Here is a 64,696-nt window from a genome sequence, read left to right on the forward strand (position 1 = left end):
GCATTTTGGATGCAATGCCTCCGCAGGTCAAGTCTAAATTGGAGGAGGTGGTTGGGCTGTCATCACTGACCCCACAAGCATTCAGTGATCACGTAGTCCATGCAGTGGAGAAATATCGGAAAGACAAACGAAAGCTGGCTGAGCAGCAAGAAGAGGTGCAGCGAAAGCTATTGCAAATGCAGCTCGAAGAACTGAAAAAGAAGGACAAAGACAAAAGCAAAAAGATGCTGCCAGCCATCACTAGTGTGAGTACAGCCATTACACCATTAGATGGGGGAACCGGTCATTCTGTCAGTCAAGGGCCAGAAAACCCCATGCCAATAATGAATGTCTCCAGCGGAACATTTCCACAGATGCCCTATTGGGGACAGAGTAGAGTTAAGCAACAGCCCAGACAGGACTGGAACTCCCAAGGAGGGGGGCAGAGGAGTTATGGGCAAAGAGGATTAGAGAGGAGACAGGGGGAAAAGAGAGGCAGAAAGATTGTGCTGGGGATGCAGCCAGCCTGGACACATGAAGAGAGACTGCCCATTTAAACCATGGCCCGTCTCGTATCAGCAGGAGCCGATGGCAAGGGAGCCACAGTTTGGCCACATACCGGCTCCTGGGGGTCCGAGTGGACCTGTAAACCCCTATGCAAGGTATTAGGGGTGCCCCGAGAACTCGAGTGGGAAGGAACATTACCCAATGATAACGAGGGAGGCAGAGGAGGAACCTATGGTCCAGGTTATGTTAGGAGGGCAACTGACACCAATGATGATAGATACTGGAGCCACGTACACCTGCGTACAGCCACAGTATGCCCTTCACCTTCCCATGTCAGGAAAGTTTATTAAGACGGTAGGGTTCTCGGGGAAAACACAGTTGACACAGTGCACGGCTCCAGTGCATTTGAAAATGGGAAATAAAGGAATTGTTTTGCCAGTACTACTATCTAAAGGAACTCCGATTAATTTGTTAGGCAGAGATGCCTTATTGAAACTGGAATTAAAATTAGAATGCACCAGAAATGGACTGAGTGTGGAAAGAGCAGGGGCTCAATTGATAGTGCGAGAAGATAAGAGAGCCAATGTTTCTTGGATAGGGGACATAGAAGACCAGATCTGGGATACCTGGGAAAAGTGGAAACAGGGCGTGCAGGCCATATTACCTGAGGCTGTAGCGCCCAAATCTGAGTTACATTGTACTGTAATTTTCAATGAGACTCAGAATAAGGAGGTAGAGAGGAGATGGAACATGAGGACAGATATTCGACAACACCTAAAAGGGGAAGCCATTGTAATTGGGAAGCAGGGGGCAGCCCTGCAAGTCAGGTGGAATACCTTCTTGAAAGAATGGTACAGGATACCGGAAGCTGTACCCCACATAACCTTGCTGGTAAATGAGGGATACCAGTCTAAAGACTTAGGACCCATGGTAAAGCAGGAATTGCAGTCAGCACCAGCTTTGCCTGACTACGAGAAGGTTTTTCATTTGTATGTATCCAACCGACAGGAGAATACGGTTCTAACACAAGAGACAGGCACAGGAAAAGCAAAGCAGCCAGGAAAGCGTCTGGGTGTACATCAGTTATTATTGCACCCCAGGTAAGCCTAGAGCCGGAACCTGGTTGAGGATAGAGGACCTGGTTGAAATGCCAGGTAGGGCAACGTTGGCAGAACAGACAATGTGGAGGCAACGGGGGGGCAAGCAGAACTTAGAAGGCCTGTAGAGCACAGAGGATGGTTTGTGGGTAGCTCCTACTCCTTTGTTGACTATCCTAATTTCAGAAGCACATGGAGTGGACCATTGTGCAAGGGGGGAAGTAATAAGGAAAATAAAAAAGGATGGTTTCTGGTCGCCTTATTTACAGGCTTCGGTAGACTATATTTTAGCACAGTGTGAGGTTTGTGCACAGAATAATGTTCAAAGGGGGATTGCAACCCCAATAGGTCACATACCCGTGCCTGAAGGACCATTTCGACATCTGGTGATCGACTACGTAGATATGATAAAGACGGTAAGAGGGAAAAGATACATTCTGGTGGTAATTGACAGGTTCAGCAGGTGGGTAGAGGCAATACCCTCGAAGGATCAAGGGGCAGGAACAGTGGTAAAGTTCCTGACAAATGAAGTGATCCCAAGGTTTGGAATACCTTCGGAGATTAGCTCGGACAACGGTTTGGCCTTCATCCAAAAGGTGGTCAAATTGGTATTACAAGTACTGAGAATAAAACAAAGGTTTGGATGTGTGTACCACCCACAGTCACAGGGCATGGTGGAAAGAATCAATGGCACTCTGAAGGCCAAACTAAACAAAATTTGTGCAGACACTAAACTTAATTGGGTCGATGTTTTACCGTTAGCATTGATGAGTTACCGCATGCAAACTAATCGAGTGACATGCCTGACACCGCATGAGATGCTCACTGGGAAGCTATCATACCTGTGATAGGGGTAAGCAAAAATGTTGAATGGATAAATTATATATACTACAATCAACAGAGGTTCATCAACTACACCGATGATGCACTGGAGGCCTTAGGGCAACAGCTGGATGCAACTAGCAGGATGGCGTGGCAAAACAGACAGGTACTGGATTGGCTTTTGGCAGAAAAAGGGGGTGTGTGTGTGTGCGATGTTTGGAGATCAATGCTGCACTTTCATACCGAACAATACTAGCCCAGAAGGGTCTTTCACCAGAGCAATGGATAAATTAAAGGATCTGCGGAAGGAGTTAAACAGAATGCAGGATTTGGGCATCGGTGGTTTGACTGGTTAGAAAGCAAACTAGGGGGATGGGGTGTGTGGCTGATTAAATTGGCAATGACTGCAGGCATTGTGCTGATAAGTTGTGCATTTATTCTGTGCTGTTTTCTTCCATGTCTCAAGACTTTGATAATGCGTGCGACAGCAAAACAATTCCCGATGCTCCTGGAAATTGTTGAATCTGACCCTAGACAAGGAGAAAAGCCGATGATGTACTGTTACAGTCTGCACGATGCAGCAAGCGGACTGGAAGGTGTTAATAATGTGGACACTAGTCTGTAAGGGTGTCTGAGTCTTTTTTCCTGTCTCAGCTACGGAGGGACAGGTTTTTGGCTCAACAGCCTAGGATAACAGAGAGAGATCATTTTGAGCTCCGAGTATGGAAATTGTAGTTGACCCAAATTTGGGATTAAAATGCTGGACTTTATTTTGGCTTTGGTGCACGGCCTCTGAGTGTTCTCTTTCTGTGTGAGACCCTGTGGGTCTCAAAGGGGGGATTATATTGAGAAATATACCTGATATAATCATTATATATACCTGAACTATAATCACTATGTATTAGCTATTTACTATACTATGTAATCACTTCTAGGTACCGAATATTAATATGTATTATTTTACTAGGCACATTTTGTTATGTGTTGTTTTCACTAGATACTTTGTACTCTCTTAGCTGCATATTATGGCACTTACAGAACACCTGCTTGTTTGGCAACACTATTAACTGTGATGTATCCCATCTATTACACTCAGCCTTTGTTTAGTACGAGATAACGGTGGTGGACAGGATGCTGCGAGCAGGAATGTACTGTGAGGGAGGTTGTCTGAAAAACATAATCTTGGCCATGAATAAGGCCCCAATGCGAACGGGTGAAAAACAATGGTGACGTACCGCGGGCTAGGCAAGAGCGATTAATTAATTCATATATAGATGATATGCAACTAAAAATTGATTGGGTATGCTAATAAAACCGAAATGTAACTGAGATAAGAAATTACTATAAAGAATGCTGTACACCGGAGCTGGGTGGGCTTTCGGTGACAAGTTCATTGATTGCCTCAGCCTTTGTTTGCAAATAAAGGTTTACTTTTCTTGAAGAATTGTCTGTGCCTCCAAGTCATTTCAAGTAACCACGACACAGACTCAAATAAATGTTCGCAGAACACTCTATAACATAATGTAGTGAGAACTAAAATGTTTTAAACAAGTTAGCACTTAGTATTTGAGCAAATTAGAAATGTGTAATTTTTACTCTGCAAGCATTACATTCTGTGCAAATAGTGTTAAAAATCTGCCAGTAACTATTCAGACTTTAGGTCCAACCCGCACAAAATTCTGAAGGAAATCAGCAAACCAGGCAGCGTCCAGGAAAAGAATACGGTCCTCTTTTCCTATTTGCTGCCTGACCTGCTGAGTTCCTCCAGCATTTTGTGTGGGTTGCTTGGATTTCCAGCAGATTTTCTTTTGTTTGTGACATACTTTAGGGCCACTGTCTTCCATACTGTATGTATACATTATGATCAGAACCATAGAATACACGAAAAGGCTGTATGCTTTTTACTCTTGTAACGCTAGTATAGCCTATGTGTAACTTGTTATAAAACTGATCGAAACTTTTTTGCCTTGGTCTGAACGTTGATAAAAACATTTCCAAAACACTCTGCAGCTGAATATAGTGAAAATACGTTTTAAACAAGTTAACACTTGGTATTTTTGAGCAAAATAGAAATGTATATTTTTTTAATCTGGAAGGATTACTTTACATTCTGTGAAAATTGTGTTAAGCGCCTGCATTTCCTTTTTTTTTTGACTGAAGTGCCACTGTCATAGAAATGTATCGTATAGTGATTATGAACGGAGAATACCTAAGAGAAATTTATTTACATCAAGTGATTCTGTAAAGCTCGAGTCTGGACTCTGGACCAAAAGTTCGAAGACCGAAGTTGGCAAGTCCAGATATAGAGGGCGAGACTGGGCCTAAGACTGAAGGCTGGAGGCCTGGTGATTGCAAGTCTGGAAGCCTAGGCCAGTCGTTAGAGGTTGGAGGTCCAACGTGTGCAAGACTGAGAGCCTAGGGCCAAGGACTGGAGACCCAGAGGAGGCCTGTCTTGCAGCTAGAAGTTTCTGTGAGTGAGGTCTGGGAGGGAGGAAAGGGGCTTGTTCTGCTGTTGCTGTCTGTGTTGTGTTACTAAATTCAACACTGTGGGCATGTAATGTTACCAGAAAATGTGACGACACCAGCACATCCATGAGTGTGTTTGTTAACGCCAACAACACATTTTACTGTATGTGTCTTACTGGATTTTGTAAAGTGTTACGTACCCCGTAACTGGGTCACTTATCAGCAAAGATAGAGAGGTCCATTGAAGTCTGATGGTACTATTTTTAAAAGTCTTTATTTATAAGGGAGCACAAAAATAAGGTTAATACAAACATTCAGATAATATACGTCATCAATACTCAATCTAAAGCGCGGGTATAGTAATAATCATCAATAAGAAAGAGCTCTATCGTTTGTCTAGGGGGTAATATAGTGTCCGTTGGAAATATAAGAGTCACTCAGTTCCTGCAGGCTTCAGGTTTTTGGGGACTGCTGGGTTTTCACTTGTTGGAGAGAGAGAGAGATTTGTGAGAAAAGAAACTTGCCCGGGTCTTTTGATGAGGCCAATCCATTGAGTCGGGGGAGTTGGTTCCCCATTGTTAGTTCAAGAAAATCGTTTCTGTGGTACCCGCCACCGGCTCCCAGGCAACGGGAACCGAACACACGTGGCTTCCTTCAAATGGCTGCCCGCTATTACGGGATCGCTAGCATCTCTTCTGGTGCGTCTGAGGGGGCTGTTCCTACAGCCCCTCTTTTATCCTGACTGGCAGGGTTGAAGATGTCAATCAGGTTGGTGGATGATACAATCTCTCTCTCACCCCGCCCACGTTGCCCGAGGGCTTGCACGTATACTAGTTTCCAATCCACAAATGTGTCTCCAAGGAATGAGGCATCCAGCACGTCTCTCTCCCATTTCCCGGGTCCACTGACTCACCCTCCCTTTGGTGCTCTTGTGATTCTCACAAAGGAGGGGGCTGCGCACATCACAAAAGAAAGAGCGGATGGCTGCTAGGTCAATGACCACTGAATTAAACTCTTTCTGATCTTGTGGGATGTGAGGTCTAACCGTCTGCTGATGGCTGGATTCTTTCTTCAGGCATGTAAACATTAATGTGCTTTGTAAGCCCAACATATGTTGAGCACCACAAGATACCAAAGAGTGACCATTAAAATGTCTAATTGATTTATGACACTGTTCACTGATCACTGATCACTGTTAATAGACACTTGTGTTGGTTGAATGAAAGAAATTAGACTGTGTTAATTGGCAAGAACAAAGAGTTGCCTGTCTCTGTGAGGCATGTGGACATATTGGACTACTTTTTGAACTTTCTTTGGACTTTGCCCAAGCCGTGACTGGCAACATAATCTGCCATTTGTAATTGATTAAGGGGTGGCACGATAGCGTAGTGGTTAGCACAAAGCTTAACAGTACCAGAGACTGGGTTAAATTCCTGCCTCTGCTGGTAAGGAGTTTAAATGCTCTCCCTGTGACCATGTGGACTTCCCTCAGATGCTCTGGTTTCCTCCCACATTCCAAAGTCGTACTGGTTGGTGGGTTAATTGGTGATTGAAAAATGTCCCATGACTAGGCTAGGATTGAACCAGAGGATTGCTGAGTGGCACAGCTCGAAGGGCTGGAAGGCCTACCCTGTGTTGTATGTCAATCCAAAAATAAACGCGTATGGACTGAGGCCGTCCTCTTTTCCCTTGGTACGTGCACCTGACTGGTGGAATGGGGACCCTCATGGTGGAGAGGTGTCTTGTTGGCTCTATTAGGGCCAGCTGAGAGTCAGACTGTTGCAGAGAATAGTAGTCTATTAGCCCAACTTGAAGGGCCAGATGTTGATGGGGAATGGGCGCAGGTTAAGGCTATTTCTAAATCCTGGCAGCAGCAGGGACAATCCAGGCGCATGATGAACGGAAGTGGGAATGCTCCGAAGCAGCCGACAACTGTGCCCTAGCAGTCGGTAGCAAAGAACTCCTCTTCTCATCCTAGTAGAAAGGAAATGCTTCTGTCCCAGCTTAAGGCAGTGTTGGATAAGGAAGGAATTGACAGAGTACTGACTGGTGTTCTTTATGTGCTACATTGTGAGCCAGGTGAGCTGCGTTCTATAGCCCAGACAGACCAGTGGCCAGTGTGTCCCTACATGGAATGTAATGTTATTCCTAAAAAGGACGTTCCCTGGACGGGTGAATTAGACTCAGGATGGCAGGTTATTCAACCAGTCACCTAGGGGTATGGCCAGGGCTGGAGGACTGTCACTGTTGCTGTATTTGTTAAATTTATTTTTTATTTAGACATACGTAATAGGCCTTTTGAGCCCCATCACCCAGCAACCCCCGACAAGTCCAATCTAACTCTAACCTAACCACAGGGCAATTTACAGTGACCAATTTACCTACCGGGTACGTCTTTGGGGGACCCAGGCATTCCACGGGAGGACATACGGCGACTCCGTATGGAGATTGCCGGGACTGAACTCTGAACTGTAACAGTGCTGCGCTAACCAGTCAGTGACCATGTCACTCATATTCCCGGTGCCCCAGAGGGAGACCCGAGACCATTGTGGTCATACAAGCAGCGGTGAATTGCCCTGTGGACACTGGGGTTGGGGTTACCTCATTACATGGAAATCCAGGGCAGCAAGGGGGTATTCAGGGATATGGGGGATTGGTTACGAATGTCGTACGAAGGAAGGACCATCTCGCTATTGGCGAGGAGCCACCTAGGTCTGCCCACGTGTTCATCCCCCAGGTACCTGAATATATTTTGGGAATTGATTTGTTAATGTGAATCTCAGGACAAACCTTTGGCCGATTTGCTTTTGGTACTAGGAAGGCGTCCGTCCTGGTGGTAACTGGCAAAATGGGAACCTGTCTTTATATCCTTGCCATTACAAGTAGTAGTTATCGAGCAATATTGTATCAGGAGGGCATAAGGACATCAATGGGACAGTCAAGTCCCTCCTAAACCTGGGAGTACTTTGTCCTGCCTCATCACCTTACGGTAGTCCTGTTTGGTCAGTTCAGAAACCTGATGGTTCATGGTGCATGACTACTGATTATCATTAGCTAAATCGGTTTGCCCCTCTGTTGGCCACATCTGTTGTGACCCTGAGTGAGGACCCTTCTAGTGAGACTGACAATTATTATGCTTGTTATTTTTTCTCCATCCCTAATGCTGAGCAGTCACAAGATCGGTTTGCTTTCACACGGAACAGCTTTCAGTACTCTTTTACATGACTTCCACATGGAGGTGTCCATTGTCCTACTATTTGCCAGTGTGGTGGCACAGGATTTGCGTAAATGTGTCCTATCCCTGAGCATTAAATTACCCCACATGTAGATGAAGGGGTTGCAGGGGTCCTCTGGAGAGGACTTTCCAATGTTTTTCATACTTTGATTGATCACATGCGATCCAGGAAATGGGAAGTCAACCCCAAAATCGAGCAGGACGCAGCTGTTCATTTTCTGGGAATACAGTAGATGAATGTCATAGGATAATTCTGGGTAAAGTCAGAAATAAGAATCTAGAAATAGCAGCACCTGCAACAAAGCAAGAAACCCACCGCTTTGTTGGCCTTCTGGATACTGGCAGCGCCACACACCCCAATTGACTGCTCCTCTGACATCTTTTTACAAAATTATAAAAGTTTATTTACAACACATATACACAAGGTATAGACATTCAATATTTACAAGACAGGAAGTATAGTCAGATTAAAATATGGTTACTACCGTCTATAAAAGTCAATAGACTGGGGGGGGCACTGCTCCCAGAAATCCCCCACTGCACCCATTGTGACCGCATGCCCCCTCTCCAAGGGCAGCTGGGTATGAACGTATCTTTGGAAAAGGGGTGGGCATTCAGCCCGGGCAGCACCCTCCACTGAGACCAGTGAATGGCCATCTGGGCCAGGCCCAGGACCAAGCGCACCACGATATCCTCCTCTCACCCCGCCCCCTTCCGCACTGGGTGCCTGTAGATGAGGGGCACAGGGCTGAAGGGCAGCCAGAACCTCAGCAGCAGCTCCATGAGAAACTCAATGTCTCACACTCCATATAAGTGTGGTACACTGACCCCTCCCGCCCACAGAATGGACAGGTGGATGGGGTATCAGTGAACCTGCTCAAAAATCTGTTGTATGGTACTGCCCGATTCAACACCTTCCACCCCAGGTCCCCAATGTACAGGGGAAGGACCCCTGCAAAAAGAGACTTCCATTGAGGACCTCCCCTGCTGTTAGATGGTAACACGGACCGCCAAGGTGTGTCCAGTCGACAGACGAAGGCAAGGAAGTGAAAGATGTGCAGGAGCAGCTCGTACAAGAAATGCTTCAGAGCGTGGGCGTTCCCACGAGATGGCTCACGTTAGGCGGGACCCTCTCCCGAGGGCTGGGTCTGACGATCACATCGGGTGGCGGTGCAGCTGGAAGCCCTACACTTCCCTGGGCTCCTCTGACCTTTCTACACTATGACCAGAAAGAGACTTATTTTTGTATGGGGCCCTGAGCAACAATCAGCTTCTTGAGTCTGCAAAGGAGGCCATCGCCATGATCTTACCCCTCTCCTCATTCAGAAAGCCTCCCCTTTGAACTGCAAGTTTCTGTGAGAGATGATGTGGCTGTCTGGAACCTGTGGAGAAGTATGGAAGAATGAATATGCCTCTGGGTTTCTCGTCCCAAAAAGCTTCGTGATGCTGCCACCAGATGCACTGCTTTTGGGAAACAGCTGTTTGCCTGCTTTAGCAGAGACTGAAACACAGATGGGGGAATTCCCTTTTATCTCTCTGCCCTGATCTTCACATTATGGGATGGGTGCTCTCTGATACACTCTCCCGTAAGTTAGGGCATGCACAACAGAGTTCAATTGGAGAGTGGAAATGGTGTATTTCTGAACGAGTATCAAACCGACCGGATGGATTTATGAACTGGTTGCTGCGTCTGCTGCAGCCCCTCTGGCCCATTGTGTGGGGAGTTCGTTTTCATCTTGTGAGGACGTCTGGTTTACCGATGGTTCCGCAAAATGGAAGAATGGTCATCATCGTTGGAAAGTTGCTGCCTTTCACCACCCAGGTTTTGAAGAAGGAGGGCACTGATGGGTTGAGTCAATATACAGAACTTGTAGCAGTGCATACTGTCGTTATGCACGAAACCGAAGAAGCCCATATTTATACCATTGTTGCTAATGGACTTGCTGTCTGGTTGCCCTAGTGGAACCGGCAGTCTTGTACCATTCTTATGGGAGTGGAGTTATGGAACCAATCAACACATCTTACTATTACAGTTTACCATGCTCACACCCACTTGAAAGATGACTCACCGATGACAAGATTTAACAACATTGCTAACAAACTCACTTACACTGAAAGGTGACATCTAGCTCTCAGTCTCGAATACCATTATTGCTTGGTGGGCCTTTGAGTCTTCTAGTCACTTGGGGATACAGGTACTGTGACGTGGTCTAGGCAGCGGGGATTAGCCCTTCCCACTGATATAGCTCATACAGCGGTAGGGAATTATGGGCTATGTTTAGAAATTAAGAACCTACAACTTCCAAAGCAACCCTCGGCTGCCATTCGCCATGGGTGTGCTCCAGCTCAGATTTGACAAATGGATCATATTGTTCCCCTTCCTTTACAGAAGCAATTCCAGCACCTCCCTCACTATGGCCTTTCGGTGGCAATCCCGACTGTTAAAGCAAGATATAGAACATCTTGTTTCTGTATATGGCAATCCCCTTGAAATTCAATTCGATAGTGATTTGCACCGTTCAGGTTCCAGGACTGTTTCTAATGGTGTATAGTGGGTTTTCTATGTTCCCTATTAATCCTGGGCCAGTGATCTGATTGAACAAATAAATGGCCTATTTTATTTCTGCCCAAACCTTACCTGTCTTTCCCCGTGGTTTGTATAATTTGAACAAATGCCCCTTGAAAGCACGTATTCCCGTTTCTGTTAATGACAGAACACTTTTGTTCCTGACAGCACAACTGAACGTGCAGATGAAGAACCAATTCAGTTCTGCAAGGGCGTAAGGTGTGGGCGACGTAGCTGGTGTCTCTCCCGCCAGTGGAGGGTGAGATTATTGCTGACAGACAAGGAAATACAAACTGGTTGATGGCACAAGGACATCCTGTGTTTGTGGGCAAGGGTAAACTGACTAAGAAAGAATGAAATCATTTCTATCTCTCCCCTTTTGTTGTTAAAGGTTCCTGTCCGAATGTTGCTTTGTTCCGTTTTAATGCTTGTCTTGTGTTTTGTTGGATGTTGGATTTCTGTTGAGACCCAACGATCCATTGATAACCTTGTGATTTGTGAAAATCATATAATTGTTCTGGGAAAAGACGTACATTATACGACATGTGCTAATTGGAGGTATGGTGGGCCTGTAAGTCTGAAGGAATATTGTACACCTAGAGTGTGTGTTTCAATTATATCTGATAAATAAATCTGAACCTGAATTTAAACAGACCGAGCCTGCAGCACGGGCATCCATCAGAACATAATAGTTTGCAAAGTCTATAAGGGGACCAAAAGGAGATGCAGAATTAATGTTTCCTCTGCTGCGTGTTTGCAACCAGGGATCCCGCAACATGCCATATAATATTTCAAACAAATTTTATTTGATTTTAGTACTGTGTTGTATTTTATCATTAATTTTCATTTTGTTTTCCTGAGGCTCAAAACAAATACAAGGCGATGACCATTCGGGGCAGAAATGAGAAGAAATTTTTACACGGTGAATCTCGGGAATTGTTGACACATGGGAGCCGTGTGGGCTCAATCACTAAATTTGTTCAAGACAGATCAAAAGATATTTCGACATCAACAAGATCAAAGGAAATGGTATTGGTGCAGGATACTAGAAGTGAAATTTGCAGTGACCAGATTAAATGATGGAGCGGTGCCAGAGTCAAACAACTTGATTCTTCCAATTCTCATGTCCTTTTGTACACTATATACATTCCTAAAGATGATGTCAATCTATTAAAGGCTTTAATGATTTTGAAGAAAACTTCTGTGGTTTTCATAGAAAAACAAATAAAATCTCACTGTGGGATTGCCCAACACTGAACGTCTGGACTACAAGCAGAATCTATCCGTGAATAATCAGCATTTCCAGCTTTCAATCACCATTTCTCAGTCACAGAGCTTCTTGCTTAATACCTTAAAACACAGTTCATTAACATTTTCCAATACTGTTACAAAGAAATAATGAACTACTTTTTTAGATTTCTTTCAGTAAAGTTTATAAAACATTGCTTTGTAAAATCATTCAACTGGAAATGATTGAACAAAATGTTGAAATGCCGATCGTGCAAGATCTGCACTCAAGAACGACAGAATTGCACAGGTGCCAGCTCATCATTACTGATGGATTCCAAGATGACCCCCTAGTCACGGCTAACAACAAAACCTATTTTTTAAAAAATAAATCCAATTTCAACTCCTTAGCTTGAGTTATAATATCATTTATGATGCAGTGGAGGGAGAAGAGACATATCCCCAATCAGAGTGGCAAGCTTACTAGTCAATGAGGGTCCTCAGCACGGGAATGCCCTGTCCTCCAGCCCCAAATGCTGCTCATTCTTGAAAACTGGCTCTTTCAGCATTTACGTCATCTGCTAGTATTGGGCCACTAGCGGCAGGGGTTGGAATGGAGGGTTCAGCATTCCTGACCTTGTCAAATTCTAATGCAATTTTCAGAGCGGTGGTGTTAAGGTTAACAGACTGCAAGTTGCAGAGGATGGCCACCACTACCCCTTGTGGGGGAGTTTCTGTCTCTGCTTGGCCAGATACCTTGGGGAGGATCAGCAGGACACTGCTGGCACCCACTGACCCACCAGTGTGTGTGAGGTAGTGCCTTCGTTTCCGGCACTGCCCCCACTCTTGCCCTTGCTCCACAATGCCCCAGCCCATGGCGTAGCCACCATCTCTGTCCCAGTTCAGTTCGGTTTTCCCCACTGGTCTCCAGATCATCCTCATGGTGGCCGGCCTAAGGTAGCCCGGGAGCAATGCCTGGTGCCCGTCCTGCAGCTGCCCAGCCTGGTAGCTGTAGAGCATCACGTTACCAAACTTCAGCAAGTCTTGCACAGTGGAGACGAAACCACCTCCAGCCCATTTGTATGAGCAATCCACATATGGAGAGTTAACCAGTCGCCCCTTCTCATTGTAAGTGTAGTACCTGGTGCAGAATGAAAACGGAAAAGATTTAATCATTTACGACGACACAGCTGCAATGATCGTACATCCCAGAAAAACCCTTTCGTTATCACAGTTTTCACCTTCTGTCTGCAGTACAGAGAAAGATTTCAGTTTCATACTGAAGTTCCCAAATCAACAACATAATCAGTTTTTTACTGACATTCATTGTAAGGTAAGTATTAGCCAGAAAAACTCAGGGATAATTCTGCAATAATTCCTTGTTTCCTCAGGTAGTGCTGTGATACCAATGCAATCTGATTGTCACAGTGGATGGTGGATCCCAAAGCTCAGGTTGTAGCAACTGAGGTTGTGTAGGATTCTCTCAATACCAGATAGTACTAATTGGACAGTATGCCATCGTTCGGCTTTCCTTTTCACTCCCTTGATGTACTCATGTACGGAATGAGTATGTCTGGATGGGACGCAAACAAAATCTTTTCACAGTATCTCACTCATGTCACAGTCAAAGTTGCACAGGTACATGCATGCATAAATGTAATGCAGGCAGCATCACAGACATATAGCATTATGTAGGCAACATTCACAAGAAAAACAAATTATGCATAGTTTTTGTAAGAAAGAAAGAACAGAAAACAGCCCATTTTAGTGCAAAATATTCAAGTGGTCATAGTGTTGCTGAACTGTAGAGATTAGGGTTCTACCAAAGTGAGGTTTATTGTCATCTGACTGTACATACAGCCAAACGAGACAGTATTTCTTCTGGACCATGGTGCACCCCCAAAACATATAATACACACAGTACATAAACCAAAATATTACCATAAGAAAGTAATAAAATATAATTCAAAATGTACACAGCCCAGGTAAACAGTACAGCATACAGTAAGCAGCACACTGACCTAGTGACAAGACTTTGGTGGTGGTAGGGTATTCATTAGTCCTGAGGAAGAAGCTGTTACACAGTCTGGCAGTCCGGGTCCTGATGCTCCTGTACCTCCTTCCTGATGGTAGTGGGTCAAAGAGATTGTGGGATGGATGGTGGGGATCCTCAATAATGCTTTCGGCTCTCCGTCTGCCACACTCCTGGTAAATAGGGAGTAGGGCGACCCCGGTGATCCTCTCGGCGGTTTTTACTATCCTCGGTAGGGTCTTGTGGTCCAATGCCTTCCAGCCTCCACACTGCATAATTGTGCAGCCAGACAGGACACTCTCACCGGCACGTGAGATATGGCTGCCATCTGGGACGGACTGGGATCGTTTGGTTAAGAAGTCCAAGATTCCGTTACTGAGAGAGATGCTGAGTCCTAACAAGGACAGCTTACCCATCAGCCTCTAAGGGGTGATCGTGTTAGATGCCGATGGACAGCATCCTGGCATACGAGGCATTGCTTTCTAGGTGGGACAGGACAGAGTGGAGGGCTGAGGCTGTGACACCATCAGTGCACCGGTTTGAGCAGTAGGTGAACTGGAAAGGGTCTAATGAGGTTGGAAGGTAGCATTTTTTTTTAATGATCTATTACCAGCTCCTCAAAGCACTTTATGGCTGTTGAAGTCAGTGCCACTGGGTGCTATTCATTGATGGTTGAAGGAAAGTAACTGTTCTTGAAATTGGTGGTGTAGAACTTCAAGCTTTTGTACCTCCTGCTCAATGGTAGCAGTGAGAAGATGGCATGGACATGGATAGGGGGGATCTTTGATGATGGATGTTGCCTACCTGAGCAGTACTGCCAGGCCAAAATAGTCTGGTTGGGCACAGGCGGCAGATGACCTGGTGGTAAGGTGCAGTTGGCCATTCCGACAGTAATGTACTAAGGCCCTGGCAGATAGGACCACCACTGTGGGCTCCTCTGTAGGGACAAGGGGGTGGGGGTGAAGCTGGTAACCAAGAAGCACTTCAAAGGATGACATACCTGTGGCAGAGGAGGAGTGTAGGACAGCTTAGTCCAGATCCGATACTTCTTCCATGTGGAAAGGTTAGAAGTTGCGAAACACCGCAGAAACGTCTCCACTTGTTGACTGGCTCTTTCTGAATGATCATCGGTCTGCAGATGATAGCCAGAGGACAAACTCACAAAGGGGGCAGAAGGCTTGCCAGAAGAGGGAGAAAAATTGTGGGCACATTGTCTTGAGGGGAGCTGCAGACAACCAGGTCTGCTGTCTCAGTGGTTGATGGAAGCTTGGGGAAGGCAATGAAGTGGACTGCCTTGGAGAACCTGACCACCACTGTCATGATCACCATGGCCCCAATGGGAGGTACGCAAACCCGTGATGAAATCCACGGCGACATTTGACCATAAGTGTCAAGGGTCCAGTAGGGAGCTACAGGAGCCCAGGTTGGAGGAATTGGACCGTGGACACTGAGGGCAGACAGCGATAAACTAACGTACAGTTGATCCACCAGAACCAGCGTCTCAGAAAATCCAGAGTTTCAGAGTTCTCAGAGCTCCAAGCGATTGGGGTGAGAGATCTGAGAGGTTGGAATGATGAGGGTTGGTCTCCACTTCAGCTGGGTAGAACTGTCTTGAAAGGGTATCTGCCTTTGTGTTCTTGGAACCGGTTTAGTAGGAGATGGTGAAGTTGAATTGTGAGAGCCCAGTGAGCCTGTGTGGGTTGAATTAGTGGGTCGATGTATGAATATTAGATTTTGGTGGTCAGTCCATATCAGGGAGGTCTCAGTGTTTCCCATCAGCCAGGATCTCCATTCCTCCAAAGCTCATTTAATAGCGAGTAGCTCCATAATGGTGGTGTATGGCTGAACTTGCGTGAGAAGAAGGGACAAAGGTGTGTCTTCCATTCCAGTCCTCTCTGGAAAAGGATGCCCCGGTGCCCACATCAGACGTCACATCAGATGCCCACATCGCTTCTACCAGAAAAGATGCGGAGGGATTTAGATGGTGGAGAATGGAAATGGTGGTGAAATGGCTCTTGTGCTCCTCGAACACTTGATCTGTAGCAGCAGGCCTGGCCATCCATAAAGTCGGCAACTTGGTGAGGGAGGTGAGAGGAGCTGCGATCTGACTGTAACTTCTGATGAAACGACTGTAGAAGATGGAGAAGCACAAGAAGCAGTGTAGCTGTTTGAGAGAGCGTGGTCGGGGCAATCCAATGACAGCACGCACTTCCTCCGAGTCCACCGTTATGACTTGGGTTGAAAGGGCATAAACCAGGAAGGTAATGACCGAAGTGCAGAACTGGAATTTTTCTAACTTGCAGTACAGTTGGTTTTTGAGGAGACGCTGAAGATCTGAACAACGAATTTAGATGTGGTCTTGCTGGTTCTTGGAGAAGGTGAGGATGTCGTCAAGGTAGACAAACACATACCTGTGTAACATGTCTCAGAGGGTCTCATTAATGGAAAATGGCTAGACTTGGAAAATTCAGAAGGAGTCACCAAGTATTCATAGTGGCCAGTGGGCGTTATAAACACCATCTTCCGATGGTGAATATGGATCAGGTTGTACCTGCTCCGTAGATCCAGTTTGGTGAAGATCTTGACCCTGTAGAGCGTTTTGAATGTGCTCTCCCTCAAGGACAGAGGGTTGCAGTTCTTAATGGTGATTTTGTAATGCCCACAGTAGTCAATGCAGGAACTAAGACCCTCATCTTTCTTTCTGACAAAGAAGAATCCCGTATTGGCTGGGTGCCTGGATGAGCGAATGAAGCCATACTTTAGCGCTTGAGCAAAGTAATCATTCATGGCTTGGGTCTCAGGAGGAGAGAGAGAGAACCGTCAGCCTTGGGGAGAGGTGGTGCCCAAGAGAAGGTTGATCGCTGTATGGCCTGTGAGGTGGCAGGGTTCTGGCAACCCTTTATTTATTTATTCAGAGATACAGTGCAGAACAGGCCCTTACAGCCCAACAACCCACCTACTTAACCCTATACTAAACCCAAGACAAGTTACAATGACCAATTAACCCACTAACTATCTTTGGACTGTAGGAGGAAGTGGAGCAGCCGGTGGAAAACCGAGTGGTCATGGGGAGAATGTACAAACTTCTTACAGACTACACCAGAATTGAACTCAGAACTCTTATACCCTGAGCTGAAATGAGGTGCTATCTTTCCTTTTACTGATGGCTAAGTCATAATACTCCTATGAGAGCTTGGTGAGGTCGAGAGTTTCCTCTGTCTCCCTAAACACAACAAGCAACAAGGTAACCTTTAGACAGGAAGAGTGAAAGCTACAAGTAACTGGTTGAGGCCGGTTAGTTCAATGAGTGAACAGTGTGTGGATGAGAACTAGGGTTAAATAGGCTGCAGGTAATACGTCTGGAATGAGCGACAGGTGAATCCTAATAGCTGGGTGGAGATTGGGGGTGCCTGTATGTGATGGTGTCACCTGGAATAAGCCTGACATACATGAATTGTCAAGTAAGTGTTTAGACAACCAAACACTAGGGTGTTTGAGAAGGTTTTAAGAAGCATCACTGTCAAAATTCCCAAGTGACAAAATATTATCACTTGTAAAACTGCCTACCTCCCTCTCTCAGAAACTTGCTAATCTCAGCTCCAGTGCACCCCAGTGCTTGACTATTTAAACTTCTAACTTCTATTGCTTCCATACTATCTGTAATATTTTTTTTTTGACTTCCTTTCTTTCAAGTGTTACAGCCAAGGTGCTAGTAACCTTTCAGATCTTCATCTTCTCTTGTTTCTGCCCAATTGTTGAGGGAGCTCTAGGCCTTTTCTCCTCCCAGTGCTGTTTACAAGGAGCTACTATGAGAAATTGAAATAAAGGAGGACACAATCCATTTGAAAGTGAAGTGCGTTAACAGAAACACAGTGGAGCTCATCAGCAGACTTTACCTGGCTCGGTTGTATATGATTGGCTCATTTTCATCTGGCACAGTCCTGAGCATATCAAGATCCCGGAACAGTTTAACCATCAACTGCAAGAAGTTTTGCTGAGAAGCCCTCTCCGCTATAGCACCAAGAAGGGTCCAGGCATGTGTTGAATACAAGAACTGATTCCCTGTGAGACACAGAGGGGAAAAACATCATTAACTTTGTAGCAGAATGATTGTCCACGAAGATTTGTGCAGAAATTCTAATTTGCTGAAACTAACATTCATAATCTCAACACCTTTTCAGGTGATTATGGGATGGCAGGGAGGGGTGTGGCTCTGTTTCCCTTCTAGAGCAGTTCTGATGCCCTGAATACGTTTTGCAATCCACAAAGTAAGGATGATGTCGATGTAGATTACAGAAAAGATTCACAAGGATCTTACTGTAACTCGAAGCTATGACAAGACACTAGCTGCTGCATTTTTCCTTGGAATGTAAGAGGCTGAAAGGTGACTCCAGAGGTATATAAAATCATGAGGGACACACATAAGGTAGATGGTTACAGTCTTTTTCCTAGGGTAGGGGAGCATAACGGTAGAGTACATGGGTTTAAGATGAGAGGTAATAAGGGGTATTTTTTTCCATGCAGAGGATGGTAAGTATAAGGAATGAGCTGCCAGAGGAAGTGGCATAGATGAGTACAATTACAATGTTTATAAAGACATTTAAACAGGCACAGGAATAGGGGAAGTTTAGGGGAATACAGGATGAGCTTAGGAAGGCAATTTGTTAGCATGCATGAGTTGGGCTGAAGGGTCTGTTTTGGAGCTGTGTAATTGAATCTATTACTGTTAACACATTTCGAACTGAAACCTAGAATTCTGATCCATAATTAGCATTTTTTTTTTACCAGGTTTGAAAACCAAGGGGTCATTCTCAAAGAGCTTCAGTGATTTTGAAATATTCTCAAATTTTTCTTTGATGTAGTATTCTTCATATTCAAACTCCTTCTTGTTCCGGCAGGTTTTTGACTCTGCAGTGTCTTTAACAAGCTTCTGTCCCTTCTTGTCTTTTTTCTTTTGCTCCCGTACTTTCTTAACATCTTTCTCATAGTGTCGTATGCCACTCAGATGGGACACCAACAACCTTATAGTTATCGTTACCTATTGAAAGAGATTTAATGGTGCTTTTAATAGGTTGTAAAATATTTAAAATCATTTATAATACATGAAAATGGTCAAACTATTTGAATCCACATCTAGCTGACACATATTTGTATCATTATAACTTGCTTATGTAAAGTCAATATATGGTGTATCTTTAATATCATCACTTTTTACATGGAACGAGCTGCCAGAGAAAGTGGTTGTTGCAGGTCCAATAACAACCGTCAAAAGACATTTTGATAAGAAAGTGGATAGGACTGGGTACGGGGATATGGAGGTAAATGGGACCAGCTTGGTGGACACCATGGCCAGAATGGACAAACTGGGTTGAAAAGCCTGTTTTATTTTATGTTATTCTCTCACTCTGTGACTCCAGTAGTGATAGAGCCTCATCTTCAGCTTGGCTTCTCAGCACATCAAACTGCAGTCTTAAAAGCAGTCAATTCTAATTTTGATTTGTCGTCAGATTTGCTATTTAAGTATAAAATTGTGAAAAATATCTGTGAATTATAAATGGAATTACATTTGCAAGACCTGATCCAATTGACTCCTCTGCACTAGACGACAACCATGTTAAGCTACTTGCAAATTAGTAGCTTTAGCTATATAGCTCAACAGGTCCCAATATCAGTTGAATCAATCCATTATGTTTGCCTACTCTTTAACTTGAAATCTGACTACTGCACTATTGGATAACAACTCTTGGATGTGATATTAAAACTAGAGCTTGCCTGCTCTGCCACGTGTACACAGAAGATTTCAAGATGTTGAAGAAGAGCGGCTGTGTCTCAGAATCGTATGATTCAGAAACAGATCCTGCTGCCCACTGTTTACTCCTACCATCAGACACCCACTTACGCTAATCCTACACTTTATTCTCCTTACACTCCTAGTAACTCCCCAGATTCAGCTGCATCTGGCCACACTGGAGGCAATTTACCGTAGCCAATTACCTGTCTTTGAGATCCAAGAAGAAAGCAGAACTCTTGGAGAGGAACCAAGAGAGAGATCATGCAAACTCCATGCAAAGCACACCAGAAGTGGGGCTAACCTCGAGTGCTGGAACTGAGAAGCAGCAGCACTGACTACTGTGCCCAGCAGGGGACATTAGCAATGAGCCATCCAGGAATCCTGGTCAAATGATGCTGAGGCCAACTTACTTTTCTGTACAAAGCAGACATGCACCTAACTTTTTTTAAGTTACAGAAGGTATATTCTCTGTTAATTTGCTATCCTGCATTACCCAAACCACTTTTGTGAAATCTGTATTCCCATTCCCTCTCTTTCTGTTTCACTACACTGATCTTGTCTTGATTCTCTAAAGTGCCCTCCTGTTCACCTCCTCCCAGGAAGGTGCTGAGCTCAGCAGCCACGGCCAAGCCTCACATCTACTCAGCAGAACAGCGTTCAAATTCCATTTGTCACTGTGTGGGTACATGGCCACTCCTACTTTGATTGCCTCCCATATCCTCAAGCACAGAGCTGCCAATCTTCGCTGCACTGCCATCCCTGGCTGCAATTTCTCTCTCTGCTCCTGACATTACTGTGAATTTCCCTGAGAACATCTGCTCCCAATTTACACTTCCAAATTCTTGCCTAATAAAGCACACAGACAGTATTGTTACCATATACTACCCTGAGATTCAATGTCTTGCAGGCATTCATGGCAAAAACACAATGCAATTAATGAAAAACTACAAAGACTGTGAAACAACCAATGTGTCAAAGAAGACAAACCATAAACACAAAAATAAATAAATAATACTGGGAATATCAGCTATAGAGTGCTTGAAAGTGCGTTGAGGTTGTGTTGAGGTGAGTGAGGTTTATCCACCTTGGCTCAGGGGCCTGATGACTGAAGGGTAACATAACTGTTCCTGACCTGATGGTGTGGGGCCCAAGGCCTCCTTCCCGATGGCAGCAGTGAGAAGAGATCACGGGGGTCTTTGATGATCGTCCTTGAACTACAGCTACTTCCTTCATTATTCTTTTATTTTGCATGATTTATTCTGGTCAAGATGGCGCCTGTGTACAATGTTCCTTCGGTCGACATCTCCTGGATAGATCATGAAATCATTTATTTCACTTCCCCAAAGTCTTTTACGTTTTTTCCTTCGTCTGGAATGTGATTCTGGAACTGTTGGAGACTGTGATTTGCAGTTTGCATGTTTCAGCACACTGCAGTCTCTGAGGGGATTCCACGGAGGAGGCACAGGCAGTGCGTGGGAACCTTGTGGCAAGAAGGCTGCAAGCCGATGTTCGACTCCATTTCACTGATTAAAGATTGAAACATCGGCTACCTGTCATTTTATCACTGGTGAGATCACTCTGCTACGGAGAGGGAGACTGCCTTTTTATCACTGGTGAGATCACTCTGCTACAGAGAGGGAGACTGACTTTTTATCACTGGTGAGATCACTCTGCTACGGAGAGGGAGACTGACTTTTTATCACTGGTGAGATCGTCTGTTACGGAGAGGGGAAACTGCCTTTTTATCACTGGTGAGATCACTCTGCTACAGAGAGGGAGACTGCCTTTTTATCACTGGTGAGATCGTCTGTTACGGAGAGGGAGACTGCCTTTTTATCACTGGTGAGATCACTCTGATACGGAGAGGGAGACTGACTTTTTATCACTGGTGAGATCACTCTGCTACGGAGAGGGAGACTGCCTTTTTATCACTGGTGAGATCGTCTGTTACGGAGAGGGGAAACTGCCTTTTTATCACTGGTGAGATCACTCTGCTACAGAGAGGGAGACTGCCTTTTTATCACTGGTGAGATCGTCTGTTACGGAGAGGGAGACTGCCTTTTTATCACTGGTGAGATCACTCTGCTACAGAGAGGGAGACTGACTTTTTATCACTGGTGAGATCGTCTGATACGGAGAGGGAGACTGCCTTTTTATCACTGGTGAGATCACTCTGCTACGGAGAGGGAGACTGCCTTTTTATCACTGGTGAGATCACTCTGCTACAGAGAGGGAGACTGACTTTTTATCACTGGTGAGATCGTCTGTTACGGAGAGGGAGACTGCCTTTTTATCACTGGTGAGATCACTCTGCTACAGAGAGGGAGACTGACTTTTTATCACTGGTGAGATCACTCTGCTACGGAGAGGGAGACTGACTTTTTATCACTGGTGAGATCGTCTGTTACGGAGAGGGGAAACTGCCTTTTTATCACTGGTGAGATCACTCTGCTACAGAGAGGGGAGACTGCTTTTTATCACAGGTGAGATCACTCTGCTACAGAGAGGGAGACTGCCTTTTTATCACTGGTGAGATCGTCTGTTACGGAGAGGGAGACTGCCTTTTTATCACTGGTGAGATCACTCTGCTACGGAGAGGGAGACTGCCTTTTTATCACTGGTGAGATCACTCTGCTACAGAGAGGGAGACTGACTTTTTATCACTGGTGAGATCGTCTGATACGGAGAGGGAGACTGCCTTTTTATCACTGGTGAGATCACTCTGCTACAGAGAGGGAGACTGACTTTTTATCACTGGTGAGATCGTCTGTTACGGAGAGGGAGACTGCCTTTTTATCACTGGTGAGATCACTCTGCTACAGAGAGGGAGACTGCCTTTTTATCACTGGTGAGATCGTCTGTTACGGAGAGGGAGACTGCCTTTTTATCACTGGTGAGATCACTCTGCTACGGAGAGGGAGACTGACTTTTTATCACTGGTGAGATCACTCTGCTACGGAGAGGGAGACTGCCTTTTTATCACTGGTGAGATCGTCTGTTACGGAGAGGGGAAACTGCCTTTTTATCACTGGTGAGATCACTCTGCTACGGAGAGGGAGACTGACTTTTTATCACTGGTGAGATCGTCTGATACGGAGAGGGAGACTGCCTTTTTATCACTGGTGAGATCACTCTGCTACAGAGAGGGAGACTGCCTTTTTATCACTGGTGAGATCGTCTGATACGGAGAGGGAGACTGCCTTTTTATCACTGGTGAGATCACTCTGCTATTGGAGAGGGGAAGACTGCCATTTTATCACTGGTGAGATCACTCTGCTATTGGAGAGGGGAGACTGCCATTTTATCACTGGTGAGGGAGAGGGAGAATGTTACCCAGGTTTTCTACATTTGGATATGGACTTGGACTGTGGACTTTTATTCAGTCATAATGGTTTTTTTGTATTCTGTGTTTTTTGCCTGATCTTTCTTTTTTTGAGTAGGGGGAGGGGAATTTGAGAGTCAATGTTCCGTTTTTGTTTTTTTTGTGCGAAGAGGTGGGATTTGGGGTTGATAATCAAGCTGCCTTTCTTGGTTTCATGGCTTTCTGGAAACTTAGATTATAAATGAACCTTTGAAACTTTAATTTACAATAATTTTGTCTTTACACTGTACTGCTACTGTAAAATAACAAATCTCACGTTATTTAAAACTGTGCTAATAAAGCTGATTGTGATCATTTGTTCTTGAACCAATTGTCAAAACCCTAATCACTAAAGTTTTGCAATGCTATGGCCACTTTGATCACTACAACAGAATGGACTTGCTTTTTTTGTTCTAATTGTATTCTTGTAAAAACAATCTAATCTATGTTTTTCTTGTGAATGTTGTGTATTGGATTCCACGTTCCTGTGATGCTGCTGCAAGTTAATTTTTTATTGCACCTGCACCAGTTTGTATGAGAATAAACTCGAATTTGACTTGCTTTATCTTTGTGCAGAGTTTACGTGCTTCTTTAATATCCTGATTTATGTCTTGCCAATATTATAACCACTATGTAATGTCTGTGAATAAGTGAAGCCAATATTTTCTGCCCTGTTCTATTTCTTAGCTTGACCTAAATTAATTGATATCTCATTCCTGCAGCCCATGACCCTGATTTGGCAATGACTTTGATTTAGAGTCAGAGTCAGTATCCAGGGCTCTATACTCCTACCAGCCTCCCCTTCACTCTATTAAGAACGCACAGAGGTTGAGCTCTCACAATGTTACCTTTAAAAGTCTCCCACTTGCCTGCAAACAACCTCTGCAAGCTCCTGTCTCATATTATCAAAAGGCACCCCTCTGTGGAATGGGGGTTGGTCCATCAACTCCGATAAAACTACAGGGTTCCAGCCAGGACGTCATATTCCTGGCCGTGCAATGGCATTCTGGGCAGCGGGAGATACCAGATCATGCAAAGCACAGAATTTTGGGTGCTGCAGTCCCCACCTACAAAGAAGAAAGGCCGTGCTTTACGGGGCTCCTGGGGTACTGCTGTCAGTACATTCCCCCACCCGACCACGATGCTGAGCCCCTGCACGGGTCTCCCGGTAAAAGACCACCTTCCAATGGGATCCTGAGCTGCAGACAGCCTTTGAAACTGCCAAGCAGACGGTAGAGCAGGTCCTCCCCTAGGAACCTAGACAGAGTGGCGTTGGAACTGGAGGTTTCTGCTACCCCCAGGGTGGATCAGTGGAGCTGTGGCAGGTGGTGAAGGGGCATGACGTTCACCACAGCCCCCTCGAGAGGCAGCTGTTGGTCTGCTACTGGGCTCTCTTGGCCATGGAGCATCAGACCATCCCCTGAGTAAGTTGGGCTGCGATCGCACTTCCCTTTAATACAGTGGGTAAGGTTGCCCCTCTCTCTGAGGCCCAGTGATCTTCCATTGTGAACTAGAAGTGGTACATTGCAGACTGGGCAGAGAAGGGTCCCGAATGGGGTGAACTGCCTCCATGAGCAGACCATGGCTCTCCCTACATCGTCAATGAAGTTCCTGCCAACAACCCCTTGCCCATAGTGTGGTGACCCTCTGCCATCAGGGAGGGGAAGTAGCGTTGGTGTACGCAGTATGATGAGCACAAGTCCAGTCAGTCTGTGGAGCAGAGCGAGTGTGAGCAGGAGCTGTAGCTGGGGTGACTGTGGTGACCTCAAATGATGCCGTGAAGGGGAGCAGTCCCTGGACGCTAAACGATATGTACTGGATAGGCAGCTCCATGGCTCCCCATAGGATGGTATGGCTGCTGCTATCCAGGGCACATGGTACCGTATATACACTACTTCGATAGTCCAGACAGGCACCCTGCCCATGACGGTCTTTGCACTATGAGGCGTTTCACAGAGGCAGAAAGGTTCTGGATGATAGGCTTTTCCCTGTATGGGTCAGGCACTCCCAGAAACTGATACGCACGATCTTTGTGATGGAGACACTGGCCAGTGAGAGGGCTACAGAGGATGCACTGACCAGAGTGTCAGCCGAGGTAAGTATTTGTAACTGGCTGTAACTTGAAGGGTTTACTGAATGTTTAATGTCTCTCTTATCCTGTAAACAGTTAACCTACCTACCACTAGTCAGTGTCTTCTATCCTCGTTAACTGAACCAGCAAACCTGATTTCACACATCACCCTTGAACGGAAAATCCTCCAAGCCCAGTCAATCACAGGAAAAGACCTCCTGATCAATGAGCACATCTACATGGAGTGTGTTGCAGGAAAGTAGCATCGTCACCAAGGACCCCCACCATCCAGGCCAAGCTCTATTCTCACTGCTGCCATCAGGAAGGAGGTGCAGGAGCCTTGGTCACACACCACCAGGTTCAGGAACAGGTATTTCCTTTCAATCGTCAGCCTCCTGAACCAGCATGGATAACTTCACTCACCCCAACACTGAACTGATTCCACACCCTCTGGATTCACCTTCAAGGATTTTACAACTCATGTTCTCAATATTTATCAGTTATTTATTTTGTTTTTTTCTTTTTTGTATTAGCACAATTTGTTGCATTTTGCACATTGGTTGTTTGTCCATTTTTGTGTAGTTTTTCATTGTATTTACCATAAATACCCACAAAAATAATCTTGATAGTATATGGTGACATTTATATACTTTGATAACAAATTTACTTTGAACTTTATTATGGAGTAATACTATTGATACTTTATATTTTGATTATAAGTCAATGATTTTCTTAACTGATTTCTGCTTTTTATACCTTCTGCTAGAGGCAAATCCAGTGAAATATGCAACAGTGCATTCCTCCTGGTCCTCAGGTTTTCTCCCATATTCCAAAGATGTTCAAGATGCTAAGCTAATTGGCCACTATAAATGTGTGTGGATGAAGAGAAAAATCTGGCGGAGTTGATGGGAATGTGGGAGAAAGGGAATGGAGTGGGTGTTATGGATTTGATGTTCAATAGGGATTTGTAGCTCCAGTTTCTATGCCATATGACCAGTTACATCATTGCACAGAATTAACCTCTTTTAGTACATCATGATAAAAACAAAATGCTGGAAAGACTCAGCAGGTCAGATAGCATCTGTGGAGAAAGAAATAAATTGATGATCTTTCATTGGAAATCTGACTTTAATACTGTCTGTGGAAGTGGCTCAACTTGTCCACGGCATCAATTTTCTTGTACACTGCTTGTAGAATCGATTTTCCAATCCACATCACACAATTACAGTATTCCTCTTCACAGGACATCCTTCTTCACACTTGCATTGTCATTTGCAACATCCAAACTACATTGGCTGTGTTTTCCCTGCTTGGACATACGATCTCATATTTCACCATGTGCTTTTAACAGTAATAGTTCAAAGCTCTGGTGTTTAGCAGATCTGCATGTATGCTACTGAACAACGCAGCAGTAATTTGTCTAGGCTAGTCTAAAAGCTCCTTTGTCTTACAGAAGGATATGGTAATACCAACATTTTCCCCTCCAAATGGTTGGTGTTTGGTTCTACAAACAGTGTAAAGAAATTTGATCTGTGAATTTTTAAATTTCATCTTTTGGGATTTCAATTCAACAGCTAATTATCCTTGCTGCTGTCTTGAACTGCTTCTGTGAGCGTGCTGTCACTATGGTGTTTATAGTAAGATTTCCAGGAGTAATGGTGCCTTTGTGTCCATATGAAGGCTTAGAATGGAGCATGCAGGTATTAGTGTTACCATACTCTACTTGAAGGTGGAGTAGGGTGGGTGAATTATTGCAAGTAATTTGTAGATGGTACTCATGCATCCACTCTGCACTGGTGTCGGAGAACCTGAATTTTAGAAAAGTAAATGGCATGCAAATGAAGTGAGTTGCTTTGTCCTGGAGCACTGTTTCTGGCAAGTGGAGGGTTTTCCATCACACACCAGTAGCTGGTGGAACTGAGGTGAGTTGCATTGATCCCAGCAGCTTCTGTTTGCTCTGTGAGTTTTTCATCAGTGATGACCTGAGGGTGTTGAACTGGGGGAGACTCAATGATGGCAACACGATTGAATGTGGTGAGTAGATGGTCCGAGTCATCCCTGTTTGAGATGGTAAATGGTAATTTTATGACATGAATGAAATGTGGAACTTATCAGACCATGCCCGAATATTGTCTGCGTGTTGATTGTTAGCAAGGAGATGTTATTTCCGATTGATTCTGACAGTCATCTCCTGTTGAGGCAGTCAAGGATCTAGTTGCAGAGGGAGGTACAGACCCTTAGATTTTGGAGTTTGGTGATTAGTACGGAGAGTATGACGGTGTTGAATGCTGAGCTGTAATGTATAAACAGCAGCCTGACATAGGTATTGCTATTGTTCAGGTGGTTCAGTGCCCAATGGAGAACCAGTGAGATTGCACTCACTGTAGATGCATTGTGGTGACGAGTTAACATCTTTAACATCTGCCAGCTGATGCTGAGGATGTTCTACGAGTCTGTGGTGGCCAGTGCTATCATGTTTGCTGTTGTGTGCTGGGGCAGCAGGCTGAGGGTAGCAGACACCAACAGAATCAACAAACTCATTCGTAAGGCCAGTGATGTTGTGGGGGTGGAACTGGACTCTCTGACAGTGGTGTTTGAAAAGAGGATGCTGTCCAAGTTGCATGCCATCTTGGGCAATGACTCCCATCCACTCCATAATGTACTGGTCAGGCACAGGAGTACATTCAGCCAGAGACTCATTCCACCGAGATGTAACACTGAACGTCATAGGAAGTCATTCCTACCTGTGGCCATCAAACTTTACAATTCCTCCCTCGGAGTGTCAGACACCCTGAGCCAATAGGCTGGTCCTGGACTTATTTCCACTTGGCATGATTAACTTATTATTATTTAATTATTTATGGTTTTATATTGCTATACTTCTTCACTATTCTTGGTGCAGCTGTAATGAAACCCAATTTTCCTCGGGATCAATAAAGTATGTCTGTCTGTCTGTGACAGGCAAATTGAAATGGCATACATTGATACAGATGATAATCAGCAGTGGACTTAGCACTGATCCCTTTGGCGTACTGCTAGTCACAGAACTCAGAGAGATAACCATCTATTACTGCTCTCTGGCTTCTCCTGCCTAGCCAGTACAGTCGATCTTCACTAATCCGACTACCTGTAATCTGGCTCCTTCGATAATCTGGCACCCATTCCAAATTTTCCGCGCAACTGTAATTTCAGATTTCCCAGGCCACCATACCAATCTGCTGCGCATTGTTTTGGTTGCGCTAGATCTGTACACGTGTTGGCGCGCTCTTGTAAGCACAGACAGGCGATTCCTGCTTGTTTTCCTGCATTTATTAATATCATTTGTGTGAAGCGTGGCCGCCTGGCACCCGCCTGTCTCACCTGCCAGCAGCGGTGGAGCTGGTGCGCGCTGGGTATGTCCGCCTTCTCGCCCGCCTGCCGGTAGTCGCGCACTGCCCTCCAGTGTCACCCGGCCGGCGCTCCATTCTCTTCTGCCTAAGACCTCAGATCAGACGTGGTAACCCACTGAATTTAAGCATATTACTAAGCGGAGGAAAAGAAACTAACGAGGATTTCCTCAGTAACTGTGAGTGAAGAGGGAAGAGCCCAGCGCCGAATCCTCGGCTACCTGGCGGTCGTGTGAAACGTGGCATATAGAAGACCTCCTTTCTCCGACTTCTGCTTTTGCTCACCCAGATGTGCTGTCACCATCAACAGTTTTTGAAGAAACTGTTGTGCCAGCTTCAGCACCAGTTCCTGATGCTTCACTCATTTTTCAAGATGAAGATGTTGATGATCCTGACAACCCCACAATTTGCAAACATGTAACTTTGCCTGAAGGTTTATTAAACGTCTCACTTTAGAAGCGGAAGTGCTCAACTGTTCTGTACAAGTTAATTCCTGTACATTTACCTGTACCCTTTATTTTATCTGTGCCTGTACAGTATACTACTTTATTAAAATTTCACTTGCTACTCATTTACTATTTCTGTTTCATTATTATCTAGCGTACTGATTTACATGATATTTTAAAAGTATGATGAGGCGGTTAGCTATTTCTTAACGTGATCCTTCTGTAATTCGGCATTTTCACTAATTGGCAATCCTCAGGTCCCAATGGTGCCGGATTATAGAAGGCCAACCTGTATTGAATCTTTAATGCCAAGCAAATTAAACTTCTGGACCAGTCCCCCATGCGGGACTTTGTCAAAGGTCATAGTAAAGTCCATGTAAACAATATCCATCACCTTTCTTTCATGAACCTTCTTGGTAACCTCCTCGTAAAACTTTCAGATTTGTCACACATAACATTGCACGCACAAAGTCATGTTGACTATCCCTGATCAGGCCTTGTCTATACGAATGTTTATATATTCTATCCCTTAGAATACCTTCTAGTAATTTACACACATCTGACACCAGATAATTTCCTGTTTTTTCCTTAGAACCTTTCTTGAATACCAGAACAACATTAGATATCCTCCAGCCCTCCAGGACCTTACCCATGCACAAAGGTGTTTTTAAATATGTTTGTTAGGGCACCTTCAATTTATGCACGGGTCTTCCATGAGCCTGAGGGGCCAGCAGTTCAGGCCCCGGGGGTTTTATCCAGCTTCCAGTCCATGATGTACTACTGTCTTGCCTCACTATGCCATGTGATATGACATTTAATGTATGATAGAGAGGAGGCAATATTTGTTTATTGTGGTTATGGCCTGGAGCTTTCACCAGTGATGATGGGCGTGGATTGGTTTAGTGTCAGGATTCAAATCAGAATCAGGTTTATTGTCTTTGTCATACAGTATATGATGTGAAAGTTTTTGTTTCTTGGCAGCAGTACAGTGCAAAGATGCAACGTTTCTATAGCTTACAAAATAATTACTGCAGATTAAAGGAATAATGTGTTTCTTGGAGTGAGTGACTTGTGTTTGAGAGGGTGATGCATTAGTTAATGAAAGTATCAAAGAGTCACTAATGGTCATGCTGTACTGTTTACAGTCATAAAGCAATACAGCACAGATGCAGGCCATTCAGCCCAATGAGTCCATGCACACTATGCTGTCCACATACCTATCCAAATGCTTATTAAATCATGCTACAGTACCTGCTTCTTCTGGCATCTCATTCCATTTGGGCTAAGTCCTGGCAGGTCACTAGTCATATACATTGAAGGTATTAAGAAGTCAGGTGGAGGAAAGTAGAGGAACAAATATGCAGGGAGGTTGGCAAAGGGCTCCACTCTTTCTGGGGCTTCTAATCCCACTCAAAGAGTGAGGGATATCTGACCTTAAAAGCCACTGTCATTCTCTCCCATAGTGATTCATCACCTCTGTGGAAGTGGGTGGCACACTCAGGGTATTGTGAATCACATGGTGGGACAACAGCTCCAACCCCCCCCCCCCCCCCCCCAGGATAACATCTCCCTGTTGGATAAACTCACTACAGCACCCCCCACCCACTCCCCTCCTCAGCAACCACGTGGGCAGAGGCTCCCCTGGCTTTTACCCATACCTGCCTCCCAGTTCCGCCAGTTTCTTCGCAGGGAACTCTCTGACAGAGTTCGTCTCATATCCTCCTCCAGTCCCTCTTCCTCACACTGTTCCTCTCCCAGCTTGCTGCTCTTCTTCGCTCTGCTCCATGGAAGCTGGAGGGGCTACGGGCTGGTGGCTCCCTTGCCGGGTCTGGGATCACAGGGCCACCAGTCTGGCCTGTACTGGCCTGGCTGCATGGGTAGGGGGTGGGGGGTGCTCACAGAGAGGGAACACTAAGCCAAGAATCTCACTTCCCCTTCCTCACTATCTAACCAAATGTCCCCACCCCCATCCTTATATCGACGCTGTCTCCACGCAATTCGGACCTTAACTAGGTCAGGTCGCCATTTAGCTCTACTGCTGCCAACAGGCCACCTCTGTACTCCTGTCCTCTAATTCTTTCACCCGATCTGCACTAACTGGGCAGCTTCCCTCATCCATGCTAATATATAATGTCTCCAGCTATCTACCTCTTTCTCCTTCTGTGAGATTGTCCTGTACTGCTGCCAGCAGCTAGAAAAGATGACTCTGGCTCCCCTTATTCTTGGGGAATCCTATCTCATTAAGTATAGACACAATGTGGTGTCCCATTTTCACTTCACAGGAGTCTAGCTTGTCTGACCTGTCAGTCTACTGGTGTACCATTGTCCACCAGTAGGTTGGCAAGACTCCCAAATCCTACACTGTTATCAGTCCACCCCAGGGCTCAGCACTCCCCACAATGGGGGCGGGCAGATGTTCTCTCCTATCTGGGAGTGAAACCTTGTCATGTATGTCACTTGGTTTGACTTTTGTAGGAAGTGATGGTGTTTGAGCTCTGCCACAGCTGTTCAGCATCCTTCTGTGATTCCAGTTCGGTACAGAATTGCCACTTGGCATGTGAGATGGCTTTCCCCGAGTCCCATCTGGACTTTTCACACTTTCCTTGGTTGTCAGACTTGAACGCCACCAATCTAGGGATCAGCAGGTTTGGGGAAGAAATGTGATCTAAATGACTTTGGCAGTGGAATGATCATTGGTGCCAGATGGGGAGGTTTGAGTTTTTCAGAATCTGCTAACCTCCTTGGAATTCCACAGTCTCTAGAATTTACATGGAATGGTACAATAAATGAAAAACACCCAGGGAACAGCAGTTCTGTGGGCAAAAATGTTAATGGGAGAAGTCAGGAGAATGGCCAGAGTGGTTTAAGCTGACAAGAAGGTGACAATAACTCACATAACCACACATTACAACAGTGGTGTGCAAAAGAGCATCTTGGATCACACAATACGTCAAACCTTTAAGTGGAATGGCTAGCAACAGAAGGCAGGAGATAACTAATAAAGTGTAAGGTGGAATTAACAAACAACTGTCAAACAAGTATCATTCTTACTTTCTCTCCTTCGTACTCCTTTTCTGGAAATTCTGGCACATACTTCTGCACCGGAGCATCAAAGTCCAGCTTTCCATTTTCCCACAGCTTGGCGATGGCAGTCATGGTAAGGGGTTTGCTGATGCTGGCAATTCGCATCACCGTATCTGGCTTACATGGCACTCTGTTTTCCACATCTGCATAGCCCAGTCCTTGAAGCAAGCCAGAACGGTAAGTGAAACCTTTGCTCAGAAATGCAAGAAATCAAAGACTTTGGCAACATCAAAGCTTAACTGACAACATACAGGCAATCCCAATTATGGGGGGCGGGGGGGGGAACTGTATCGTGATTTCCCATAACATGAAGCATGCTTCAAGAAATGCAAGTTGAAGAATTGAAATTCATGTTGATTTATTTACTTAATTTTCACACAGTTGCTGTGAGAGTAAACTTTCTTCTGTCTCAAATTTTTGGGAAGTGATTTGTGAAATCTGTAAGGGTAAACCCGAACAGCTGTATCACAGGGGCTACCTGTACTTGATACATAACTGCAGACAAAGAGTGCCTCCGGCAAGAATGAGCTTAACCACCTCCCCTTGACATTTAGCAATATTAAATTGCCAAAATGTAAATTACGCAAATTTGGAAAGTAACATAAGGTTAACAGGAACTGGCCACATAAATATTTAGCTTTAATAGCAGATTACTTTACAATGCCTGATTTGTCTTCCAATTCCCCAAACATTTTCATGGCTGCAAAGCATATCAAGAGTTCTTTTTAACAAAAATAGAAGATGATGGAAAAAACTTAGCAGGTTACACAACATAATGTGGAAAAGTTGTCATTTCAGATCAGAGTGGAAACCTGGACTGGGAAAGAAAGCAACTTATTCTGACCAGCAGAGGCGAGAACTGCCATGGATGGAACATGGATTGTATGGTTTACACAGTGAAATAAGGGGCCACCGAGCAGACAGCTGCTCAGCCTGTGTAACAGGTTGATCTCTGAAAAGGAAGAGATTCTAAAGGTGGTCTACTCTCCCATCTGCACCTGTCCTTTCACCTCTTTAAAACCACCCAGAGTTGGTCTTTCCAGGTGAAGCAGCAATTCATTTGCTCTTCTTCAAATCTGGTGTACCGCATTCCATGTTCAAAATGTGACCTCCTCTACACTGGAGAACCAAGTTCAGACTGGATGACTGCTTTGGAGAGTGCCTGTGCTTGGTGTGCAGGAGCGACCCTGAGTTTCTAATTGGCACCTCACTACCACTCTGACCCTTCGTTTTGTAGCCTCCTGCAATATTATAGTGAGGCCCAACATTAGCTCACGAAGTAACATTTGATTTCTTGCCCAGGTACACTGGAGAACTTGTTTGTTTGTATCTTTGGGTCTGCTGATCATGTTGCAGTTAGCCAGAGATATGGCATCAACCAGACTTCAAAACATTACACAGGCAAAGGAGCTGAGATATCCATTCATGACTGTTCATAACAATGCACACATTTCCCCAGTTCCTTTTCCTTCTCTGCTGCTTGGACTAGCACGTTTTCTCTTTTCTCACTTCTTTAGTTCTAACAAAGTTTCTTCAGGCCAAAGTGTCAACTGCTTCTACTTCCACACATACTGCCAGACCAGCTGAGATGTTCCATTCTGTTTGAACATAGAACCAATATGGGATCTAGCTCTTTAGCCCATGATGTTGCGCTGAACTAAATCAACTAGCAATTAAATGTCTAACTAAAATAAACCCTTTGTCTAGACAATGTCTATATCCCTACATTTCCTGCACATCCTTGTGCTTATCCAAGAGCCTTTTAAATGCCTCTATCTTATTTGTCTCCACCATTACCCCTGGCAGCACATTCCAAACAACTGATCGCTCTTTGCGTCAAGACTTCCTCCACACATCTCCTTCAAACTTTCTCCTTCTCAAATGCATGACTTTTGGTATCAGACATCTCAAACCTGGGAAAAATTACCAGTTGTAAACTCTTTTCATGACTCCACAGTATTATAAACCTCTGTATTAATAACCCAAGTTTGTTCAACCTTTCCTTATAGCACATGCACTCTAAACCAGGCAGTGTCCTAGTAAACCTCTTCTACAGTTCACTGACATTTCTATACAAGTCATTCTCATACTCCCAGTGGGCACTTTATTAGGTGTCTCCTGTACCTAATAACATGTTTGTGGTCTTCTCTGCTGTAGCCCATCTACTTCAAGGTTTAGTGTGTTTGTGTTTCTCTTCTGCACACCACTGTTGTAATGTATGGTTATTTGAGTTATGGTCATCTTCCTGTCAGCTTGAATCAGTCTGCTCATTTTCCTCTGACCTCTCTCAGTAACAAGGTTTTCTCACCCACAGAACTGTCCTTCTGGATGACTCTTGTTTTTCACACATTCTCTGTAAACACTGTTTGTGAAAATCCCAGGAGATCAGTAGTTTCTGAGATACTCAAATCACCCTGTCTGGCACCAACAATCACTCCATGGTCAAAGTCACTTGTATCACAATTCTTCTCCATTCTGATGCTTGGTCTGAACAATGCTCTTGACCATCTTAGCAAGCTTTTATGTATTGAGTTGTTGCCACATGATTGGCTGATTTAATATTTTCATTAATGAGCAGGTGTAGAAATGTACCTGATAATGTGGTCACTGAGTGCATAATCATAAGCAACAGAGGCACCAGCACTGATCTCTGCAGAACACCACTGCTCACAGACCTCCAAACCAGAATAACACCCCTCCACGGTACATTCAAGAGAATGCAATCTACCAGAACTCTGTGGATCTTCTAAATCAGACTACCATGTGAAATCTTGTAGAATCTTTACTAAGATCTGCATCCACTGTCCTACTCTCATCAATATAAGAATGATGTAGAGGCTTAAGATTGACCAGGATGCTGCCTGGATTAGAGAGCATGACTTATGAGGATCGGCTAAGCAAGATAAGGCCTTTCTCATAGGAGTGAGAGGCAACTTGATAGAGGTAGTATAAGATGTTAAGAGCATCGATTGTGTGGATGGCCAGAGACTATTACCCACAGTGGAAACAGCTAATACTAGCGGACATAATTTTAAAGTGATTAAAGTATAGGGAGGGATGTCAGAGTTAATTTGGGGTTTTTTTTTTACACACAGAGACTGGTGGACTTCTTCTTGCTTTGCACAATTTCAGGTCATGTTTCACGAAAAACACACCTCACTCATCACCAAATGATGTGCAACTCATTATAAATTAGAATGCAATACACACCTTCAGACCAAACTTCCTTTCCATCCATAGCAACTCCAACTACTATCCCAGGGGCTCCCACTTCATCCTAAAGAGGAAAAAATATTTAATGTTTTTTTAATTCAAGAAACACCAAAAGGTTCATAATTTAAACATTAAACAGCAAAACCTACGTCACTCAGAGAATCATACAGTTGTATAGTACTGTATACTAGAAACAGGCATTTGGCCCACTATTAAGTCTTTTGTTTCCAATTCCATTTTCCAGAAAGATGGCAGTGCGCTCGGACACAGCGGCCTCTCTCGGGGCAACCAAATGTGCTTCTGGCTTTTTTAAATGTCTTTTTTATTATCATAACATACTGCTGGACATTAAGAACTTCAAGTACTGCAGGTCTATCTCATCAGCAAGTTGATCGATAGTGGAGGTACTAGAGGAGCTGGGCTTGGTGCAGACCATGTTGCTGTCTCCTATGGAGAGGAATTGTAGTCAGTATGTGAAGATGGTGTGTAGTCCAACTGCAAGTGATTGTTTTGGATGTTTTTCCTGTGATCACAAGACCCTGTTGGATATTGGTAATGTAAAATACTTCAAGTCCGGTTCATGGTTTGTTGGTGAGACCGATGGCAGGAGAGCTCGGTTGTAGCGAGGTCTAGGCCTCATGTCGTGGGCTTGCCTGTTGCCACAGTCCAGGAGGGGAGACACTGTTGGGGTGGAATGGCATCCATGCTGGGTTGGAGACTGGTTCTTCCCACCAGTGCTGCCCTGCAGTGTTTCTCTTGACGGGAGACAAGCTGGTCTGCATTTGTGCGCTTGTCTGCTGACTTCTGAGAACTGCTTATTCTTGTTGACAACACACATGCCCCATTTATAGGACAGGTGACTCGGGGACTTGGGCTATATATATTTTGGTATGTTTACTGTTATATTATATGTGCCGTGTATGACTGTCAGTACTGTGTTTCGCACCTTAGCCCCAGAGGAATGCCGTTTTATTTGGCTGTATTCACTTATGTATGGTTGAATGATAGCTACATGACCTAAAACATGCAATAGAACAGTGTAAAATTTACATTCCCCTTAAACCTATGCCTTCCAATATTAGACACACCTACCATGGAAAACAGACTCTGAATATCTTCCAAATCTATGCCTCTTATAGGGTTCTTAATCAATGAATATGAAAGATCAATTTTCTTTTCAGCAACATAATGAAACAATTCTGATGTAAAGTTCAGCCCGAGAGAAATCTTTAAATCATATTTAAAGCAAGGGTCAACAAAGGCTTCATGGGATAAGCCACCAGTTGATGTTATTAGACACAAGAGAATCTGCAGATGCTGAAAACATTGATGAACACACACAAATTCAGCAGGTCAGGCAGCATCTATGGAGAGAAATAAGGCCAAGACCCTTCATCAGAACTGGAAAGGAAGGGGACAGTGGACAGAATTATTGTCGCTGGTGATTTTAACCACGCGAACCTTTAAGTCAATGCTCCCCAAATTCTATCAGTATGTGGACTTTGCAACGAGGGGGGAGAACGCATTGGACCTTGCTTATACAAACATCCCCGATGTGTACCGGACAGAGCCCCCGCCTCCACCTCGGTTACTCAGACCACATCTCTGTTATGCTAATCCCAGCATACAGACCGCTCGTCAGGTGCTCCAGACCAGTCCAGAAGCAGGTGAAAACCTGGTCAGCAGGAGCCATCTCTGCTCTTCAAAACTGCTTTGAGCACACTGACTGGCACATGTTCAGGGAGGCTGCAACCGATGGCGACTCTACCAACTTAGAGGTGTACACAGCATCAGTGACCAGCTACATCAGCAAGTGCATTGATGATGTTACTCTGTCCAAGACCATCACTTACACGCTAACCAGAAGCCATGGATGACCGCAGAGGTGCGTGCGCTGCTGAGGTCCTGCAACTCCGCCTTCAGAGCAGACAACAAGGCAGCTTTAACAACAGCAAGGGCCAAACTGTCCCAAGCCACTGCTGTTCACTCTGCTGACCCACAACTGTGCTGCAACACACAGCTCAAACCACATCATCAAGTTCACCGATGATACGACCGTGGTGGGTCTCATCAGCAAGAACGATGAGTCAGCTTACAGAGAGGAGGTGCAGCAGCTAACGGACTGGTGCAGAGCCAACAACCTGTCTCTGAATGTGAACAAAAGAGATGGTTGTTGACTTCAGGAGGGCACGGAGCGACCACTCCCCGCTGAACATCAATGGTTCCTCGGTAGAGATCGTTAAGAGCACCAAGTTTCTTGGTGTTCACCTGGTGGAGAATCTCACCTGGTCCCTCAACACCAGCTCCATAGCAAAGAAAGTCCAGCAGCGTCTCTACTTTCTGCAAAGGCTAAGGAAAGTCCATCTCCCACCCCCCATCCTCATCACATTCTACAGGGGTTGTATTGAGAGCATCCTGAGCAGCTGCATCACTGTCTGGTTCAGAAATTGCACCATCTCGGATCGCAAGACCCTGCAGATCAGTGAGATCATCATTGGGGTCTCTCTTCCCGCCATTACGGACATTTACACTACACGCTGCATCCGCAAACAGCATTATGAAGGACCTCACGCACCCCTCATACAATCTCTTCTCCCTCTTGCTGTCTGGGAAAAGGCACTGAAGCATTCAGGCTCTCACAACCAGACTATGTAACAGTTTCTTCCCCCAAGCTATCAGACTCCTCAATACCCAGAGCCTAGACTGACACCTTACTGCCCTATTGTCCTGTTCATTATTTATTGTAATACCTGCACTGTTTTGTGCACTTTATGAAGTCCTGGGTAGGTCTGTAGTCTACTGTAGTTATTGTGTGTTTTTTTTTACGTAGTTCAGTCTAGTTTTTGTACTGTGTCATGTAACACCATTGTCCCAAAAAATGTTGTCTCATTTTCACTATGTACTGTACTAGCAGTTATGGTCAAAATGACAATAAAAGTGACTTGACTAGACTTGAAAAAGGTGAGGGAAGGTGGAGAAGCACCAACAGGCAGATGATAGGTATGCCCAGGTGAGGAAGAAGTTAGGTGGGTGGGGTATGATGTGAGAAGCTAAGAGGTGATAGGCAGAAGAGGTAAAGGGTTAAGGAAGAATCTGATAGAACAGTAGAGCATGGGAATAAAGAGAAGGTGGTAGGGAACCTGAAGGAAGTGATGGGAAGGTTATGATCATGGAGGTAGCAAAGAGAAGGGGTGAGAGGATCACCGGAATAAGGGAAGGGGTGGAACAGAGGGGAATGGCTACCGAAGTTGGAAAAGTTGATGTTCATGCCATCAGGTTGGCGACTACCAAGAAGGAATATGAGGTGTTACTCCTCCAATCCGCATTTGGCCTCATTGTGGCTGTAAAAAAGGGCCATAGATAGACATGTTGGTGTGGGAATGGGAAGGAGATTTGAAATGAATGGCCACTGGGAGATTCTGGTTGTTGCAGCAGAGGGAGCGAAGGTTTCACCAACATACAGGAGACCATACCAGGAGCATTAGATGCAATAAATAATCCTCAGAGACTTACAGGTGAAGAGGCAGGATTGTTTAGGGCCCTGAATGGCAGTGAGAGAGGAGGTATGGGGCAGGTGTAGTAAGCACAGTTACAGAGATGAATGTCACAAAGGAGATTGGTGGGAAGGGACAGTGGATAAGGGAGTCAGGGACAGACTGATTCCTGTGTGTGGGAGTGAATGATGGGCTTGGTGGTGGGATCATGTTGGAGATGACGGAAGTTGTGGTGAATGAGGCACTGGATGCAGAAGCTCATGGTGTTCTAGGTGAAAACAAGGGGAATCTTATCCCTATTTTGTCAAGCAGGGGATGGGGTGAGGACAGATATTTAGGAAATACGGGTGAGGGTGTCGATAGTGGTGGAAGGAAAACCTTATTTTCTGAAGAAAAGATGGATATTCTAAGCACAAAAACTTTTAAGATCAGGCAGCATCTATGGAAGAAAATAAACTGTCAATGTTTCTAGCAGAGTCCATTCATCAGGACTGATGAAGGGCCTCAGCCCAAAATGTCGACTATTCCCCTCTATAAATGCTAGTTGACTGGCTAAGTTCCTCCAGCAAGTTTGTGTGTTACTGTCAGATATTCCAGAATGGAAAGCCTTGTCCTGAAAACAGAAATGACGGAGGCAAGGGAACTCAGTGAAGGAAGTAGGGTTATTACAAACAACAGGGTGGGAAGAGGTATTGTCAATATAATTGTTGGAATCAGTGGGTTTATAAAAGATGGCAGAGATCCAGAAACAGGAGAGAGGTGTCAGAGATGGGCCAAATAAATTTTAGGGCTGGAAGGAAGTTGGAGGAAAAGTTGACAAAATTGACAAGCTCAGCAATGATCTGGAAGCAGCCGTCAACGTCAATGTATAGTACAGTGCAAAAGTCTTAAGCACCCTAAAATTTTTATATAAATTTTGTTTCAGATGTTTTTGTCTTCTGCATTTATGTCAGTAGAAATGAGCAAATTTTAGATTTTCAAACGTTCATTTTTCAAAAAATTTAATGTTGCAGAGAAACTTTTGTAACATATTTAAGATAGATAGATAGATACTTTATTCATCCCCATGGGGAAATTCAACATTTTTCCAATGTCCCATACACTTATTGTATCAAAAACTAATTACATACAATACTTAACACAGTATAAATATGATATGCATCTAAAATCACCCTCTCAAAAAAAGCATTAATAAATAGCTTTTAAAAAGTTCTTAAATAGTTCACTAAAATACATTGAATGGTAACTTAAGCTCAGTCATAACCCTGGCACTTTAACATATCTTTCCCCTTGCGGTTGAATTGAAAAGCCGAATGGCATTGGGGAGTAATGATCTCTTCATCCTGTCTGAGGAGCATTGCATCGATAGCAACCTGCCGCTGAAGCTGCTTCTCTGTCTCTGGATGGTGCTATGCAGTGGATGTTCAGGGTTTTCCATGATTGACCGTAGCCTACTCAGCGCCCTTCGCTCTGCTACCGATGTCATACTCTCCAGTTCCCGCCTTCCTTACCAGCTTATTAAGACGTGAGGCGTCCCTCTTCTTAATGCTGCCTCCCCAACACGCCACCACAAAGAAGAGGGCGCTCTCCACAACTGACCTATAGAACATCTTCAGCATCTCACTACAAACATTGAATGACGCCAACCTTTAATTTAATTTAATGTTACAAAGAAAGTATTAAGTTTGACCACTTTTCAAATAAAAACTTGATTATAGGTATATAGCCCAGTGCATGATTAAACAAAGATAACAAACAGATGCTAATGATCAACTTAAACAGAAATGGGTGTAAAAGGAATCAGACTGGGTGAAGGATAACCAAACTAAACGGAGAGGGTGTGGCAGATGAGACAGTTTAACCTTAAAATCAGCAATTCTTCCAGCATGGCAAGTGTGAGCATTGCAACAAGACTCAAGGTGGTCATCCTGCATTAGCAAAGTCTCTTCCGAGCAAAAATTTCGCAGCAGACAAGAGTTTCAAGATGTGCTGTCCAAGTTCTTCTGAAGAGGCACAAGGAAATGGGCAAGGTTGAGGACCAGAGACCTGGTGGTCAGCCACAGAAACTGAGTGCAGCAGATGAAAGATACGTACATCGAACTAATGTCCCTCCTAAATTGGAAGCAATCCAACACTATTAGCTCTGAACTTGCAGAAACTACTGGAACACAAGTATACTCCTCTACAGTTAGGCAAAGTCTTGTCAGAAGTGGTCTTCATGGAGTTGCTGCCAAACAACTGTTCCTCTTATGCGGAAACAAAGCCAAGAGACTCACCTAAGTAATGGAGTGCTGAAGAATAGCAGCAGGTGCTCTGGTCAGCAGCTTGTCCATAGAAATGGACAGCACTACGTGGATGAGTATCTACAGCCAACAATGATGCATGGCTGAGATTCCCTGCACGTTTGGAGTTGCATTTCAGTTGGTGGTCTGGTCAGAGTTAATGGAATCCTCAATGCTCATCCATCATACAATACCATAAGGAAGGTGTCTGATCAATCTAACTTATTCTGCGGCAAGACAATGACTCCAAACACATGAAGAACTATCTTCAGCAAAAATAACAATGAGTTTTGCAACAGATGGCAAGAGCCCTGATCTCAACATCATCAAGGCCAGCTAGGATTACCTGAAGAGACAGGGGCATGCGAAACAGCCAAGGTCTGCAGAACTGTGGCAAGTTTTCCAAGATGCTTGGAACAGCCTACCAGCTGATTGTTTTATAAAAACTACACAACAGTGTACCTGAGAGAATTGATGTAGCTTTAAAAGCAAAGGGTGATCACACCAAATATTGACTTGATTTAGATTTGTACTGTTTACTGCTCCTTATAGTAAATTTTTTGATATTTTGAGACTTTTCATTTCATTATTTTTGAAAGAATCTTCGCTTTACAAAATTTATTTACATGTGCCTAAGACTTTTCCACAGTACTGTAGCAGAGAAAAAGTTGGAGAGCATTACCAGCATATTCTAGTGATGTGGACTGTTCCTTGTAGATAACAAAAACACAGGCTCTCATCCTCCTTTGCTTCATATTTAGGGTCCATGCGAGTGCATACGGAGGGAAACTGGTTATAAGCAGACGCCCTTAAGGACTTCTTGATGGGGGATGGATAAAGGTGGTCAGGGCCAGGGAATTGAAATTTGTTGGTGTGATAGAGAGCATACGAAGTGTCACAAATGTAGGCGGGATTGTACTGGACCAAGGAGGACAAAACTGAGTCACAATATGCAAACATAAACTCAGTAGGGCAGGAACAGGCAGAAATGATGAGCCTACCTGGGCAGTTAGGTTTGTGGATTTTGTAAAGGAGGTAGAAACGGACAGGACGGGGTTGGGGAACCATTAAGTTGACGCTGTAGATGGGAGGTCTCCAGATGTGATGAAATTGGTGATAGTGTGGGAGGAAATGCTTCTCAATGGGGTCTCAGATAAAGGGATAAAGAGTTGTCTTCAATTCCTGTTCGTACTGAGAGAGCTCCTCTCTACTGGGCATAAACTGTTTGTCAGTCGGATGCCATGAAGCCAGGTTTGCCCCATACCAGAGCCATGAGCACAGTCAATGCTGACATTCCAGTCTAGATTACTGCACCTCGGAGTATTGATATGTTAAATCAGGACCACAAGAATCTCCTTTAATACACTAGTCAGATCCTCAAACTTGTTTTACTTCAATTCAAATTAATGGCATTGATCCTGTATTTCCTGATTTATTTGCCTAAAATCTATTGGCCTTGTCTTGGACATTTTAATTGACTCAGCATCCATAACTCTTTGGAAGAGCTGAATTCAGATTTCCAGTAAACCTGTGTCAGTACATTCTTATAAAAGGCCTAGGTCAATTCGTCAGAATTCTGAATTCCTATTCTGGGTTTTCTCACCAGCAGGATCATTTTATCTATTAAATCCCCTCATCATTTTACCTTTTGTTAGATTGCCCTCAATCCTGTTAATCTAAGGGAATACAAACATTTACATATAGTTTTTTTGTCTCAGAATAGCAATAATCCATCTGATATAACCAATATTTATTTCTACATCTGGCAGCCCATTCACTGCAATTTACGGGACTTTTCTTGCAAATTGGTTTAAAGTCAAATCTCAAGTTGCCTTATTGCTAAAATGAGGAGCACCTGTGAAATAACGTGAAGCTATTCAAGTGCCAGAGCAAGCTGAATGATGTTGGAACTTATCACAGCTTCAGTTCGCCCTTCAAACTTGGCCAGATTATCCTTTACTGGAGCTGTGGTGAAATAATTCATTCTTAGAATTATGAATGTGCCAAGGAACTAAAAAGTACACCGTAGGGCTATGTGAACTGTACTACATCAGACTGTGTGCTCTATGCTATTAGAAAAAGGGATATGGCCCGAACACAGGGAATCAAGACTGAGCACCGAATTTGGCACGGACTAGTTGGAATAAAAGGCCTGTACTGCTGCAAAGCTCTATGACCCTATCACTCTAAACATAAGCAATAATTTGCTGGATAGTGTAGAATAGTATTCCAAGTGCTCTCCATCTATTGTATAACAAATTTTCAAGTTTATTAGTTACTATCTGATACTTGTCAAACACCAGATACAAATCTTAATAATATTCTGCATTCCGTTAGCTGGCTGATTTAATTAAGCCTTTTATTTTTTTCACCAAAATGTTTTTTAAATTCTCACCTTTCTTCTCAGCTCATTTATTTACCACTTAATTCTGTTGATTATCATAGCCAAACATAGGTTGGCCATCATGTCCTTTGCTAATCCCATTTTATGGCACACTCCTTATAGCCAGCCTTCTGCGCCACTCTGTTTCAAGTGCTAACTGAAACTTTAGTGCAAGGATACACAATTCAGAAGAATACCTATGTAGACACGAGGGGAGCCTTTCTCACAATTATGACTTTGAGGTTCTGTCAATAGTTCTCAACATCCACTGTTAAACACATTCTATATTGTAGCTGAAAGATACAAGATCACCTCCTCCAGACACTTTTGCATCAACTGCTTTAACATACCAGGTTGATTAAAGTTTAGGTACACCATTCTAATCATGTACACTTAGTAATAGTAAACTACATAGAATCACAAAGTCAAAGAGCACAGAACAACATAGGAACAGACCCTTCAGTCCCATTCATTCAAACGGAAAAGGTGCCTACCCAATTTGCCTATGTTTGGCCAATATCCCTCTAAACCTTTCCTATCCACGTACATATCCAAATGTCTTTTAAATGCTGTTATTGCTTTTTCTTTCAGCTGGTTCCATATACATAACTCACTCTGCATGAAGGTCAGCTTTAAAACTATCCCTGACACCCTAAACTTTCACTCTCTAGATTCTCTGGGGGGAAAACATTGTCCATTATTTTTATCTATGCCTCTCATAGGTTTATACACCTCTATAGTGACCCATATTCCAAGGTATAAAGTCCTAGACTCCCCACCCTCTCCCTGTGGGCAAGTTCTCAAGTTTAGCAACACTCTTCTTAGTCTAATGATGTGTTTCCTATAACAACATGCTCTAAGTGCAGCCTCACCAATGACTTGTACAACTGATGTACAATTACATACAGACCAAAATCATCCAGTATGTAAATTATCAGGATAAAAAACTAGGCTGATAGGTTTACAAAATGCAAAGACTTTGTGCATATTTAAGTCTTATGTATCCTTTCACCCAATATAAGGTCCAAGTCATGGCATTGCAGAAAAAAGAAACTGGTTAATTAATAAAAAAAGGACTACATCAGCTACCAAGTATATTTCCTGTAAGTGAATAACACAGTTATACACACAGCTTCAGTTCACTATTACAAGAATGAGATGTATGTCATTTGTTTTCAAGGTTATTACTGAGACTACAGATAGGATTCTCATTTGGTAGAATTCCTACTTCTGGAATGGCTGGTTTTAGATACAAGGGCACCATTAAGGGTTTACATCCAAGGAGAGCTAACTCCATTGGGTGCCCTCTTGCAACTGCATAAATTCAAGACAACAGGCAAATTGGAAGCTCCTTTCCTAATTAAGTCACAGGAGAATGTCACATGTCAGTTAAATTTGCTCTGTCATAAAAGCAAAGTAAAATATAGACTAGAATTGTACATTATTTCTACATATCAGTTTCTGTTTGATGCATATGCTGAATATCTGTGTGTAGGTCTTTACCAATATAATTATCTCCAGCTCAAAATGAAGATAATAATCTTCAAAGAAAATCACAAATCTTCACTGTTTAAGATGTGGTTTAATGAGAATAGTGGGACCAAAATTAACATCTGTTTCAGATTTTTGAGGATCAACTCTTTCTTTGCACTTGTTTGAATGAAAGCCTAAAACGCTAAGTTTTATTATACTATTACATAGCAGAAAAACACTACTAGTGCCAAAATATTATCAGTAATGGTATTGAAATGCTGTATTTGCTGAGACAGTCATCCATCCAGCATGATTTTTGACTATAACTGGGCTAGTTCAAATAATAACAAATCTGTTCCTATGACATGTTCCAGACAGCTGACATTCTAAAATTTTGTTCATCTTTAAAGGGGACATTATAATGGATTTTTACTATTTTATAAAGGGTGTAGAGTTTACAATGTATTTCCAAAGATAAACAGCAGATAAACTGGTTGCGCATAAAAACCACAAAATAAATACTCCGATAGCGGTCAGCTAATTAGAGGGTTGTTTAAATATGTATCAAGCTCAAAGGAAACTGAGGGTACATATGGGTACACTTAACACCACATCTTGTTGAGGTCTTCGGATGCTTTGGCGGGAGAAGTGGTTAGAGTGGCGGGAGACCCGCTTAGACAGGCAGGGTTGGCGTAGTCTCTGGACTTCTTCTCCACCTGGTTGAGCAGACTTTTGTAGCCGGCCAGCTCCTGCTCCAGCGCATTCTTCACCGTCAGCAGGGCCTGGAAGTCGGCCGTGTGCGCCTCGATCTTCTTCTCCAGCGCCTTGTTATACTCCCGGATCCGGCCGATCTCCCGCTCCTTCTCCTGCAGGTGGTTTTTGTGCATCTCGTCCCGCAGCCGCAGGTCGGTAACGGCGTTGCGGAAGCACTCGGTCTCCTTCCTGACCTTCTGCAGCGGCACGCTGTTCTCCTCGAACCGGTGCCGGTAACGGGCCAGCTCCTCTCTGTTGCGCCGGGCGGCCTGCTCGTACTCCTGGCGCATGTTGCGCAGCCCCTGCTCCAGGTCGAGCGCCGTGCACTCCGCCTGCTCCACGTTCTGCAGGTTGTCCAGCTTCTGCTGCCAGTAGATGCGCTCCTGGTCGCGGACCAGCCTCAGCTGCGCCAGCTGCGCCTCCAGCAGCTTGAACTGGCACTGGAGCTTGTCCAGGCCGCTGCCCGAGTCCTCGTACTTCTTCTTCAGGTCTTGGAAGTCGCGGTCGAACTCGCGCTTGAGCTGGCACTCCTTCTCCAGCCGCGCCTTCAGCTTGTCCTTCTCCAGCTTCAGCAACACCAGCTCGTTCTGCGCCTCGTCCACCCGCGCCTGGAAGTCCTGGTACTCCTTCTGGTAGGCCTTCTCCGCCGCGTTGAACTCCTCCCTCTCCAGCTTCTTCACCTCGGCCAGCAGCTCCTTGTTCTTGCGCTGCAGGTTCAGCACCGTGTTGTTGATGTACTTGGCGAAGCGCTCGTTCAGATCCTTGATCTGGTCCTTGCCCTCCTGCATGCCGTCTTGCAGCTCCTTGCCGCTCGTTTCGCTCGCCACGACCTCCATCTGCCGCTCCTGGCACGCCGAGGATGCGGTGGCCGAGCTGGGCGACGAGGTCCTGGAGCCCGAGAACATGCTGCCGCCGTCTTCCTGCCTCTCCGGCCGTCTGCGCTCCGCTCGCTCGACAACCGCCCTCCAACCGACAGCCCCGCGTTGCCGGGGCAACCCCTCCGCATTCAAACACGCGACACTGACCAACCGCCGTCAGGGCCGTTAGCGCATGGCCGGACCGGACAACCCGGTAGCTCCGTCCCAACCCTCCATCACCCGTGGAGTGTTCATCACAGACACCTTAGAACAGATCCACAGAATCCATAGAAAGATCCCTGAAGTGGAGCACAAGTAGATTGACTGCGGCACACAATGCTACAGTTATTCAAACATTAGAGCACATTTGTGTGCCATTCTGATCGCCACAGAATGTAATTAAGCTACACATACAAAGTACTAGAGGAACCCAGCCAGTCAGGCAACATTTATGTGGAGGTAGAGAAACAGTGGACGCTTCAGTCTTGATGAAGGGTCTCAGCCTGGAACTTCAACTGGTTAGCCCCTCTATAGATGATACCTGTCCTGCTGAGTTCCTCCACACTTTGAAAAGAAAGTCCTGCCCAGTTATCATCAGTAGCACCAGAGGTCCCAACAAACTAGACCACCGCTATACTAAGATAAGGAATGTCTACAGTTCCTTACCCAGACCACATTTTGGAACAATTGATCACCTCCCACCTAAGGACAGGCAGAGGCTATAAAGAAGGGCTCTAGAGATTAGGACAACTGAAAGGTGGTCACAGGAGGCAGAGGAGTGATTATGAGATTGCTCTGAGTCAGTGGACTAGGCTGTGTTCAAGCACTCATGGAGTCATAAAGAGTACAGCACAGAAACAGGCCCTTCAGCCCATCTAGCCCATGCTGAAACCATTTAAACTACTCCCATTGACCTGCACCTGCCCTGAATACCTTTACCATCCATGTACCTATACAAACTTCTCTTAAATGTTGAAATCAAGTTCACATGCACCACTTATGCTGGCAGCTTATTTCACACACTCACTACCCTCTGAGTGAAGAAGTTTCCCCTCATTTCCCCTTAACTCAGTACATCTGGTTGTAGTCACACCCAACCCCAGTGGAAAAAGCCTGCTTGCATTTACCCTATCTATACCCCTCATAATTTTGTACACCTCCATCAAATCTCTCAATCTTTTTACGTTCTAAGGAATACAGTCCAAAACAATTCAATCTTTCCTTACGGCTCAGGTCCACCAGACTCAGCAACATCCTTGTAAATTTTCTCTGCACTCTTTCAACCTTGTTTACATCTTTCCTGACCAAAACTGCACACAATACTCCAAAGTAGGCCTCACCAATATCTTATACAACTTCAATATCCCATCTCCTGTACACAATACATCGCTTTATGAATCATCCTTGGAATATCCTGCCTCCATGGGGATGATCACCCTCCCCGCCTGACTGTGACTGCAGGTCAGGATAGGAGACAGCTAGACTGTATCAGCCCCAGGGTACTGAAGGCCTGTGCGAGTGGCTGTCTGATATTTTGCAGCACTTTTACAATCTGAGTCTGAGTCAGGAGAAGATACTGGTGCTTTCGAAGATTTCGTACTTGGTTCCAGTACCCAAGAAGGCAACTCCATCTGGACTTAATGACTACAGACAAATTACCCTCAATTTATTGGACCCTCTACAGTTTGCCTACCAACCTGATGCGGGAGTGGATGATGCCATCATCTACCTGTTGCAGGAGCTCACTCCCACCTGGATGATGCTGGTGGCATTGTGAGAACCACATTTTTTGATTCTCTAGTGCCTTCAACACAATCTAGCCACACCTTCTGAGCGAGAAGCTGCAAATGATGGGGACAGATAAATCTACTTTCTTCTGGATTACTGACTTTTTGCATCACCAGCACATAAAGCAACAAAGACAATAGACTTGAGTGGAAAACTTGTGGAGAAGAGGAGGTCACTAAACAAACTGCTATCCATTAGGCACAGTCTGGCACAACCTCTCCATGACCGACTGAGTAAGCAGCTGAACACCCTTTCGAACAGACTCATTCAGCTCCGCTGTCACAAGGATCGTTACAGAAAATCTGTCTGACCAAATGCAACAAGTATATACAACAATTCATCTCTGTGTGAAACATAGAACATAGAAAGATAAAAAACCAACAGCACAATACAGGCCCTTTGGCCCACAAAGTTGTCCCTACCTATACTACTACCTAAATTACTAGGCTTACCTATAGCCCTCTATTTCACTAAGCTCCATGTACCTATCTAAAAGTCTCTTAAAAGACCCTATTGTATCCACCTTCACCACCGTTGCCGGCAGCCCATTCCACACACTCACCACTCTCTTGAGTAAAACACTTACCCCTGACATCTCCTCTGTACCTACTCCCCAGCACCTTAAGCCTGTGTCCTCTTGTGGCAACCATTTCAGCCCTGGGTAAAAGCCTCTGACTATCCACATGATCAATGCCTCTCATCATCTTATACACCTCTATCAGGTCACCTCTCATCCTCCATTGCTCCAATGAGAAAAGGCAGAGTTCACTCAATCTATTCTCATAAGGCATGCTCCCCAATCCAGGCAACATCCTTGTAAATCTCCTCTGCACTCTTTCTATGGCTTCCACATCCTTCCTGTAGCGAGGTGACCAAAACTGAGCACAGTACTCCAAGTGGGGTCTGACCAGGGTCCTATATAGCTGCAACATTACCTCTCGGCTCCTAAGTTCAATTCCACGATTGATGAAGGTCAATACACCGTATGCCTTCTTAACCACAGAGTCAACCTGCGCAGCTGTTTTTGAGTGTCCTATGGACTCAGACCCAAAGATCCCTCTGATTCTCCACACTGCCAAGAGTCTTACCATTAATACTATATTCTGCCATCATATTTGACCTACCAATATGAACTACTTCACACATATTAATTTTTTTTTTCTTTTTTAAAACCCTGAAGAGATGCAGCAGTCATGAACAGTAGAGTTGTACACATCCACATGTCCAGCCATTAAAACGCTTGCTGTAAGTGCACCTTCTGTTGGACACATGTGTAGTGACATTGGCAGAATTCGTGATGGGGTCCTCAGACCTGATCGTCCTGTGCTCCTGCCTAAAAGAGGCTCTGTGCTACCAAGTGGCTCCAACATTAGTAGCGGCCACTCCTTACACACAAATCAACCCTCCACCTAACCGCGAATCATGGAGGGGTCCGCATCGGCATTCTCACTCCACTAGTCTCGGCCGACACCGTTACCCCCCCCCCCCCACCCCCCAACTGAGTCATCATAGTGAAAAAGTCTCTTATTATTTCAAACATTATTATTACACATTGGTGAATTATTATTATGTATATTACACTGGACAACAAACATTTTGCTTCCTGAATACCTTTAGGTGTATCTTATGAATTTTGGGCTACTGATCATGAAAATCACCATGAAATTTCCCTATCACCATGTTTATTATTTCAATTCATAATTCAAGTCAATTAAAATGTTTCCTATCTTGTCCAGGCAAGCTTGGGCATGCTTAGGCGGCGTGGCTGCTGCATGGCAGGACAGGTTTTAGTAATAATTATTGGGTTCAGGACTGTTAGGATGGAATTTGCTATCACCAGGCACAAAAATTTCTATGAAGGATTTTGATATTTGAGACAGATGCTTCCCAGAATAACTGATACCGAGATTAAGGAAAGCGTTTTTGTTGGTCCACAAATCAAACAGGTCATCAATGACAGGCAATCTGAAGAATTTCTAGTGGGACCGGAGAAAATCACATGGAAGGCATTCAAGGAAGTTGTTGAAATTTTCCTCAGCATCTATAGCGCACCAAGCTACATGCAGCTGGTTGAAAGCATGCTTCAAGCATATAAAACCATGAAATGCAACATGTCACTAAAGATTCATTTTCTGCATTCCCATTTAGACTTCTTCCCTGCAAATTTTGGTGCTGTTAGTGACGAGCATGGTGAAAGGTTTCACCAGGACATTGTGGTCATGGAGAAAAGATACCAGGGCAACTGGAATCCATCAATGCTGGCGAATTATTGTTGGACACTTAAGCGAGAAGCCTCAGACACTGAGTACAAATGAAAATCATTAACAAAATATTTTTAACTTAGTCGAACTGTTGCAAAGCATCAGCACCATTATGCATTTAAACACATTATATTCAATAGAAGTTAATTTGTTGTTTCTCCAAATTCCTACATGATACAAGTAGTCTGAAATTATATTTGTGTTCATCTTCAAGCAGTCTGTCATAAACAAAAAAAAAATTCTGAGGAAGCAACACTTTTGAAAAAAATTCATTGTCCAGTGTTATTATTCTGTATTATTAGTTAAGTCTGCACACTGCTAAGTGTGTTTTTAAATGTTGCTGCTGTAATGAAAGGATTTCCCACTTAGGATCAATAAAGTACTTATTATTATGAAAGCTAATGTGCCAAAAGCTTTCTTTAAGCCCCTATCGACCTGTGATATCACTTTCAAGGAATTATGGACCTGTACTCCCAGATCCCTTTGTTCTGCCACACTCCTCAGTGCCTGACCATTCACAGTGTAAGACCTAACCCATTGGTCCCACTGAAGTGCAAAACCTTGCATTTGTCTGCATTAAATTCCATCTGCTGGTTTGCAGCCCATTTATCCAGCTGATGCAGATCCCTCTGTAAGCCATGATAGCCTTCCTCATTTCCAGTCCACATGATGACAAACAACAAACGACCCCTGTGGCACTCCACCAGTCACAGGCCTCCAGCCAGAGAGGCAACCCTCTACAACCACTCTCTGGCTTCTCCCACAAAGCTGATGTCTAATCCAGTTTACCACCTCATCTTGAATGCCAAACCACCAAACCTTCCTGACCAGCCTCCCATGCGAAACCTCATCAAACGCCTTGCTAAAGTCCATGTGGACAACATCCACCGCCTTACCTTCATCCACTTTCCTGGTAACTTCCTCAAAAAACTATAAGATTGATTAGACATGACCTTACGTACACAAAGCCATGCTGACTATCCTTAATCACTGGGAGAAGACCCTGGAGAGGTGGAAATGGGGGACAAAGAAATGATGGACAAATTTAATTAGTATTTAATGTCTTTATGTGAGTCGTCACTGTGGAAGACCCTATCACTATGTCAGAAATTTGAGAGTGTCTGGGACAAAAGTGAGTGTAGTTGCTAATAAATAAATAATAATAATGACAACTTTATTCATGGTGCGCTTTTCATACAGATGATGTAATTCAAATGCTTTACAATGGGATACAAGTACAAATATGAAAATAAAATTAAAATAAAAATAAACGTGAGAATAAAAAACAAAAAGCAAGGTGAAATAAATAGGTTTTGAGCTGGTGTTTAAAAGTGTCAACAGAGTCTGTATCTCTTATAGTTTTAGATACTGAGTACCTAAAGGTCGTTCAAAAAAGCTGACCTCCCAATTACCTTTTGAGGGAGATTGTTTAAATTTAAGAAACCAGCAGAAGAAGATCTGAGAGCTCAAGCAGGATTATAAAAACAAGAACAATTCTGTGACATACTCCAAGACCGCTAAGAGCTTTAAAAACAAATAAGAGAACTTTAAAATCAATTCTAAAAGATACAGGAAGGCAATTCAGAGTAGGTAGTATTGGAGTGATATATCCCCTCAGTTTGGTCTTGGTTAAAAGTCTCGCAGCAGCATTCTAATTGAGTTGAAGTTTGTCAATAGATTGCTTTGGAATTACAGTAAAAAGTGCGTAGCAGTTATCTATTCAATATAAAGGATGTGAATTAGTTTTTCAGCATCATTGTGACAAAAACAAATGTACCTTTGCAATATTTCTTAAGTGTAGAAATGCTGCTCTGGTTACGCTCTTTATGTACAAATATAAATACTTTATCACCAAACAATTGATACTAGAGCGTACAATCATCACAGTGATATTTGTTTCTGCGCTTCGCGCTCCCTGAAGTACAAATCAAAGTAAATATAATAAAAATTTAAATTATAAATCATAATTAGAAAATAGAAAAGGGAAAGTAAGGTAGTGCAAGTCAGGTCCAGATATTTGGAAGGTACGGCCCAGATCCCGGTCAGGATCTGTTCAGCAGTCTTATCACAGTTGGAAAGAAGCTGTTCCCAAATCTGGCTGTACGTATCTTCATGCTCCTGAAACTTCTCCCGGAGGGAAGTGGGACAAAAAGTGTGTTGGCTGGGTGGGACTCATCCTTGATTATCCTGGCAACACTGCTCTGACAGCGTGTGGTGTAAAGTGAGTCCAAGGATGGAAGATTGGTTTGTGTGATGTGCTGGGCTAGGTTCATGATCTTATGCAGAATGTAAATGTGGGATTTAAAATTCAAATCTGAATCAAGCATAACACCCAGGCTTGTTACTTTGTATTTTACAAGGAAAACCAAGTTCCCAAGTTTATCAAAAAGTTTTTTTTTGTTTTTGGGACCAACCAGGAGTATTTCAGTTTTATTTTCCTTTAGTTTTAGGAAATTATTACTCATCCATTTGTAAGTTTATCCCATAACAATGGGGCTGCGTGTGTGCAGGTGGGGGAGTTGGGGGGGGGCTTTGGGATTCTAACATTTTAACTGTCGTTCATTCTTTGGCACACTCTGTTTTCATGGATTCTGCGAAGAAACAGAATCTCAGGATGTACACTGCATACATTTCTCTGACAGTAAATGTACCTATTGTAGAGCATCACAATATACAATTGTGTGTCATCTGCATAGCTGAAAATTGTTTGTACTCCCTAATGGTGTCTCCTAAGGGGAGCAGGGATAAGAAGAAGAGTAGGGGACCAAGGCAGCATCCCTGAGCCTCACAATAATGTATGTTGTATCTCTTAGAAAACTGGTCTCCAAGAAAGATGAGAAAAATTCCTACGGTATATGAATGAAGCTAATTAAGGGTACCACCAGAAATGCCAACCCAGTTCTCAAGTTGATCTAAGAGAATATTGTGGTCAATTGTGTCAACTTAAAGCTAGAAAAATTATAACTGAGACTCTTCTGGCATCAGTGCTGAGCCTAAATCCACTGACAAATTCATTAAGTGCCACATCCATGCTGCAGTGTGCTCTAAAACCAAACTGAAACTCTCTAGAATATTGTTCTCATTCAGAAAGTTGTGAAATTGGTTGAAAATTACTTTCTCAAGAACCTTGCCCAGGAAGGGAAGATTCATAGTTAGCTAGTACCTCACTATCAAGGTTTGGCTTTTTAAGTAGGACTTTGACAGCTGTAGTTTTGAAGGAATCTTCTATTAATAAGGAGCAGGTGCTTGGGAAGCTGGAAGGTCTGAAGGTAGACAAGTTACCTGGACCAGATGGATAACACCCTACAGTTCTGAAAGATGTAGCTAATGACATTGTGAAAGCATTATTAATGAAGTTTCAAGAATAAATAAGACCATAACACATAGCAGAATTAGCCATTTGACCCATTGAGTCTGCTCCATCATTCAATCATAGCTGATCCTTTTTTCTCCTCCTCAGCCCCACTCCCTGGCCTTCTCCACGTAACCTTTTGATGCCGTGTCCAATCAAGAACCTATGAAACTCTGACTTAAATACAACCACTGTCCTGGCCTCCACAGCTGCCTGTGCTAATAAATTCCACAAATTCACCACTCCCTGGCTAAAGAAGTTTCTCTGCATCCATTTTAAATGGACACCCCTCTATCCTGAGGCTGTGCCCTCTTGTCCTAGACTCCCCCACCGTGGGAAACATCCTTTCCACATCTACTCTGTCTGGGCCTTTAAACATTTGAAAGGTTTCAATGAGATCAGCCCCCCACCCCATCCTTCTAGATTCCAGCGAGTACAGACCCGGAGCCATCAAATGTTCCTCGTATGATAACCCTTTCATTCCTGGAATCATCCTTGTGAACCTCCTCTGAATCCTCTCCAATGCCATCACATCTTTTCTTAGATGAGGAGACCAAAACTGTTCACAATATTCAAGGTGAGGCCACTTCAGTGCTTTATAAAGCCTCAGTTCCCTGCATTTGTATCCTAGACCTCTTAAAATGAATGCTAACATTGTATTTGCTTTCCTCACCTCCAACTCAACCTGCAAGCTTTCCTTTAGGGTGTTCTACGCAAAGACTCCCAAGTCCCTTTGCATTTCAGAGGTTTGCATTTTCTCCCCGTTTAGAAAATAGTCTGCACATTTATTTCTACTACCAAAGTGCATGACTATGCATTTTTCAACATTGTACTTCACTTCCACTCTCTTGCCCATTTGCCTAATCTGTCCAAGCCTTCTGCAGCCTACCTACGTATTTACTTACCAGTACCTGCCCCTCCACCAATCTTTCTATCATCTACAAACTTGGCAACAAAGCCATCTATTCCATCATCTAAATCATTGATATAAGCATAAAAAGAAGTGGTAGTCACTGGCAGCCAACCAGAAAAGGATCCTTTTATTCCCACTCACTGCCTCCTACCAATCAGCCAACGCTCTAAACACGTTAGTAACTTTTCCTGTAGTTTCATAGGCTCTTATCTTGGTAAGCAGCCTCATGTGTGGCACCTTGTCCAAGGTCTTCTGAATGTCCAAATAAACAACATCCACTGCATCCCCTTTATCCTACGCATAATCTCAAATAGATTTTGGAATGGTCAGAATAAGAATCAGAATCATGAAATTTGTTGTTCAGTAGCAGCAGAACATTGCAAAAATAGTAATAAAAACTGTTTATCACAGTACATACATATAAAAAATAAATGAAGTAAGTAATGCAGAAAGAGTGGAAAACAAATACTGAGGTAGTGTTCATGGGTTCAATGTTGATTCAGAAATCTGATGGCAGAGGGGAAGAAGCTGTTCCTGAATCACTGAGTGTGTGCCTTCAGGCTTCTGTATTTCCTTCCTGACAATAACTGTATGAAGAGGACATGTCCTGGGTTATGGGGGTCTTTAATGATGGATGCCTCCATTCTGAGGCACCAACCTTGAAGATGTCTTGGATACTATGGAGGCTAGTAGCCAAGATAGAGCTGACTAATTTTACAACTTTCTGTGGCTTCTTTTGATCCTGTTTCTTTGTGATCAGGCTCCCTGGAAGCTCCAGGTTACTACTGCAGTGCTCTAAGCAACACACACAAAATGCTGGAGGAACTCAGCAGGCCTGGCAGCATCTATGGAAAAGTGTACAGTCAATGTTTTGGGCTGAGACCCTTAAGAAGTGGTTTGCAATGTGTTTTTTTAACTTTTTCTAGCACAGGGGAGATCACGTTGTTAAAACCAAATGCAGCAAGAACACTGGTTTGGAAGAAATGCAAGTGAATTAGTGCTTTGCCTGGAAAAACTGTTTAGGTCTCTGGATAGTGGGAATGGGGTACAGGTGCTGCAGCTTCTGCAGTTGTATGCAATAAGGGGAGCAGTTGGTTGAAACAGAACAATGAATCAGGGAATTGCGGAGGGAACTATCCCTTTTAAGTACTGAAAGTAGAGCAGAAGTTGTATCTGTGCTGGAATTTTGCTGTATGTGGCTGATGATGGGGAAAGTTAACAAGGTGAAGGTGAGAACAAGTGAACTCCATCCTTGATCTGTCCCTGGGGTGAAAGCACAAATGTAGAAAATAAGTAATATGTTAATAAGGGCTTTGTTAATGATGGTAGAAGTTCAGGAAGAAGGAACTGAATTGACATTTTTTACATCCTTCACATACATGAGGAGTAAATATATTTACGTTGTCTCCGTCTGAATGTGCAATGTGCAATTTATAGTAATTTGTAATAAATAGTATGTACAACAGGACAGCCAATATAGTATAGAATACAATTGTATCAGCGTGAACTAATCAGTCTGATGGCCTGGTGGAAGAAGCTGTTCTGGAGTCTATTGGTCCTGCTGTGGAACCGCTTCCCGGATTGTAGCAGCTGGAACAGTTTGTGATTGGGGTGACTTGGATCCCCAATGATCCTTTGGGCCCTTTTTACACACCTGTCTCTGTAAATGTGTTGACATTGTGTTGTATAATTCATGATTGGATCAAGTCTGTGACATTGACTCTCCCCAGAAACACTTTCTGCATTTTACAACTCTCATGTTCCTCTGTGGTTTCGAACTCCTATTTTCCGATCCCTATTCCAATGTCCTTATGAACTGTTGCCAGTCACCGATCAGCCAGGCGACCTTCTTTCCAGGTTAAATCCAAACACAGATGTTTCTTTTGTGCTATCCAATCCTGCCTCACAACCAGTACAACTTAAAAATTAATCTGTTTTCTTGCTGTTCCAATTCTGACCAAATGTGTGGACAGAAATTATACTTTCTCAGTCACAGACCGCTCAGATGCAACATTTCATGCTTTAATTTCAATTGTCCGCATCACCTGAGATCGATTTTCATTTGGGTTGAGAATGATTTGGGGATTTAAGAATAAGGGGTAGGCCATTTAGAACAGAGTTCAGGAAAAACTTTTTCACCCAGAGAGTTGTGGATCTATGGAATGCTTTGCCTCAGAAGGCAGTGGAGGCCAATTCTCTGGATGCTTTCAAGAAAGAGTTAGACAGAGCTCTTAAGGATAGCGGAGTCAAGGGATATGGGGAGAAGGCAGGAACGGGGTACTGATTGTGGATGATCAGCCATGATCACATTGAATGGTGGTGCTGGCTCGAAGGGCCGAAGGGCCTACTCCTGCACCTATTGTCTATTGATTTGGGGAGGAGAGGGTTGGGACAGTAGGAGATGGGGTGAGGTTTGGACAGGATGAGAGTGAGGGGACATGGAGGGAGAGAGAAAGGACATAGAGGGGTTGTGGAGGGTGGGGTGAGATGGGTGGAGGGTGAGGAGTGGAGGGGAAATGGGAGGGCTGAGGGAATTTTGAGGGTAACCCTAGGCTGGGGGGGGGGAGGGGTGAATCTCCACAGGGGGTTAGGGTGAACCTGGGGTGGGGTAGGGTTGATGGAGAGGGTTGCTGGAGCGAGCTGGGGTAATAGGGGTGGTTTGAGGGTAAGCACAGGGTGAAAGCTGTCGGGAGTGGAAGGAACACACACAAAATGCTCAGTCCTGCCGAAGGGTTTCGGTCCTGTACGTCGACTGTACTTCTTTTCCGTAGATGCTGCCTGGTCTGCTGAGTCCCTCCAGCATTGTGTGTGTGTTGCTGGGACTTCCAGCATCTGCAGATTTCTCTGGTTTGGGGAATGCAAGGACCGGCGAGCTCACCTTGATCCTCTGCAGCAAGTCCCGGCCCACCTCCCGGGCCGCCTCCAGGCTCCCGGCCGACGGTCCCCGCTGCTCTTCCTCCTCGGACAGGCATTCCGATTGCAGGGCCAGATCGCGAGTGAAAGCGATGCCGAGCCCGATCCCGAGCCCTACCCCCGCAACCAGGGCCAGGCTCCGGCAGCGGGCCGGGCCCGAGCCCGCGGCCCACTTGGGCCGAGACCAGTAGCTGCTCTGCCGGTGTAGCTTCAGCAGCGAGAGCCGGTGCGGGCGCCAGGCAACCACACTGGAGGCGCCACACCGGTCCAGGGTTCGCCAGAGATGGCTCGAATAGCTGGACATTCCCCGGCAGAGCGGGAGGGAGGAGGCCTGGGCCCTAATGGCAAAAGAAAGGGGGAGGAGGGATGCAAATACGGCTGCGATGGGTAGGAAGGGGTGGGTGGTGGAGAGAGAGATGAGTCGAAAGAGGGGCAAAGAGGAAGGAGCAAGGAGGGGGGGAGGGGGAAGGGGAGGCGGAGGGAGGAGGAGGGAGAGGGGGAGGGGAAGGGGAGGGAGGAGGAGGGAGAGGGGAGAGGGGGAGGGGGAGGAGGAGGGAGAAGGGAGGGGAGAGGGAGGGAGGAGGGGAGGGGAAGGGAGAGGGAGGAGGGGAGGGGGGAAAGGAGGGGGGAGAAGAGGGGGAGTAGTCATCCTGAAAGAGTTCAGATGACTTCAACACTGTACTGATTCCATAACCTGCAGATTCACTTTCAGGGACTCTTGCAACTCATGTTCTCAGTATTATTTATTTATTGCTTGTTTGTTTGTCTATTTGTGCATTCATTTATTTGCACAGTTTGCTTTCTTTTGCACATTATTTGTTTGTCAATATTTTTGTGTAGATTTTGTGGATTCTGTTGTGTTTCTCTGTTCTACTGTGAATGTATGCTGGAAAACAAATCTCGGTAGTGTACGGTGGCATTCAGTATATATCATTTGATCATAAATATTCCTTTAACTTTGAAAGGGAAGTGTAGGGAGTTGGGTGATACGGGAAGTAGAGAGTGAGGGTAGGGGGTGAGGTAGGGAATGAGGAAATGTAAGAGAAATACGTTGGTCAGGTAAGAGCTGAGAGACAGGGAGGTGCAAATTGGGGGAAAGGAGGTGTGAAGATAGGAGAGAAGTGTATAGGTGATCGCCAGATGGAGTGTGTGGGAAATGGGTAAGAAACAAGGAGATGGGGTATTTGTAGGAGGAAATGATTACATCATGGGGTGGAAAGAAAAGGGACAGGGAACCATTTATTGAAAGCTGGAAATTGAAGTGTTCATGTCATTGAGGTGTAGACTGCCCAGACGGAATATGAAGTGCTGTTCCTTTAGTTTGGTTCAGCATCACCCTGGCAGAGGAGGAGGAGGTCGTAGCTAGTGGGTGTGAGAATGGAGAACAGAATTAAAATGTCTGGCAACTGGGATCTCCAAAAGGGCCGTGGTGGATGGAGTGCAGGTGTACCACACAAGTTGCCCAGTCTCACTGACGAGAAGGAGGCTGCATGCAACAAAAAAGTTCAGAGGAGTTTGCAGTGAATGTCTATCTCACCTGAAAGGGCTTTAAGACCTTGGATAGTGGTGAAGGAGGAGTTGTAGTGGCAGATGTTAATCTCCTATGGTTACAGAGGGAGGTGCTTGGGGATGGGGAGGAGACCCCCGTACAAAAAATAAGGTGATATTCATGGATCATTCAGCTATCTGATGGTGGAGGGGAAGACGCTAATGGGAAGACGTTGAGTGTGGGTCTTCAGGCCCCTGTACCTCCTCCCCTATGGTAGTACTGAGAAGAGGACATGTCCCGGAAGGTGGGGGTCTGTAATGATGGTGCTGCCTTCTTGAGACACCGGGTTTTTGAAGATGTCCACAATAGTGCTGCCTGAGTCTTTAACTCTGCAGATTCTGATGGAGTCTATAGCCCTCAGCTGCTGCTTTCGATCCTGTGCATGAAGCCTGCAATCAGGCTGTTAAGTAACCAGTCAGAATGCAGGAGTCTTTGGTGACATACCAAATAAACTGTCAATGAAGTATAGCCACTGGCATGCCTTCTTCATGATTGCATCAATCTGTTTGGCCGGGAGAGATCTCCTGAGATGTTGATGCCCAGGAACTTCAAGCTGCTCACCCTTTCCACTGCTTACCCCTCAATGAGGACTGGAGGGGATTCTGAGGGAGAGGATTGATTTACGTTTGGAAAGGCAAGGACTGATTAGGGAGAGTTAACGTGGCTTTATGTGTGGGAAATTGTCTCTCAATATTTTGAGAGATTTTCTTTCAAAATGTGACGAAGAGGATTGATGAAAGCATGTCAGCAAATATCTACATGGACCTTAGCAAAGCCATTGACAAGGATTTGCACGGTAGGTTGGTCCATAAGGTTATATCACATGGGATCCAAGGTTAGAAATTCCATTGGATACAAACTGACTTGGAGGAAGGATTCAGAGGGTGGTGGTGAAGGATTGGTTTTCAGTATGGAGACCTGTATCCAGCAGTGTGCCTCAGGGATTGTCCTGAGTCAAATGTTATTTATCTCATCCGTATTATTGATGCACCATCAATAACTCACGCTGAGACTTAGGAAGCGAGATATCGGCTTTTATTGACTGGAAGAATAAACAGCACTACATCCTGGGGAAAATGAGGGAGAGCAGCAGCCCACAGTCGCCTTTATACAGGGGTCTGTGGGAGGAGCCACAGGAGCAGTCAGCAGGGTCTGTGGGAGGAGCCACAGGAGCAGTCAGCAGGGGTCTGTGGGAGGAGCCACAGGAGCAGTCAGACAGGTATATCTAGTTCACCACAATTATCAAGTCCAATAAGAATGTTTTTGGCATGGTTAGTAAGTTTACAAGTGACACTAAAATTAGTGGCATAATGGACAGTGAAAGTGGTTATCTAAGATCACAATGGGATCTTGAACAACTGTAGTGCATTCATACACAAGAATTGCAAGAGAGCACTTAAGAATTACATTATGAGGGTGAAAAGAGGGAATCAGAAGGATCTGCCAGGTCAGGTGAGGTAAAATCCCAAGATATTCTACAGGTACATTATGAGTAAGAGGGTGGAGAGAGTGATGGAAGTGAGAAAAATGAATGGTGATGTCTTGGATCGCATACAAATTAGCAGGGAAGAGATACTGAAGGCCTTAAAGTGCTTTAAGGTGATGTGATGCATTCTCAGACCTTGAGGGAAGTTAGAGAAGAAATTGCAGAGCCCTTGCAATTTTTTGCTTCATTCCTGCCCACGGGTGATATTACAGAGGAATGGAGAGTGACTTAAAATGATACTATTGTTTAAAGAGGATAGCAAAAACAAGCCAGGAAACTAGAGGTCAGAGAGTCTGACATTGGTTGTGGGTGAATTGCTGGTGGAGAATTAGAGGGACAGGACCTAACAACATTTGGAGAGAGAGTATCTGATTCTTGATTCTAGACACTCAACATGGCTTTGTGCATAAGAAATAGAAGCAGGAGTCGGCCATCTGGCCCATCAAGCCTGCTCCACCATTGAATATCTGGCCACTGACTCATCTCCACCTATCTGCCTTTTCCCCATAACCCTTAATTCCCTTATTTTTTAAAAATCTATCCAACCTTGTCTTAAGTATACTTACTGAGGTAGCCTCCACTACTTCATTAGGCAGAGAATTCCACAGATTCACCATTCTGGGAAAAGTAGCTCCTCGTCATTTCTGTTCTAAATCTACTCTCCCAAATTTTGAGGCTATGTTCCCTAGTTCTAGTCTCACCTACCAGTGGAAATTTTTCTGCCTCTATCTTATCTATCCCTTTCATGATCTCCTCATAGTCTAACCCCCTCATCTCTGGAATCAATCTGGTGATCCTCCTCTACACCACCCCCAAAGCCAGTATATTCTTCCTCAAATAAGGAGACCAGAACTGCACACGGTACTCCAGGTGCGGCCTCACCAGTACCCTGTACAATTGCTGCCTAACCTCCTTGCTCGTAAATTCAATCCCTCTAGCAATGAAGGCCAACATTCCATTTGCCTTGATAGCCTGCTGTACCTCCAAACCAACCTTTTGTGATTCATGCACAAGCACTCCCAAGTCCCTCTGCAGAGCCACATGCTGCAATAATTTTACCATTTAAATAATAATCTTCTATTACATTTTTCCTTCCAAAATGGATGACCTCGTTGTACTCCATCTGCCTGACCCTTGCCCATTCACTTAACCTCTCTCTGCAGACTCTCCGTACCTTCTGCACAATTTGATTTTCCACTCAATTTAGTATCATCAGCCAACTTAGATACACTGCACTCGGCCCCCTCTTCCAGATCGTTAATGTATATCGTGAACAGTTGCAGGCCCAACACCGACTGCTGCAGCATGCCACTCACCACTGATTGCCAACCGGAGTAACACTTATGTATCCCAACTCTCTGCTTTTTATTAGTTAGCCAGTATCTATCCATTATATTGATCCATGCTAATACATCACACCCAACTCTATGTATCCTTATGGATGTCTTTTATGCGGCACCTTGTCGAACACTTTCTGGAAATCCAAGTAAATAACGTCCATCTGCTCCCCTCTACCCACTGCATTCATTATACTGTATCCTCAAAGAACTCCAGTAAGTTTGTCAAACAGGACCTGACTTTGCTGAATCCATGCTGCATCTGCCTGATGGATCCATTTCTTTCCAGATGCCTCGCTATTTATTTAATAATAGTTTCAAGCATTTTCCCAACTACAGACGTTAAACCAACTGGCCTATAGTTACTTGCCTTTTGTCTACATCCTTTTTTGACAGTGGCATGACATTGGCTGTTTTCCAATCTGCTGGGACCTGCCCAGAACCCAGAGAATTTTGGTAAATCACCACCAAACCCTCTACTGTAACTTCTGCCATTTCTTTCAGTACCCTGGGATACATTCCATCAGGACCAGGGGACTTATCTGTCTTCAGGCCCACAAGTTTGCTCAGCACTGCCTCCTTAGTGATAACTATTGTATCGAGATTCTCACCTCCCATCACACCCACAACCTCTCTCTTTGGCATGTTAGATGCATCCTCCACCATGAAAACCGACACAAAATTGGCCATTTCCTCATTACCGAAATAATTTCCATGGGAATAGACGAGAAGTTGCGTCTGACAAATTTCTAGGAGTTCTTCGAGGAGGTAGCCAAGAGGATAGATCAGGGTAGGGCAGTGGATATTGTCTATATGGACTTTAGCAAGGGCTTTGACAAAAGTCCCTCATGTCAGGCTGTTCTGAAGGTTAGATCACATGGGATCCAGGAGATAGTGGATTGGATATATGATTGGTTCAGTGATAGAGGAAGCAGAGGGAATGGTTGAGGGTTGTTCCTTGGAATAGTGCCACAGGGGTGAGTGCTGGGGCCTTTGTTGCTTTTAATTTGTGTAAACATACAGAACATGATTAGTTTTGCAGATTATACTAAAATAGGTGGGGCTGTCACTGTACAGAAAGAGGCTCTTCAGCCCACAGCATCCTCCCTGCTAGTCCCAGTTGCCCACATTTGGCCCATAACCTGCTATGCCCCTCCCCTCCATGTACCTATCCAAATACCTCTTAATGTTGCAATTGTATCTGCTTCAATCACTTCCACTGGCAGCTATTCACTACCATCTGAATAAAGAAGTTACCTCTCAGGACTTTTAAATCTACCCCTCTTATCTAGTATCTGTACCCTCTAGTTTTGGACTTCCCGAGCCTGTCCACCATATCCATAGCATTCATGGTTATAAAAATTTCAGGTGGATCAGCCAGGTAAGTGTGAAACATTGCCTTTTGGGAGATCAAACCATGGTACTGCTTATACATGGTAGGGCCCTGGGGGGTGTTATGGACCAGAGGGCGCTTGGAGTGCAAGTACATAGTTTGCTGAAAGTGGAATTACAGGTTGCCAGGGTGGTGAAAGGGCAATTTAGTATGCTGACCTTTATCGGTTAGGGCATTAAGTATAGGAATTAGTACATTATGTCGCTGTTGTACGTCACTTTAAGTATTGTGCAGTTTTGGTCACCCTTTAGTAGGAAAGATGTTATTAAACTTTAAGACTCGTCAGGATGTTGCTCGGGATTAGGGTCCTGAGTTACAAGGGACGGCTGTGTAGACGAGGACTTCATTCCCTGCAACACAGGAGACTGAGGGGTGACCTGCTGGAAGTATTCAAGATCACAAAGGGCATAAAGTGTATTGTCTTTTCGCCAGGAAAGGGGTACTAAAATAGGGGGCATTAGATTACGATCAGAGGCAAGAAATTTAAAGGGGACATCAGAGGCAGCTTCTTCACGCATAGTTGGAATGAGCTGCCAGAAATATCCACTGAGGCAGCATATTAGCAACATTTAAAAGCCAGCTAGATGAGCACATGGATAGAAGGGCCAAATACAGACTAGCTCGCTGGGCAACACAGTTGCCATGGATTAACTGGGCTGAAGGGCTTGCTTCTTTGCCTTATAACTATGACCAGGAAAATGGGCCAAGCGTGATTTCACTTGGACAAAAGTGCAAAGTGATATATTTTGGGAAGATTGATTCGGGCAGAACTTGTACAGCTAACTTTAGGGACCTATGGATTAGAACAAATCCCCTGGGGGTGGTGGGTACAGTGGATAGTTCCTGGAAAGTAGTGACACAGGTAGATAAGGTGTTGAAGAAGGCACGTGGTACACTTGACTTCATTAGTCAGGGCACTGAGTAAAGGTCGGTGAGACCACACTTGGAGTAGTGTGTGCAGTTCTATAGGCAACCAGAACTGATATCATTAAGCTGCAGAGGGGACAGAAACGATTTACAAGCATGCTAAGACATTTGGGCTTGAGTTACAAAGGGAGACTGGATAAGCTGGGGCTTCCGCCCACCTGGGGTGAAGTCAGCTGGGGGGAGGGGTGACTCTACTGTGCACTATGAAATCACAAGTGGCTTTGATGGAGTCATAGTCTTTGTTCACAGGGT

General features: G+C 44.4%; 3 protein-coding genes across 3 annotated transcripts in view; 1 reads left to right on the forward strand and 2 right to left on the reverse strand.

Moving 5' to 3' along the window:
* Nucleotides 1-3,437, forward strand: part of LOC140714460 (uncharacterized) — a 3,752-nt gene extending 315 nt beyond the window's left edge. The window contains exons 1-2 of the mRNA XM_073025753.1: nucleotides 1-245; nucleotides 2,872-3,437. The exon at nucleotides 1-245 is cut by the window's left edge and continues 315 nt beyond it. Coding sequence (XP_072881854.1) covers nucleotides 1-245; nucleotides 2,872-3,030 — 404 coding nt within the window. The 3' untranslated portion in view covers nucleotides 3,031-3,437. The remainder of the gene's footprint in view (nucleotides 246-2,871) is intronic.
* A 5,049-nt stretch (nucleotides 3,438-8,486) lies between these two features.
* Nucleotides 8,487-58,205, reverse strand: lactb (lactamase, beta). The gene is made up of 6 exons (XM_073024813.1): nucleotides 57,718-58,205; nucleotides 35,281-35,347; nucleotides 32,038-32,228; nucleotides 18,717-18,969; nucleotides 17,828-17,993; nucleotides 8,487-13,040 (listed from the first exon to the last, which is right to left on the reverse strand). Exons 1-6 carry the CDS (start codon nucleotides 58,054-58,056, stop codon nucleotides 12,440-12,442), a joined length of 1,617 nt encoding a protein of 538 aa, XP_072880914.1. The 5' UTR covers nucleotides 58,057-58,205; the 3' UTR covers nucleotides 8,487-12,439.
* LOC140714085 (desmin-like) lies at nucleotides 45,005-47,429 on the reverse strand. Its single transcript, XM_073024812.1, has one exon. It carries the CDS (start codon nucleotides 46,571-46,573, stop codon nucleotides 45,518-45,520), a length of 1,056 nt encoding a protein of 351 aa, XP_072880913.1. The 5' UTR covers nucleotides 46,574-47,429; the 3' UTR covers nucleotides 45,005-45,517.
* Nucleotides 58,206-64,696: the final 6,491 nt, after the last annotated feature.

This window comes from Hemitrygon akajei, chromosome 21 (genome assembly GCF_048418815.1).
Source record: "Hemitrygon akajei chromosome 21, sHemAka1.3, whole genome shotgun sequence".
NCBI classification, from domain to species: Eukaryota; Metazoa; Chordata; class Chondrichthyes; order Myliobatiformes; family Dasyatidae; genus Hemitrygon; species Hemitrygon akajei.

Coding starts and splice junctions, on each gene's coding strand:
- LOC140714085 (XM_073024812.1), bottom strand. CDS start 46,573: ATGTTCTCGGGCTCCAGGACCTCGTCGCCCAGCTCGGCCACCGCATCC.
- lactb (XM_073024813.1), bottom strand. CDS start 58,056: ATGTCCAGCTATTCGAGCCATCTCTGGCGAACCCTGGACCGGTGTGGC. Junction 35,348..57,717: donor ACTTGCTGCAGAGGATCAAG/GTGAGCTCGCCG, acceptor TTTCCTCTTTAG/GATGAAGTGGGAGCCCCTGG. Junction 32,229..35,280: donor AAAGGAAGTTTGGTCTGAAG/GTGTGTATTGCA, acceptor GCTTGCTTCAAG/GACTGGGCTATGCAGATGTG.